Consider the following 72,089-nt stretch of genomic DNA (forward strand, 5'->3'; position numbering starts at 1 on the left):
CTCTTCTGGGGGTTATCAAAACACAAAGATATTTGAGAAATTCGCAAAAAAAATTTTACTCAAAAATTTCGAAATTTGACTGATATAAGTCTTTCCTTTTTCACTTCAAAAATTCGACACATCATGATAAAAGTTATAACTATTCTGTGGGCTATCAGAACACAGGGATATTGGAGAAATTCGGAAAAAAACCAATTTTACTCAAAAATTTCGAACTTTGACTGATATAACACTTTCGTCTTTCACTTTACCGAGTCGATCCATTATGATAAAAGTTAGAACTCTTCTGGGGGTTATCAAAACACAGAGATATTTGAGAAATTCGCAAAAAAAATTTTACTCAAAAATTTTGAAATTTGACTGATATAAGTCTTTCCTTTTTCACTTCAAAAATTCGACACATCATGATAAAAGTTATAACTATTCTGTGGGCTATCAGAACACAGGGATATTGGAGAAATTCGGAAAAAAACCAATTTTACTCAAAAATTTCGAACTTTGACTGATATAACTCTTTCGTCTTTCACTTTAGCGATTCGATACATTATGATAAAAGTTAGAACTCTTCTGGGGGCTATCAAAACGCAGAGATATTTGAGGAATCCGCAAAAAAAATTTTACTCCAAAATTTCGTACTTTGACTGATATAATTCTTTCGTTTTTCACCTTAACGATTTGATTCATTATGATAAAAGTTAGAACTATTCTCGGTGCTATCAGAACAGAGAGATATTGGAGCAAATCGCAAAAAAAATTTTACTCTAAAATTTCGAAATTTGACTGATATAAGTCTTACCTTTTTCACTTCAAAAATTCGACACATCATGATAAAAGTTATAACTCTTCTGTGGGCTATCAGAACACAGGGATATTGGAGAAATTCGGAAAAAAACCAATTTTACTCAAAAATTTCGAACTTTGACTGATATAACACTTTCGTCTTTCACTTCAGCGATTCGATCCATTATGATAAAAGTTAGAACTCTTCTGGGGGCTATCAAAACGCAGAGATATTTGAGGAATTCGCAAAAAAAATTTTACTCCAAAATTTCGTACTTTGACTGATATAATTCTTTCGTTTTTCACCTTAACGATTTGATTCATTATGATAAAAGTTAGAACTATTCTCGGGGCTATCAGAACAGAGAGATATTGGAGCAAATCGCAAAAAAAATTTTACTCTAAAATTTCGAAATTTGACTGATATAAGTCTTACCTTTTTCACTTCAAAAATTCGACACATCATGATAAAAGTTATAACTCTTCTGTGGGCTATCAGAACACAGGGATATTGGAGAAATTCGGAAAAAAACCAATTTTACACAAAAATTTCGTACTTAGACTGATATAACACTTTCGTCTTTCACTTCAGCGATTCGATCCATTATGATAAAAGTTAGAACTCTTCTGGGGGTTATCAAAACACAAAGATATTTGAGAAATTCGCAAAAAAAATTTTACTCAAAAATTTCGAAATTTGACTGATATAAGTCTTTCCTTTTTCACTTCAAAAATTCGACACATCATGATAAAAGTTATAACTATTCTGTGGGCTATCAGAACACAGGGATATTGGAGAAATTCGGAAAAAAACCAATTTTACTCAAAAATTTCGAACTTTGACTGATATAACACTTTCGTCTTTCACTTTACCGAGTCGATCCATTATGATAAAAGTTAGAACTCTTCTGGGGGTTATCAAAACACAAAGATATTTGAGAAATTGGCAAAAAAAATTTTACTCAAAAATTTTGAAATTTGACTGATATAAGTCTTTCCTTTTTCACTTCAAAAATTCGACACATCATGATAAAAGTTATAACTATTCTGTGGGCTATCAGAACACAGGGATATTGGAGAAATTCGGAAAAAAACCAATTTTACTCAAAAATTTCGAACTTTGACTGATATAACTCTTTCGTCTTTCACTTTAGCGATTCGATACATTATGATAAAAGTTAGAACTCTTCTGGGGGCTATCAAAACGCAGAGATATTTGTGGAATTCGCAAAAAAAATTTTACCATAAAATTTCGTACTTTGACTGATATAATTCTTTCGTTTTTCACCTTAACGATTTGATTCATTATGATAAAAGTTAGAACTATTCTGGGGGCTATCAGAACAGAGAGATATTGGAGAAATTCGCAAAAAATATTTTACTCAATAATTTCGAATTTTGACTGATATAAGTCTTTCCTTTTTCACTTCAAAAATTCGATACATCATGATAAAAGTTATAACTATTCTGTGGGCTATCAGAACACAGGGATATTGGAGAAATTCGGAAAAAAACCAATTTTACTCAAAAATTTCGAACTTTGACTGATATAACACTTTCGTCTTTCACTTCAGCGATTCGATCCATTATGATAAAAGTTAGAACTCTTCTGGGGGTTATCAAAACACAAAGATATTTGAGAAATTCGCAAAAAAAATTTTACTCAAAAATTTTGAAATTTGACTGATATAAGTCTTTCCTTTTTCACTTCAAAAATTCGACACATCATGATAAAAGTTATAACTATTCTGTGGGCTATCAGAACACAGGGATATTGCAGAAATTCGGAAAAAAACCAATTTTACTCAAAAATTTCGAACTTTGACTGATATAACACTTTCGTCTTCCACTTTAGCGATTCGATCCATTATGATAAAAGTTAGAACTCTTCTGGGGGCTATCAAAACGCAGAGATATTTGAGGAATTCGCAAAAAAAATTTTACTCCAAAATTTCGTACTTTGACTGATATAATTCTTTCGTTTTTCACCTTAACGATTTGATTCATTATGATAAAAGTTAGAACTATTTTGAGGGCTATCAGAACAGAGAGATATTGGAGAAATTCGCAAAAAAAATTTTACTCAATAATTTCGAACTTTGACTGATATAAGTCTTTCCTTTTTCACTTCAAAAATTCGACACATCATGATAAAAGTTATAACTCTTCTGTGGGCTATCAGAACACAGGGATATTGGAGAAATTCGGAAAAAAACCAATTTTACACAAAAATTTCGAACTTTGACTGATATAACACTTTCGTCTTTCACTTCAGCGATTCGATCCATTATGATAAAAGTTAGAACTCTTCTGGGGGTTATCAAAACACAAAAATATTTGAGAAATTCGCAAAAAAAATTTTACTCAAAAATTTCGAAATTTGACTGATATAAGTCTTTCCTTTTTCACTTCAAAAATTCGACACATCATGATAAAAGTTATAACTATTCTGTGGGCTATCAGAACACAGGGATATTGGAGAAATTCGGAAAAAACCAATTTTACTCAAAAATTTCGAACTTTGACTGATATAACACTTTCGTCTTTCACTTTACCGAGTCGATCCATTATGATAAAAGTTAGAACTCTTCTGGGGGTTATCAAAACACAAAGATATTTGAGAAAATGGCAAAAAAAATTTTACTCAAAAATTTTGAAATTTGACTGATATAAGTCTTTCCTTTTTCACTTCAAAAATTCGACACATCATGATAAAAGTTATAACTATTCTGTGGGCTATCAGAACACAGGGATATTGGAGAAATTCGGAAAAAAACCAATTTTACTCAAAAATTTCGAACTTTGACTGATATAACTCTTTCGTCTTTCACTTTAGCGATTCGATACATTATGATAAAAGTTAGAACTCTTCTGGGGGCTATCAAAAAGCAGAGATATTTGAGGAATACGCAAAAAAAATTTTACTCCAAAATTTCGTACTTTGACTGATATAATTCTTTCGTTTTTCACCTTAACGATTTGATTCATTATGATAAAAGTTTGAACTATTCTCGGGGCTATCAGAACAGAGAGATATTGGAGCAAATCGCAAAAAAAATTTTACTCTAAAATTTCGAAATTTGACTGATATAAGTCTTACCTTTTTCACTTCAAAAATTCGACACATCATGATAAAAGTTATAACTCTTCTGTGGGCTATCAGAACACAGGGATATTGAAGAAATTCGGAAAAAAACCAATTTTACACAAAAATTTCGTACTTTGACTGATATAACACTTTCGTCTTTCACTTCAGCGATTCGATCCTTTATGATAAAAGTTAGAACTCTTCTGGGGGTTATCAAAACACAAAACTATTTGAGAAATTCCCAAAAAAAATTTTACTCAAAAATTTCGAAATTTGACTGATATAAGTCTTTCCATTTTCACTTCAAAAATTCGACACATCATGATAAAAGTTATAACTATTCTGTGGGCTATCAGAACACAGGGATATTGGAGAAATTCGGAAAAAAACCAATTTTACTCAAAAATTTCGAACTTTGACTGATATAACACTTTCGTCTTTCACTTTACCGAGTCGATCCATTATGATAAAAGTTAGAACTCTTCTGGGGGTTATCAAAACACAAAGATATTTGAGAAATTCGCAAAAAAAATTTTACTCAAAAATTTTGAAATTTGACTGATATAAGTCTTTCCTTTTTCACTTCAAAAATTCGACACATCATGATAAAAGTTATAACTATTCTGTGGGCTATCAGAACACAGGGATATTGGAGAAATTCGGAAAAAAACCAATTTTACTCAAAAATTTCGAACTTTGACTGATATAACTCTTTCGTCTTTCACTTTAGCGATTCGATACATTATGATAAAAGTTATAACTCTTCTGTGGGCTATCAGAACACAGGGATATTGGAGAAATTAGGAAAAAAACCAATTTTACACAAAAATTTCGTACTTTGACTGATATAACACTTTCGTCTTTCACTTCAGCGATTTGATCCATTATGATAAAAGTCAGAACTCTTCTGGGGGTTATCAAAACACAAAGATATTTGAGAAATTCGCAAAAAAAATTATACTCAAAAATTTCGAAATTTGACTGATATAAGTCTTTCCTTTTTCACTTCAAAAATTCGACACATCATGATAAAAGTTATAACTATTCTGTGGGCTATCAGAACACAGGGATATTGGAGAAATTCGGAAAAAAACCAATTTTACTCAAAAATTTCGAACTTTGACTGATATAACACTTTCGTCTTTCACTTTACCGAGTCGATCCATTATGATAAAAGTTAGAACTCTTCTGGGGGTTATCAAAACACAAAGATATTTGAGAAATTCGCAAAAAAAATTTTACTCAAAAATTTTGAAATTTGACTGATATAAGTCTTTCCTTTTTCACTTCAAAAATTCGACACATCATGATAAAAGTTATAACTATTCTGTGGGCTATCAGAACACAGGGATATTGGAGAAATTCGGAAAAAAACCAATTTTACTCAAAAATTTCGAACTTTGACTGATATAACTCTTTCGTCTTTCACTTTAGCGATTCGATACATTATGATAAAAGTTAGAACTCTTCTGGGGGCTATCAAAACGCAGAGATATTTGAGGAATCCGCAAAAAAAATTTTACTCCAAAATTTCGTACTTTGACTGATATAATTCTTTCGTTTTTCACCTTAACGATTTGATTCATTATGATAAAAGTTAGAACTATTCTCGGTGCTATCAGAACAGAGAGATATTGGAGCAAATCGCAAAAAAAATTTTACTCTAAAATTTCGAAATTTGACTGATATAAGTCTTACCTTTTTCACTTCAAAAATTCGACACATCATGATAAAAGTTATAAGTCTTCTGTGGGCTATCAGAACACAGGGATATTGGAGAAATTCGGAAAAAAACCAATTTTACACAAAAATTTCGAACTTTGACTGATATAACACTTTCGTCTTTCACTTCAGCGATTCGATCCATTATGATAAAAGTTAGAACTCTTCTGGGGGCTATCAAAACGCAGAGATATTTGAGGAATTCGCAAAAAAAATTTTACTCCAAAATTTCGTACTTTGACTGATATAATTCTTTCGTTCTTCACCTTAACCATTTGATTCATTATGATAAAAGTTAGAACTATTCTCGGGGCTATCAGAACAGAGAGATATTGGAGCAAATCGCAAAAAAAATTTTACTCTAAAATTTCGAAATTTGACTGATATAAGTCTTACCTTTTTCACTTCAAAAATTCGACACATCATGATAAAAGTTATAACTCTTCTGTGGGCTATCAGAACACAGGGATATTGAAGAAATTCGGAAAAAAACCAATTTTACACAAAAATTTCGTACTTTGACTGATATAACACTTTCGTCTTTCACTTCAGCGATTCGATCCTTTATGATAAAAGTTAGAACTCTTCTGGGGGTTATCAAAACACAAAGTTATTTGAGAAATTCGCAAAAAAAGTTTTACTCAAAAATTTCGAAATTTGACTGATATAAGTCTTTCCATTTTCACTTCAAAAATTCGACACATCATGATAAAAGTTATAACTATTCTGTGGGCTATCAGAACACAGGGATATTGGAGAAATTCGGAAAAAAACCAATTTTACTCAAAAATTTCGAACTTTGACTGATATAACACTTTCGTCTTTCACTTTACCGAGTCGATCCATTATGATAAAAGTTAGAACTCTTCTGGGGGTTATCAAAACACAAAGATATTTGAGAAATTCGCAAAAAAAATTTTACTCAAAAATTTTGAAATTTGACTGATATAAGTCTTTCCTTTTTCACTTCAAAAATTCGACACATCATGATAAAAGTTATAACTATTCTGTGGGCTATCAGAACACAGGGATATTGGAGAAATTCGGAAAAAAACCAATTTTACTCAAAAATTTCGAACTTTGACTGATATAACTCTTTCGTCTTTCACTTTAGCGATTCGATACATTATGATAAAAGTTATAACTCTTCTGTGGGCTATCAGAACACAGGGATATTGGAGAAATTAGGAAAAAAACCAATTTTACACAAAAATTTCGTACTTTGACTGATATAACACTTTCGTCTTTCACTTCAGCGATTTGATCCATTATGATAAAAGTCAGAACTCTTCTGGGGGTTATCAAAACACAAAGATATTTGAGAAATTCGCAAAAAAAATTATACTCAAAAATTTCGAAATTTGACTGATATAAGTCTTTCCTTTTTCACTTCAAAAATTCGACACATCATGATAAAAGTTATAACTATTCTGTGGGCTATCAGAACACAGGGATATTGGAGAAATTCGGAAAAAAACCAATTTTACTCAAAAATTTCGAACTTTGACTGATATAACACTTTCGTCTTTCACTTTACCGAGTCGATCCATTATGATAAAAGTTAGAACTCTTCTGGGGGTTATCAAAACACAAAGATATTTGAGAAATTCGCAAAAAAAATTTTACTCAAAAATTTTGAAATTTGACTGATATAAGTCTTTCCTTTTTCACTTCAAAAATTCGACACATCATGATAAAAGTTATAACTATTCTGTGGGCTATCAGAACACAGGGATATTGGAGAAATTCGGAAAAAAACCAATTTTACTCAAAAATTTCGAACTTTGACTGATATAACTCTTTCGTCTTTCACTTTAGCGATTCGATACATTATGATAAAAGTTAGAACTCTTCTGGGGGCTATCAAAACGCAGAGATATTTGAGGAATCCGCAAAAAAAATTTTACTCCAAAATTTCGTACTTTGACTGATATAATTCTTTCGTTTTTCACCTTAACGATTTGATTCATTATGATAAAAGTTAGAACTATTCTCGGGGCTATCAGAACAGAGAGATATTGGAGCAAATCGCAAAAAAAATTTTACTCTAAAATTTCGAAATTTGACTGATATAAGTCTTACCTTTTTCACTTCAAAAATTCGACACATCATGATAAAAGTTATAACTCTTCTGTGGGCTATCAGAACACAGGGATATTGGAGAAATTCGGAAAAAAACCAATTTTACTCAAAAATTTCGAACTTTGACTGATATAACACTTTCGTATTTCACTTTAGCGATTCGATCCATTATGATAAAAGTTAGAACTCTTCTGGGGGCTATCAAAACACAAAGATATTTGAGGAATTCGCAAAAAAAATTTTACTCAAAAATTTCGAACTTTGACTGATATAACTCTTTCGTCTTTCACTTTAGCGATTCGATCCATTATGATAAAAGTTAGAACTCTTCTGGGGGCTATCAAAACGCAGAGATATTTGAGGAATTCGCAAAAAAAATTTTACTCCAAAATTTCGTACTTTGACTGATATAATTCTTTCGTTTTTCACCTTAACGATTTGATTCATTATGATAAAAGTTAGAACTATTCTCGGGGCTATCAGAACAGAGAGATATTGGAGCAAATCGCAAAAAAAATTTTACTCTAAAATTTCGAAATTTGACTGATATAAGTCTTACCTTTTTCACTTCAAAAATTCGACACATCATGATAAAAGTTATAACTCTTCTGTGGGCTATCAGAACACAGGGATATTGGAGAAATTCGGAAAAAAACCAATTTTACACAAAAATTTCGTACTTTGACTGATATAACACTTTCGTCTTTCACTTCAGCGATTCGATCCTTTATGATAAAAGTTAGAACTCTTCTGGGGGTTATCAAAACACAAAGTTATTTGAGAAATTCGCAAAAAAAGTTTTACTCAAAAATTTCGAAATTTGACTGATATAAGTCTTTCCATTTTCACTTCAAAAATTCGACACATCATGATAAAAGTTATAACTATTCTGTGGGCTATCAGAACACAGGGATATTGGAGAAATTCGGAAAAAAACCAATTTTACTCAAAAATTTCGAACTTTGACTGATATAACACTTTCGTCTTTCACTTTACCGAGTCGATCCATTATGATAAAAGTTAGAACTCTTCTGGGGGTTATCAAAACACAAAGATATTTGAGAAATTCGCAAAAAAAATTTTACTCAAAAATTTTGAAATTTGACTGATATAAGTCTTTCCTTTTTCACTTCAAAAATTCGACACATCATGATAAAAGTTATAACTATTCTGTGGGCTATCAGAACACAGGGATATTGGAGAAATTCGGAAAAAAACCAATTTTACTCAAAAATTTCGAACTTTGACTGATATAACTCTTTCGTCTCCTTTTTCACTTCAACGATTCGATCCATTATGATAAAAGTTAGAACTCTTCTGGGGGCTATCAAAACGCAGAGATATTTGAGGAATTCGCAAAAAAAATTTTACTCAAAAATTTCGTACTTTGACTGATATAATTCTTTCGTTTTTCACCTTAACGATTTGATTCATTATGATAAAAGTTAGAACTATTCTCGGGGCTATCAGAACAGAGAGATATTGGAGCAAATCGCAAAAAAAATTTTACTCTAAAATTTCGAAATTTGACTGATATAAGTCTTACCTTTTTCACTTCAAAAATTCGACACATCATGATAAAAGTTATAACTCTTCTGTGGGCTATCAGAACACAGGGATATTGGAGAAATTCGGAAAAAAACCAATTTTACTCAAAAATTTCGAACTTTGACTGATATAACTCTTTCGTCTTTCACTTTAGCGATTCGATCCATTATGATAAAAGTTAGAACTCTTCTGGGGGCTATCAAAACGCAGAGATATTTGAGGAATTCGCAAAAAAAATTTTAATCAAAAATTTCGTACTTTGTCTGATAAAATTCTTTCGTCTTTCACCTTAACGATTTGATTCATTATGATAAAAGTTAGAACTATTCTCGGGGCTATCAGAACATAGTGATATTGGAGCAAATCGCAAAAAAAATTTTACTCTAAAATTTCGAAATTTGACTGATATAAGTCTTACCTTTTTCACTTCAAATATTCGACACATCATGATAAAAGTTATAACTCTTCTGTGGGCTATCAGAACACAGGGATATTGGAGAAATTCGGAAAAAAACCAATTTTACTCAAAAATTTCGAACTTTGACTGATATAACACTTTCGTCTTTCACTTTAGCGATTCGATCCATTATGATAAAAGTTAGAACTCTTCTGGGGGCTATCAAAACGCAGAGATATTTGAGGAATTCGCAAAAAAAATTTTACTCAAAAATTTCGTACTTTGACTGATATAAATCTTTCGTTTTTCACTTTAACGATTTGATTCATTATGATAAAAGTTAGAACTATTCTCGGGGCTATCAGAACATAGAGATATTGGAGAAATTCGCAAAAAAAATTTTACTCAAAAATTTCGAAATTTGACTGATATAAGTCTTTCCTTTTTCACTTCAAAAATTCGACACATCATGATAAAAGTTATAACTATTCTGTGGGCTATCAGAACACAGGGATATTGGAGAAATTCGGAAAAAAACCAATTTTACTCAAAAATTTCGAACTTTGACTGATATAACACTTTCGTCTTTCACTTTAGCGATTCGATCCATTATGATAAAAGTTAGAACTCTTCTGGGGGCTATCAAAACACAAAGATATTTGATGAATTCGCAAAAAAAATTTTACTCAAAATTTTCGAACTTTGACTGATATAACTCTTTCGTCTTTCAGTTTAACGATTCGATCCATTATGATAAAAGTTAGAAGTCTTCTGGGGGCTATCAAAACGCAGAGATGATTGAGGAATTCGCAAAAAAAATTTTACCCAAAAATTTCGTACTTTGACTGATATAATTCTTTCGTTTTTCACCTTAACGATTTGATTCATTATGATAAAAGTTAGAACTGTTTTGGGGGCTATCAGAACAGAGAGATATTGGAGAAATTCGCAAAAAAAATTTTACTCAATAATTTCGAACTTTGACTGATATAAGTCTTTCCTTTTTCACTTCAAAAATTCGATACATCATGATAAAAGTTAGAACTCTTCTGGGGGCTATCAAAACGCAGAGATATTTGAGGAATTCGCAAAAAAAATTTTACTCCAAAATTTCGTACTTTGACTGATATAATTCTTTCGTTTTTCACCTTAATGATTTGATTCATTATGATAAAAGTTAGAACTATTCTCGGGGCTATCAGAACAGAGAGATGTTGGAGTAAATCGCAAAAAAAATTTTACTCTAAAATTTCGAAATTTGACTGATATAAGTCTTACCTTTTTCACTTCAAAAATTCGACACATCATGATAAAAGTTATAACTCTTCTGTGGGCTATCAGAACACAGGGATATTGGAGAAATTCGGAAAAAAACCAATTTTACACAAAAATTTCGAACTTTGACTGATATAACACTTTCGTCTTTCACTTCAGCGATTCGATCCATTATGATAAAAGTTAGAACTCTTCTGGGGGTTATCAAAACACAAAAATATTTGAGAAATTCGCAAAAAAAATTTTACTCAAAAATTTCGAAATTTGACTGATATAAGTCTTTCCTTTTTCACTTCAAAAATTCGACACATCATGATAAAAGTTATAACTATTCTGTGGGCTATCAGAACACAGGGATATTGGAGAAATTCGGAAAAAAACCAATTTTACTCAAAAATTTCGTACTTTGACTGATATAATTCTTTCGTTTTTCACCTTAACGATTTGATTCATTATGATAAAAGTTACAACTATTCTCGGGGCTATCAGAACAGAGAGATATTGGAGAAATTCGCAAAAAAAATTTTACTCAAAAATTTCGTACTTTGACTGATATAATTCTTTCGTTTTTCACCTTAACGATTTGATTCATTATGATAAAAGTTAGAACTATTCCCGGGGCTATCAGAACAGAGAGATATTGGAGAAATTCGCAAAAAAAATTTTACTCAAAAATTTTGAAATTTGACTGATATAAGTCTTTCCTTTTTCACTTCAAAAATTCGACACATCATGATAAAAGTTATAACTCTTCTGTGGGCTATCAGAACACAGGGATATTGGAGAAATTCGGAAAAAAACCAATTTTACTCAAAAATTTCGAACTTTGACTGATATAACTCTTTCGTCTTTCACTTTAGCGATTCGATCCATTATGATAAAAGTTAGAACTCTTCTGGGGGCTATCAAAACGCAGAGATATTTGAGGAATTCGCAAAAAAAATTTTACTCAAAAATTTCGTACTTTGACTGATATAATTCTTTCGTTTTTCACCTTAACGATTTGATTCATTATGATAAAAGTTACAACTATTCTCGGGGCTATCAGAACAGAGAGATATTGGAGCAAATCGCAAAAAAAATTTTACTCTAATATTTCGAAATTTGACTGATATAAGTCTTACCTTTTTCTCTTCAAATATTCGACACATCATGATAAAAGTTATAACTCTTCTGTGGGCTATCAGAACACAGGGATATTGGAGAAATTCGGAAAAAAACCAATTTTACTCAAAATTTCGAACTTTGACTGATATAACGCTTTCGTCTTTCACTTTAGCGATTCGATCCATTATGATAAAAGTTAGAACTCTTCTGGAGGCTATCAAAACGCAGAGATATTTGAGGAATTCGCAAAAAAAATTTTACTCAAAAATTTCGTACTTTGACTGATATAAATCTTTCGTTTTTCACTTTAACGATTTGATTCATTATGATAAAAGTTAGAACTATTCTCGGGGCTATCAGAACATAGAGATATTGGAGAAATTCGCAAAAAAAATTTTACTCAAAAATTTCGAAATTTGACTGATATAAGTCTTTCCTTTTTCACTTCAAAAATTCGACACATCATGATAAAAGTTATAACTATTCTGTGGGCTATCAGAACACAGGGATATTGGAGAAATTCGGAAAAAAACCAATTTTACTCAAAAATTTCGAACTTTGACTGATATAACACTTTCGTCTTTCACTTTAGCGATTCGGTCCATTATGATAAAAGTTAGAACTCTTCTGGGGACTATCAAAACACAAAGATATTTGATGAATTCGCAAAAAAAATTTTACTCAAAAATTTCGAACTTTGACTGATATAACTCTTTCGTCTTTCACTTTAACGATTCGATCCATTATGATAAAAGTTAGAAGTCTTCTGGGGGCTATCAAAACGCAGAGATGATTGAGGAATTCGCAAAAAAAATTTTACCCAAAAATTTCGTACTTTGACTGATATAATTCTTTCGTTTTTCACCTTAACGATTTGATTCATTATGATAAAAGTTAGAACTGTTTTGGGGGCTATCAGAACAGAGAGATATTGGAGAAATTCGCAAAAAAAATTTTACTCAATAATTTCGAACTTTGACTGATATAAGTCTTTCCTTTTTCACTTCAAAAATTCGACACATCATGATAAAAGTTATAACTCTTCTGTGGGCTATCAGAACACAGGGATATTGGAGAAATTCGGAAAAAAACCAATTTTACTCAAAAATTTCGAACTTTGACTGATATAACTCTTTCGTCTTTCACTTTACCGATTCGATCCATTATGATAAAAGTTAGAACTCTTCTGGTGGCTATCAAAACGCAGAGATATTTGAGGAATTCGCAAAAAAAATTTTAATCAAAAATTTCGTACTTTGACTGATATAACTCTTTCGTTTTTCACTTTAACGATTTGATTCATTATGATAAAAGTTAGAACTATTCTCGGGGCTATCAGAACAGAGAGATATTGGAGAAATTCGCAAAAAAAATTTTACTCAAAAATTTCGAAATTTGACTGATATAAGTCTTTCCTTTTTCACTTCAAAAATTCGACACATCATGATAAAAGTTATAACTATTCTGTGGGCTATCAGAACACAGGGATATTGGAGAAATTCGGAAAAAAACCAATTTTACTCAAAAATTTCGAACTTTGACTGATATAACACTTTCGTCTTTCACTTTAGCGATTCGGTCCATCATGATAAAAGTTAGAACTCTTCTGGGGACTATCAAAACACAAAGATATTTGATGAATTCGCAAAAAAAATTTTACTCAAAAATTTCGAACTTTGACTGATATAACTCTTTCGTCTTTCACTTTAACGATTCGATCCATTATGATAAAAGTTAGAAGTCTTCTGGGGGCTATCAAAACGCAGAGATGATTGAGGAATTCGCAAAAAAAATTTTACCCAAAAATTTCGTACTTTGACTGATATAATTCTTTCGTTTTTCACCTTAACGATTTGATTCATTATGATAAAAGTTAGAACTATTTTGGGGGCTATCAGAACAGAGAGATATTGGAGAAATTCGCAAAAAAAATTTTACTCAATAATTTCGAACTTTGACTGATATAAGTCTTTCCTTTTTCACTTCAAAAATTCGACACATCATGATAAAAGTTATAACTCTTCTGTGGGCTATCAGAACACAGGGATATTGGAGAAATTCGGAAAAAAACCAATTTTACTCAAAAAATTCGAACTTTGACTGATATAACTCTTTCGTCTTTCACTTTAGCGATTCGATCCATTATGATAAAAGTTAGAACTCTTCTGGGGGCTATCAAAACGCAGAGATATTTGAGGAATTCGCAAAAAAAATTTTAATCAAAAATTTCGTACTTTGACTGATATAATTCTTTCGTTTTTCACCTTAACGATTTGATTCATTATGATAAAAGTTAGAACTATTCTCGGGGCTATCAGAACAGAGAGATATTGGAGCAAATCGCAAAAAAAATTTTACTCAAAAATTTCGAAATTTGACTGATATAAGTCTTTCCTTTTTCACTTCAAAAATTCGACACATCATGATAAAAGTTATAACTATTCTGTGGGCTATCAGAACACAGGGATATTGCAGAAATTCGGAAAAAAACCAATTTTACTCAAAAATTTCGAACTTTGACTGATATAACACTTTCGTCTTCCACTTTAGCGATTCGATCCATTATGATAAAAGTTAGAACTCTTCTGGGGGCTATCAAAACACAAAGATATTTGAGGAATTCGCAAAAAAAATTTTACTCAAAAATTTCGAACTTTGACTGATATAACTCTTTCGTCTTTCACTTTAGCGATTCGATCCATTATGATAAAAGTTAGAACTCTTCTGGGGGCTATCAAAACGCAGAGATGATTGAGGAATTCGCAAAAAAAATTTTACCCAAAAATTTCGTACTTTGACTGATATAATTCTTTCGTTTTTCACCTTAACGATTTGATTCATTATGATAAAAGTTAGAACTATTTTGGGGGCTATCAGAACAGAGAGATATTGGAGAAATTCGCAAAAAAAATTTTACTCAATAATTTCGAACTTTGACTGATATAAGTCTTTCCTTTTTCACTTCAAAAATTCGATACATCATGATAAAAGTTAGAACTCTTCTGGGGGCTATCAAAACGCAGAGATATTTGAGGAATTCGCAAAAAAAATTTTACTCCAAAATTTCGTACTTTGACTGATATAATTCTTTCGTTTTTCACCTTAACGATTTGATTCATTATGATAAAAGTTAGAACTATTCTCGGGGCTATCAGAACAGAGAGATGTTGGAGTAAATCGCAAAAAAAATTTTACTCTAAAATTTCGAAATTTGACTGATATAAGTCTTACCTTTTTCACTTCAAAAATTCGACACATCATGATAAAAGTTATAACTCTTCTGTGGGCTATCAGAACACAGGGATATTGGAGAAATTCGGAAAAAAACCAATTTTACACAAAAATTTCGAACTTTGACTGATATAACACTTTCGTCTTTCACTTCAGCGATTCGATCCATTATGATAAAAGTTAGAACTCTTCTGGGGGTTATCAAAACACAAAAATATTTGAGAAATTCGCAAAAAAAATTTTACTCAAAAATTTCGAAATTTGACTGATATAAGTCTTTCCTTTTTCACTTCAAAAATTCGACACATCATGATAAAAGTTATAACTATTCTGTGGGCTATCAGAACACAGGGATATTGGAGAAATTCGGAAAAAAACCAATTTTACTCAAAAATTTCGTACTTTGACTGATATAATTCTTTCGTTTTTCACCTTAACGATTTGATTCATTATGATAAAAGTTAGAACTATTCTCGGGGCTATCAGAACAGAGAGATATTGGAGAAATTCGCAAAAAAAATTTTACTCAAAAATTTCGTACTTTGACTGATATAATTCTTTCGTTTTTCACCTTAACGATTTGATTCATTATGATAAAAGTTACAACTATTCTCGGGGCTATCAGAACAGAGAGATATTGGAGAAATTTGCAAAAAAAATTTTACTCAAAAATTTTGAAATTTGACTGATATAAGTCTCTCCTTTTTCACTTCAAAAATTCGACACATCATGATAAAAGTTATAACTCTTCTGTGGGCTATCAGAACACAGGGATATTGGAGAAATTCGGAAAAAAACCAATTTTACTCAAAAATTTCGAACTTTGACTGATATAACTCTTTCGTCTTTCACTTTAGCGATTCGATCCATTATGATAAAAGTTAGAACTCTTCTGGGGGCTTTCAAAACGCAGAGATATTTGAGGAATTCGCAAAAAAAATTTTACTCAAAAATTTCGTACTTTGACTGATATAATTCTTTCGTTTTTCACCTTAACGATTTGATTCATTATGATAAAAGTTAGAACTATTCTCGGGGCTATCAGAACAGAGAGATATTGGAGCAAATCGCAAAAAAAATTTTACTCTAAAATTTCGAAATTTGACTGATATAAGTCTTACCTTTTTCACTTCAAATATTCGACACATCATGATAAAAGTTATAACTCTTCTGTGGGCTATCAGAACACAGGGATATTGGAGAAATTCGGAAAAAAACCAATTTTACTCAAAATTTCGAACTTTGACTGATATAACGCTTTCGTCTTTCACTTTAGCGATTCGATCCATTATGATAAAAGTTAGAACTCTTCTGGAGGCTATCAAAACGCAGAGATATTTGAGGAATTCGCAAAAAAAATTTTACTCAAAAATTTCGTACTTTGACTGATATAAATCTTTCGTTTTTCACTTTAACGATTTGATTCATTATGATAAAAGTTAGAACTATTCTCGGGGCTATCAGAACATAGAGATATTGGAGAAATTCGCAAAAAAAATTTTACTCAAAAATTTCGAAATTTGACTGATATAAGTCTTTCCTTTTTCACTTCAAAAATTCGACACATCATGATAAAAGTTATAACTATTCTGTGGGCTATCAGAACACAGGGATATTGGAGAAATTCGGAAAAAAACCAATTTTACTCAAAAATTTCGAACTTTGACTGATATAACACTTTCGTCTTTCACTTTAGCGATTCGGTCCATTATGATAAAAGTTAGAACTCTTCTGGGGACTATCAAAACACAAAGATATTTGATGAATTCGCAAAAAAAATTTTACTCAAAAATTTCGAACTTTGACTGATATAACTCTTTCGTCTTTCACTTTAACGATTCGATCCATTATGATAAAAGTTAGAAGTCTTCTGGGGGCTATCAAAACGCAGAGATGATTGAGGAATTCGCAAAAAAAATTTTACCCAAAAATTTCGTACTTTGACTGATATAATTCTTTCGTTTTTCACCTTAACGATTTGATTCATTATGATAAAAGTTAGAACTGTTTTGGGGGCTATCAGAACAGAGAGATATTGGAGAAATTCGCAAAAAAAATTTTACTCAATAATTTCGAACTTTGACTGATATAAGTCTTTCCTTTTTCACTTCAAAAATTCGACACATCATGATAAAAGTTATAACTCTTCTGTGGGCTATCAGAACACAGGGATATTGGAGAAATTCGGAAAAAAACCAATTTTACTCAAAAATTTCGAACTTTGACTGATATAACTCTTTCGTCTTTCACTTTAGCGATTCGATCCATTATGATAAAAGTTAGAACTCTTCTGGGGGCTTTCAAAACGCAGAGATATTTGAGGAATTCGCAAAAAAAATTTTACTCAAAAATTTCGTACTTTGACTGATATAATTCTTTCGTTTTTCACCTTAACGATTTGATTCATTATGATAAAAGTTAGAACTATTCTCGGGGCTATCAGAACAGAGAGATATTGGAGCAAATCGCAAAAAAAATTTTACTCTAAAATTTCGAAATTTGACTGATATAAGTCTTACCTTTTTCACTTCAAATATTCGACACATCATGATAAAAGTTATAACTCTTCTGTGGGCTATCAGAACACAGGGATAATGGAGAAATTCGGAAAAAAACCAATTTTACTCAAAATTTCGAACTTTGACTGATATAACGCTTTCGTCTTTCACTTTAGCGATTCGATCCATTATGATAAAAGTTAGAACTCTTCTGGAGGCTATCAAAACGCAGAGATATTTGAGGAATTCGCAAAAAAAATTTTACTCAAAAATTTCGTACTTTGACTGATATAAATCTTTCGTTTTTCACTTTAACGATTTGATTCATTATGATAAAAGTTAGAACTATTCTCGGGGCTATCAGAACATAGAGATATTGGAGAAATTCGCATAAAAAATTTTACTCAAAAATTTCGAAATTTGACTGATATAAGTCTTTCCTTTTTCACTTCAAAAATTCGACACATCATGATAAAAGTTATAACTATTCTGTGGGCTATCAGAACACAGGGATATTGGAGAAATTCGGAAAAAAACCAATTTTACTCAAAAATTTCGAACTTTGACTGATATAACACTTTCGTCTTTCACTTTAGCGATTCGATCCATTATGATAAAAGTTAGAACTCTTCTGGGGGCTATCAAAACACAAAGATATTTGAGGAATTCGCAAAAAAAATTTTACTCAAAAATTTCGAACTTTGACTGATATAACTCTTTCGTCTTTCACTTTAGCGATTCGATCCATTATGATAAAAGTTAGAAGTCTTCTGGGGGCTATCAAAACGCAGAGATGATTGAGGAATTCGCAAAAAAAATTTTACCCAAAAATTTCGTACTTTGACTGATATAATTCTTTCGTTTTTCACCTTAACGATTTGATTCATTATGATAAAAGTTAGAACTATTTTGGGGGCTATCAGAACAGAGAGATATTGGAGAAATTCGCAAAAAAAATTTTACTCAATAATTTCGAACTTTGACTGATATAAGTCTTTCCATTTTTACTTCAAAAATTCGATACATCATGATAAAAGTTAGAACTCTTCTGGGGGCTATCAAAACGCAGAGATATTTGAGGAATTCGCAAAAAAAATTTTACTCCAAAATTTCGTACTTTTACTGATATAATTCTTTCGTTTTTCACCTTAATGATTTGATTCATTATGATAAAAGTTAGAACTATTCTCGGGGCTATCAGAACAGAGAGATATTGGAGCAAATCGCAAAAAAAATTTTACTCTAAAATTTCGAAATTTGACTGATATAAGTCTTACCTTTTTCACTTCAAATATTCGACACATCATGATAAAAGTTATAACTCTTCTGTGGGCTATCAGAACACAGGGATATTGGAGAAATTCGGAAAAAAACCAATTTTACTCAAAATTTCGAACTTTGACTGATATAACGCTTTCGTCTTTCACTTTACCGATTCGATCCATTATGATAAAAGTTAGAACTCTTCTGGGGGCTATCAAAACGCAGAGATATTTGAGGAATTCGCAAAAAAAATTTTACTCCAAAATTTCGTACTTTGACTGATATAATTCTTTCGTTTTTCACCTTAATGATTTGATTCATTATGATAAAAGTTAGAATTATTCTCGGGGCTATCAGAACAGAGAGATGTTGGAGTAAATCGCAAAAAAAATTTTACTCTAAAATTTCGAAATTTGACTGATATAAGTCTTACCTTTTTCACTTCAAAAATTCGACACATCATGATAAAAGTTATAACTCTTCTGTGGGCTATCAGAACAGGGATATTGGAGAAATTCGGAAAAAAGCCAATTTTACACAAAAATTTCGAACTTTGACTGATATAACACTTTCGTCTTTCACTTCAGCGATTCGATCCATTATGATAAAAGTTAGAACTCTTCTGGGGGTTATCAAAACACAGAGATATTTGAGGAATTCGCAAAAAAAATTTTACTCAAAAATTTCGAACTTTGACTGATATAACACTTTCGTCTTTCACTTTAGCGATTCGATCCATTATGATAAAAGTTAGAACTCTTCTGGGGGCTATCAAAACACAAATATATTTGAGGAATTCGCAAAAAAAATTTTTTCCTCAAAAATTTCGAACTTTGACTGATATAACTCTTTCGTCTTTCTCTTTAGCGATTCGATCCATTATGATAAAAGTTAGAACTCTTCTGGGGGCTATCAAAACGCAGAGATATTTGAGGAATTCGCAAAAAAAATTTTACTCAAAAATTTCGAACTTTGACTGATATAACACTTTCGTCTTTCACTTTAGCGATTCGATCCATTATGATAAAAGTTAGAACTCTTCTGGGGGCTATCAAAACACAAATATATTTGAGGAATTCGCAAAAAAAATTTTTTCCTCAAAAATTTCGAACTTTGACTGATATAACTCTTTCGTCTTTCTCTTTAGCGATTCGATCCATTATGATAAAAGTTAGAACTCTTCTGGGGGCTATCAAAACGCAGAGATGATTGAGGAATTCGCAAAAAAAATTTTACCCAAAAATTTCGTACTTTGACTGATATAATTCTTTCGTTTTTCACCTTAACGATTTGATTCATTATGATAAAAGTTAGAACTATTTTGGGGGCTATCAGAACAGAGAGATATTGGAGAAATTCGCAAAAAAAATTTTACTCAATAATTTCGAACTTTGACTGATATAAGTCTTTCCATTTTTACTTCAAAAATTCGATACATCATGATAAAAGTCATAACTCTTCTGTGGGCTATCAGAACACAGGGATATTGGAGAAATTCGGAAAAAAACCAATTTTACTCAAAAATTTAGAACTTTGACTGATATAACTCTTTCGTCTTTCACTTTAGCGATTCGATACATTATGATAAAAGTTAGAACTCTTCTGGGGGCTATCAAAACGCAGAGATATTTGAGGAATTCGCAAAAAAAATTTTACTCCAAAATTTCGTACTTTGACTGATATAATTCTTTCGTTTTTCACCTTAACGATTTGATTCATTATGATAAAAGTTAGAACTATTCTCGGGGCTATCAGAACAGAGAGATATTGGAGCAAATCGCAAAAAAAATTTTACTCTAAAATTTCGAAATTTGACTGATATAAGTCTTACCTTTTTAACTTCAAAAATTCGACACATCATGATAAAAGTTATAACTCTTCTGTGGGCTATCAGAACACAGGGATATTGGAGAAATTCGGAAAAAAACCAATTTTACTCAAAAATTTCGAACTTTGACTGATATAACACTTTCGTCTTTCACTTCAGCGATTCGATCCATTATGATAAAAGTTAGAACTCTTCTGGGTGTTATCAAAACACAAAAATATTTGAGAAATTCGCAAAAAAAATTTTACTCAAAAATTTCGAAATTTGACTCATATAAGTCTTTCCTTTTTCACTTCAAAAATTCGACACATCATGATAAAAGTTATAACTATTCTGTGGGCTATCAGAACACAGGGATATTGGAGAAATTCGGAAAAAAACCAATTTTACTCAAAAATTTCGAACTTTGACTGATATAACTCTTTCGTCTTTCACTTTAGCGATTCGATCCATTATGATAAAAGTTAGAACTCTTCTGGGGGCTATCAAAACGCAGAGATATTTGAGGAATTCGCAAAAAAAATTTTACTCAAAAATTTCTTACTTTGACTGATATAATTCTTTCGTTTTTCACCTTAACGATTTGATTCATTATGATAAAAGTTACAACTATTCTCGGGGCTATCAGAACAGAGAGATATTGGAGAAATTTGCAAAAAAAATTTTACTCAAAAATTTTGAAATTTGACTGATATAAGTCTTTCCTTTTTCACTTCAAAAATTCGACACATCATGATAAAAGTTATAACTCTTCTGTGGGCTATCAGAACACAGGGATATTGGAGAAATTCGGAAAAAAACCAATTTTACTCAAAAATTTCGAACTTTGACTGATATAACTCTTTCGTCTTTCACTTTAGCGATTCGATCCATTATGATAAAAGTTAGAACTCTTCTGGGGGCTATCAAAACGCAGAGATATTTGAGGAATTCGCAAAAAAAATTTTACTCAAAAATTTCGTACTTTGACTGATATAATTCTTTCGTTTTTCACCTTAACGATTTGATTCATTATGATAAAAGTTAGAACTATTCTCGGGGCTATCAGAACAGAGAGATATTGGAGCAAATCGCAAAAAAAATTTTACTCTAAAATTTCGAAATTTGACTGATATAAGTCTTACCTTTTTCACTTCAAATATTCGACACATCATGATAAAAGTTATAACTCTTCTGTGGGCTAGCAGAACACAGGGATATTGGAGAAATTCGGAAAAAAACCAATTTTACTCAAAATTTCGAACTTTGACTGATATATCTCTTTCGTCTTTCACTTTAGCGATTCGATCCATTATGATAAAAGTTAGAACTCTTCTGGGGGCTATCAAAACGCAGAGATATTTGAGGAATTCGCAAAAAAAATTTTACTCAAAAATTTTGTACTTTGACTGATATAAATCTTTCGTTTTTCACTTTAACGATTTGATTCATTATGATAAAAGTTAGAACTATTCTCGGTGCTATCAGAACATAGAGATATTGGAGAAATTCGCAAAAAAAATTTTACTCAAAAATTTCGAACATTGACTGATATAAGTCTTTCCTTTTTCACTTCAAAGATTCGATATGTCATGACAAAAGTTAGAACTCTTCTGGGGGCTATCAAAACACAAAGATATTTGAGGAATTCGCAAAAAAAATTTTTCTCAAAAATTTGGTACTTTGACTGATATAACTCTTTCGTTTTTCACTTTAACGATTTGATTCATTATGATAAAAGTTAGAACTATTCTCGGGGCTATCAGAACATAGAGATATTGGAGAGATTCCCAAAAAAAATTTTACTCAAAAATTTCGAACATTGACTGATATAAGTCTTTCCTTTTTCACTTCAAAGATTTGATATGTCATGATAAAAGTTATAACTCTTCTGTGGGCTATCAGAACACAGGGATATTGGAGAAATTCGGAAAGAAACCAATTTTACTAAAAATTTCGAACTTTGACTGATATAACTCTTTCGTCTTTCACTTTAGCGATTCGATCCATTATGATAAAAGTTAGAACTCTTCTGGGGGCTATCAAAACGCAGAGATATTTGAGGAATTCGCAAAAAAAATTTTACTCAAAAATTTCGTACTTTGACTGATATAATTCTTTCGTTTTTCACCTTAACGATTTGATTCATTTTGATAAAAGTTAGAACTATTCTCGGGGCTATCAGAACAGAGAGATATTGGAGAAATTCGCAAAAAAAATTTTACTCAATAATTTCGAACTTTGACTGATATAAGTCTTTCCTTTTTCACTTCAAAAATTCGATACATCATGATAAAAGTTATAACTCTTCTGTGGGCTATCAGAACACAGGGATATTGGAGAAATTCGGAAAAAAACCAATTTTACTCAAAAATTCAAACTTTGACTGATATAACTCTTTCGTCTTTCACTTTAGCGATTCGATCCAATATGATAATAGTTAGAACACTTCTGGGGGCTATCAAAACGCAGAGATATTTGAGGAATTCGCAAAAAAAGTTTTCAGCACACTTGTAACGATGTAAACATTTCCGTATTATGTAATAAGCGATTTAGGTTTTCTCAAGTTTTCTTCAGTTAATAGTTAATAATGTCTTCGTCTTGTGTGAATAAATCTGCGATAATTAATATAATGTGTAAAAAAAGACAAAATTGGGAAGAAGAGGATACGCGTGTTTTTTTAGAATTATGCACGGAAAAACAAATATTATCAATAATGGATGGAAAAAGACATAAACATGTTGAAATTTTCCGGCTACTTGTTTCAGAAATGGAACAAAGAGGTTACAATAAAACTGCAGAGCAGTTAAAGCTAAAATTAAAAAATTTAAAACTTGCATACTTTAAATGTAGAAGAGATAATAATGTTAGTGGAGCTGCAACTAAACGTTGTTCATTCTATGACGAAATGGAAATATTATATGGCTGCAGACCAAATACAGCAGCAAGCTCTTGTCATTCAGGAATCGATAATTGCATTCCATAATTGCATTCTTTCCATCATTGCCATCCAATGTGATGGCTTATTTTTTATCTTTTCCATCATTGTCATTATTGCCATCGTTGCCATCATTGTCATCCCATTTTCATCATTGCCATTATTATTACGCCATTGCCGCCACTGCCGACATTGCCACCATTTTTATTATTGCCATCATTGCCATCTTTTTGATAACATTTCCATCATTGCATTCATTCCATTATGCTTTTCCATTTCCATATTGCCATTCCATTGCCATCATTAACATCGAGATCATTGTCATAATTGCCATCATTTCCACCATCGCCGTCATTGCCGTCATGCTATATATATTTTCATTGTCTTCATTTCCATTATTGCCATTCCATTAACATCATTGCATTCATTCCAATATTTCCATCCCATTGTCATCCCATTTCCACCATTTCCACAATTGCCATCATTTCCCTCATTCCCATTATTGCCATCATTGCTATCATTGTCATCATTACAAATAGTGCCATAAGTGCCACCACTACATAAGTGCCACCACTACATAAGTGCCACCATTGCCGACATTTTCAACATTTCTACCATTTCCATCGTTTCTACTATTGTCATCATTGCCATCATTGTCAACTATGCCATGGCGAAAATGGCGTTATTGCCAATAATGGCAATGATTGTAATGGGATGCCAATGATGGCAAAAATGTCAACGATGACAATGATAGCAATAGTGGAAATGATGGAAATGGTGACAATGATGGCGATGTTGGCAAAGATGGCAGTTTATCATTTCTGTTCAAGTTTTTCGCAAAAAATTGACCAAAATTGGACTATCTCTTACCGTTTGGCCGCTAGAGATTAATATAGATGTCAGAAGAAATTTGTCCAAGTTTTTTGTTAATTTTGAAGAAATTTAACATTTTTGGTCAAGTTTTTGTCAAAAAATCGACCAAAGTTGGACTATTTCTCACCGTTTGTCCGCTGAGATTAATCCCAAGCATAACAGTAAGTCAAAGTGACATCAAATCGTAATTGATCAAAAAGTGACTTAATGATCATTTTGATATCATTTTGATGTAGTGATGACTCACTGTTCTGCTTGGGATATAGATGTCAGAAGTCAGTTTTTTTCCTATTTTTTTGTTAACTTTGCGGAAATTCATCATTTTTGTTCAAGTTTTTTGCAAAAAATTGACCAAAATTGGACTATGTCAGAAGTGAATTTTTTCCAAGTTTTTTTTAATTTTGCAGAAATTTAGTGGACTATCTCCTCACCATTAACAGCAATCCCATTATTGTCATCATTGCCATCATTATCACTAATGCCACTATTGCCATCATTCCCACTATTGCCATCATTTCCATCATTGCCATTTCCATTGCCGTCATTGTCACCATAGCATTCATTACATCATATCCATCCCATTGCCATCCCATTTCCATCATTTCCACAATTACCATCGATTAATATCGAAGAATTTGATTAAAATCCGTTACTTTACTGATTAACACTTTAATACTTTAATAATAACCTAATAATAACACTTTAATAATAACCTTATATCGTATATTATTATATAATTCTTAATTAATTTTTTTTTGTAAAGTTTTGATTAATCTTTACGTGATATTTCGTAAAAACTGTTGAAAGGTTGTATTAAAATCAGATCAATAATCTTCACGTTTGTAAGTTAGAGAATAAAAATAATACTCAAGTATCCATATATTTCATTGATTTTTATTACATTATTATTATTATTATTATTATTATTATTATTATTTATTGTGCCATATTAATCGCGCGTATTGTCGTTTGTAAATCATGCGTATGCATGTATATGCCATTGTAACATAATAAAAAAAGAGTGGGCGCTTTCTAGTCTCTCTACGTCCCTGCGCAGAAATCGTCCGAAATCCTCTTTCTGAATTTTACGGCCGGTAGCACGGAAAACGTGATGGGATGAGAGGGGAGTGAAGAGGAGGGTATCCATAGAGATAACATCGGCGCTTGCTCCATGTCTATCACCGTGATGCTTTCTCTCTCTAACTGAAGGCCTAAACAATTAAAGGACAATCACGTTAAAAGAGAAAGAGAGAAAGAGTGAGAGAGAGAGAGAGAGTTGCGTCAAGATTTAAAAAAATTAAAAAAGCTAATTTTTTCAAAAGCATAATTTGAAGACATTTAAATAATAAAGAATTATGTAAAAATAAAAAGACGGTATATTTATTCGTGGAAAGACATTTATTTCTTCTTCATCATATGATGCGATGTTAATTACAATTATTTTTTAAGTACTGCGTAAAATGAATGTTTCTTTATTAAAGAACCAAATTCTCTCTGTTACTATTAAACATCTTTTTTAAGTAAAAATATGATTGTGCAAAATATGGGCATAAACGTATTGATATGTGTCCCACATAGCACGTAATATTGCAGTGATATCATAGCAATATCACTTTCACATTGCAATATTACAAATGAAATATTGCAGAAATATCACGAAATATTACTGTGATATCACAGTAATATCAAAATGTCCGCGAAAACGCATCACAGTAATATTACTGTGATATTTCATAGTAATATTACTGTGATATTTCACAATATTTCTGTGATGTTTATGTGATATTTAAATAATATTGCAAAAAATTAAATAAATAAATTATTTCAATTTATTTTATTTTTATTGTTATTCTTAATATTATTTTCATATCGTTACATGTAATATATATTAAACATAAAAAAAATAATTATATTTATTAAAACAGAATACAATAATGTAAACGTAATAAATGTTTAATTTACAAAAAAAAATCTCTTGTATCCTTTTTCATTTTTGTTAAAAAAGATTCAATTTGAATTATAATTTTAATTTATGTTCAAGATTAAATAACAATACAAAATATTATTTACATGTAAAAATATAAAATTTTATATGGAACAGCGTTCCACACGTACCCCTTAAAAAAAAATTGATAAACTTGTTTCAATAAACTGATTACTGATCAGTAACTGACAAAATATAATCAGTTACTGATCAGTAATCAGTTTATTGAAACAAGTTTATCAACTTTTTTTTCAAGGGACGTTACATTGGAAAAAAATTAGAACAAGTATTCGTTTCCAAATTACAACAAGCAACAATTTTCTTTAAAATCTCACTGAAGTGTGAGCTAGTGAGTCGTGGTGAGTCGGCCCGGTCGGCCGCAGTGGCGTCTAGATATAACACCTGAGGCTGCACTTGACTCACGAGAAGGTCTCCAGCGGCGTGGCCACCTAGCGGTGGTGCCAGCACTCACTTGTTTGCGTGGAGTCTTATACACACGGCGGGACCGCATAGCGGCTGTGTACGTGCTCGCTTGTTTCGTCGTATGTTGTGACGGTCGGTGACCGAGCCGCAACATTATATACATACATATAATTAATGAACATTGTAAAATACCTAATTAATGATAGAATATATATAATCATATTTTTTAATAGAGTTGAAAAAAAGTGAAATCTAAAGAAAAATTTGTTGGAAATTTAATATTTTAATTAACATGAAAAACCTTTTACTGTGGTGTATAATAGTCTAATCAATATTAATGAATAAACTATTTCACAAAATAATGTACCGAGCAGTAAATATTAAATAACGTAAAAATGTATATTTTTTTAAAAACTTCTTAATATACTTTGAAATATTTATTGCCAAGTGAATAATAAATGTGTATTAACAAAACTTTTTGTAAACATTTTTTTTTTAAATTCCTCATGATAAAAATTTTTAAAAATTAAAATCAATTTTGTGCTCCTGTAAAAATTATAAATGACAATAAGATAAATACAAAGGTTTTTCTGTAATTTTTTAATAAAATCATTATTGATCGAGTTGTAAAGCAACAATTAAATTGATAGATTACATAGAAGAGCGTACATTATAGTTTATACATATATACAGTTTAAGGAATAAACTAAGTAAATATCTAAACTAATAATAAATTTATAATAAATTTTTTTTCTTAACATTTACTTTTATTCCACGAAAGGGCAAAGACATTATTATTTTATTTGTAAGTTGATTTCTTCTATAGGATACCGAAATTACCAAGAATATTAAGGATACTAAAAATATCGAAATTAATCAAAGAGATAGTGATGTTGCATTAATAAGACATAATAAAAACGTGGTTTGACATTACCTTGTTCTTTGAAATTAAATATTGCAACAATATATTGCAATGATATCATTGGAATATTTTAATGTTATTATCACTGTGTAATATCACAATAATATTTCTGTGATATTTCTGTGATATCAGTGGAATATTTCAATGTCATTATCACTGTGTAATATCACAGTAATATTTCTGTGATATTTCACAGTAATATGTAATATTTCTGTGATATTGCAATGATTCTGTGATATCACAGAAATATTACGTGCTATGTGGGGTATTAATATCAATGTTAATGTAAATAATTCAGACTATAATAAATAAAAAATTACGCGAAAGTAGACGTAATTAATCATTTGTGCACATTCTCGACCCCTGTTCTGGATGCAACATACGCGATACGCGTCAGATTTTATTTGCAGCAAAATGGATGTTAGCACGGACAACAACCTACATCCATTTCTCGAGAGATGGATGTGGGTTGTTGTCCGTGCTAACATCCACACTGTTTTTAACGGCGGGTTGCAAAATGGATGTGACACGTAGTTCCTATTCTGACCAGAATAGATGTGCGTCACTAGTGTACGGGAGTTTCGAAGCGTTATAGGAAAAGGCCGCCATGGCCGCTCTCAGGTTCCTCTCTGGTTCAGGCGTGTTGTGGCGCATTTCAACTCGCATCCTTGTCGTTCCGTACGAATGTTTGATGCGAGTGAATGTTTTGAGAGTATCGAAAGTAAAGTGAAGTAGCGAACACTCGTTTCACACCCGTCGTGTCGGACACGATGGTGCGAAGTCGCGTCGCGTTCAATTGTGTTTCGCATCTTCTCCGCTGCCTCGTATCTTGAGTTTTCGACGTGCGTGACTACCGAGAGTGCCAAAAACGAAAGGTCGTGCGTTCATGCTAAGTGTGAATCAAGACGAATCGTCGTGAGGAGGATCTTGGATCTCGAATGTTCGAGAGCTGTGGAGCCGAGACGGAGCGACCAGCGGCGAACGGTGAGTCATTTTCTACTTGTATTGTAGTTTATTCGTCCCCACGATTCAGTATTCGCGTCTCGTCTCGATTGCATTCGTATAAATCGCGACAAAACGAATTTATGAATCGAGCGAAAGCGGGTTAGGATTTATTGTTAAGATTTCGTGTACGCGCGCTCGGTTTTTCCTTCGTCAGGTGTGCCAATAGTCGAGCGACGCGCTGTCCGAGATCGAACCTGTATATTGGCATCGTAGTGTATGTGCACGTTGTAGAGATGGCGTCTCGAAAAAATCGTATCAGCTAAATCGTAGGCATTGCCACTCTCAAGCTTTTCTCTATACATATCGCGTGAAGTTATCCCTCCCTCGCGTTTTCCCGCGGATTTTGTTAGGATCGTGTGTGGAGTTGGCGATGTGCTGTGCCTGTTATTTAACGCGATGTTCGTTTAAATGCCACAGAGTACACACTCATCGGCTCGTAATTCCCTCAGTGCGCCTCCATTGTTCATGTGACGACGCGTTCGCGTTCTCCGCACAACCAGCTGAATTGTCTCTGCGAATTATTCCGATTCTCGTTTAGGTTATAGCGGCAAGACACTGACAGATCCGTCCGTAGTAACGTTTAGGGAACGTGACATCGCGATATTTTGAAAATAGCGTAAAAAAGGTAAATTCTCGACAATTCAATTCATGCTCGGCGAGAATGCGCGATCTTATATCTAATATTCATGATAGAAATAAAAAAAAAGAAGATCGCAGTTTTTATGCTTTGTTCTAGGTTTAACAAATAAAAAGTATGGACGTTTCGACGGAAGACAACGATTGTACAGTAGAAGTAGTCACACCTGGGAAGAAAAAGAAAATGAAGCAAGGTACTTTGGTTTTTTTGTGACACATTCCATATGTATAATTGATGTCTTTGTATAACTGAACTAATGCACTTGTACTTAAAATGAAAAAGATATATTTAAAATTTGGCGAAAGCACACAAAATTTTAATTTGTAATTTAGCGCAGCAGAAAAGCACAGGCCTGTAGCCATTGTTCTTACATCAATGTTCATTGATCACTCATTATTTCAGCACAACTGCCATTTCAAATGTTGAATACTTCCAAATCGCCAAGCAGTAAAAACAATGTGTCTGATAAGAAGAAAAAGAGGAAATTAATGTCACCTTTAGTGGGGTCTAAGAGTCCAAAGGTCGTAAAACTTGAAACAAAAGAGAATTTGGTCAGGAGTATACCTGAGAAGGAAAGAGAAAATATGATCGAGAAGAAACTTGATGGTAGCAGTGATAGCATTGAAATAATACCGATTGACGAGGAGAAGGACCTAGAACAAAGTGATCAGCAAAAGATCAAGAAAAGTTTGGAAAATACACCCAAAAGGAATCTAGGAAAAAATAAGAAATTGGATAGATCTGAACAAAAGCATGGTGCCTTAACTAAGTTTCTCAAGAGGACAGAGAGGGAAGAAGAAACTGATATTAATCATGATAATAATTTAAAAGATAAAAAGAATTGTCCAGATACACCTGTACATAAGGAAAAAAATTGTTCGGAAGTTGATAAAAGTTCAGATGCACAGTTTATTCAATCTGAATTGCAAGATAAATCTCATCTAAATGAAATGGATGATCAAGTTGCTAATAAGGATGCAAATTGTTCTGCTGTGGAATCAGACTGTGATATTACTATTTTAACTTCGGATAATGAAACTTCAAGTGAGTTAGATAAATCAATATCAAATAGAAATGAGGAAGTCACAGAAAATAAAGAGACAACACCTGCAACTTCTGTTACTCCAAAAACTGACAAAAATATAAAAAGAATTAAAAGATTAACACCGAAACAATTGGAAAAGAGAGAAGAAATTGCCAGAAGAAAAGAAGAAAGGCTAAAATTAAAAATGGTATGTATGTATTGTATATAAAAGATTTAATTTTTCTATTTTTATTTATAAAATGGATTTAATTATATTGCACATATATCAATTCACTTTTATTGATTCTGTGTTAGGAAAAAGAAAAAAAACGAGAAGAGGAGAAAGCAAATCGACGAAGGGAGAAAGAGGAGAAACAAAAGGAAAAAGAAGAAAAAGAAAAAATAGAAAAGGAACTAAAGAAAAAGGAAAAAGAATTAAAAGAACTTAAGAAACAGATGGAGCTCGAGTAAGAACAATTTGCATTTTATTATGCATTTTGTGTTGCATACTTTCATATTAAAAAATCATTTATTTCTAGACAAAAACAAAAAGAGAAGGAAGCGAGAGAAGAAGAACGGAAAAAACGAGAAGAAGCGAAGGAAGAAGAGAAAAGGAAGAAAGAAGATGAACGGCTGGAAGCTGAACGCAAGAAGCAGAAAGCTGTCTCGAATTTTGTTAGTTTTTTCGTTCCTAAAAAGCAGGAAGTTAAATCGATGGAGGAAGAGAGTGTCGTCAAAGTGAAAAATTTCATGCCTTTCGAAATAAAGGCTGACATGAGAGTTGCGCCGATTTGTCGAAGAAAATTGAGTGAACACGATAAATTATTATTAGATAACGAATGCAACGTAGATTTAGATAAAACCAAATTATATCTCGAGAATATTAAAACAGGAAAAGTCATCCCACATACTTCCTCCAAAACATGGCCGCTCGAAGCAAAAGACGATGATATCATCCTGCTAGGTAAAAGTCATATTTGTAATAAAACTATATAATATAAATCTTCTAATATAATTTGTTAAATGTTTTAATGAATATAAATGATTGTGCAGACGACGACAACGACGGCAGTTCCAACATAATTACGAGCACTCATAACTTGGAGAAACATCGACCGAAATTACTACAGTTCAATGAGAATCGTCGTCCTCCATACTGGGGCACGTGGCGGAAACGAAGCAGCTGTTTAAATTCTCGGCGACCGTTCGCAAAAGACAAGGTAAGAATTAATAAAGTAATTCCTATTAAAGGTCTTTAAAGGTTCGCAATGTTATTTCGAGATATTAACTATTGAATAATGCTTATGAAAATTATTATTCATCTATAAATATCTTCCATTGCTAATTATGATTGCATAAAATTGTTAATTTTTACAAAAATATGTTGAATGATATTAGATACATGGAAAAAAAGATGAATAGAATATATCGCATTTATCGTAATTTTATCATTCTATAAAACACATTAATAACAATTTTTTATCAAAATAACAAATTAACTGTCACCAATAGGGACTAGTCGTACGAAGTTGATTGAATCTTTCATTGCATTAATGTATCTTTTCGATTTGTTTCTCGCTAATTTTGCTTGAAAAAATTTCTGGTATCTGAAAAATTTATATAATAAATTTTTCGAACATCTTAATACAACGCATTTATGCTAGTTTCATTAGAATTAATACTAGTGGTTCTTGAACAGGAACGTAGATAAGTATATTAAGACAATTTTAAGAATTCAAGAAGAGTTAGCCGCCAAAAATATTAAGAAATGCTAATCTATACTATTAACATGGCGCAAGCATCTTTCTTAGTTTCATATAAAGGATCAGTTTAAGTACTTTATTTGTCAATTTATATAGAAGTTATGCCATAGTGTCGTAAATTTATGTCCTTAATAATGAACTTAATTTATTAATTAAGACGAAATTCTAAAAGACGCGAGGGGATGGAGGGAGTTTTACAATTAAACTTATGACGATGAAACGTTCGTCTTGCCGCCGCGTAGTCCTCTAGCTCCGTGGAACAACGGGTAGGCATTTTTCCGGTGCACCTTACGATGTTTGGCCAGATGATCGCTGCGTGCGAATCTTTTCGAACACATCTCGCACGAATACGGTTTAATACCCGAGTGCGATCGTCGGTGCCTCGCTAGCTCGTCCGATCGACTGAAACGCCATACGCATCCGGCCCAAGTGCACGCGAACGGTTTCTCGCCGGTGTGTCGTCGTAAATGAGCTTTCAAGTGAGACGCTTTGGCGTATACCTAAAATCAAAAGAAAAAGATTTTATTTTAATTAAGTATCTTTAAATTCTTAAAAGCTAATCTATAAAATTCATATCATTAATTTTTCATGAAAAAAATATGATTATGATATAAAGATAATTTTAGTCCAATTGTACAATATTTAGTTCTATTTTCTAAGGGACTATGTTAGAATACTCGGCGTGTATAGCTGATAAATAAATCTCGTTTAAGATTACTTTTAGGCACCCTTGGTAGGTACATGGAAAGCATCGATCTTCAGACGCATTTGCTAAGCTGCGATTGGTATAATCGTGGGTTGCTAATGCGGCAGTAGCTGCTGATGAGATTAGGAGACTGTCATCTAACTGGTTGTTGTTATAATCTGCAATTGAGATGCATGTTTATTTTTATATGCACAGTATAATATTTTGTTAAATCTCAGATCATGCAATCGAAGAGTGAATAGATACTTTTTTGTGTTGCAATTGAAAAAATTCCCGTTATTTTAATACTCTAATTAATCTTTGATATATGTAGATTCCAATCTTCTTAAAATGTGTCTTATATACCTATCGTATTTGTTCCTAACGTGTTATCCAACGCTCGTAAATCGATGCCGAGCACTAGTAACGGTTCTTCATATTGTGTCGTTTGCTGCGGATTCGGTAGAGGCGGCAGATGCAAAAATCCTTCGCATCCTGCGGTGCACAGTGGCGTTCGTTCCGGTAGGCCAGAGTCCCAGCTCTTCTCTAGACACCAGTCCAGCTCCGAATCCAATTCGCTCAGTTCGCTTAAGTAACCTGATATTATTTAGCACATATTTTAAGAAAAGTCCCCTCTAGACTAAGAGATGCGATTCTCGTCGCATAAAATCCAAAGTTCTTTTTAATAAAAGTCGGAGCGGATTTCCTCGCCATAAACGGAACTTAATTGCATTATCGTTTTCTATTTACCTAAATTATTTCTGTATATTTGCGCTTGAAAAAAAGGAGTACCTGACGACGTGGGCGTATTGGTGGTCGACCAGTCGCTCAAAAACGATTGCAGGGAATTACTCAAGTCCGTGTAAAAATCTGTTGGATTTGTCGTGTTTAACTGGTTGTCGAACATTCCAAAATCGTCGCTAAGCGGAGTCGCACACGATGCTTCATAGTCGCTAAGTAGATTTGTCTTGGTCGGGGAAAATAGCTGTCTCTCGATGCTGGAGTCCATAGTCAAGCCAAGGGCGGAGAACAGTAGCTCATCCGTCATCTAGAGATGAAGAGAAATACTTCTTTTTTTTTTATTTCTCTAAAGGCTGATATTCATAATAATTTTCAATCTTTGATTAAAAGTGTAATTAATTACAGATTCCTTCATACATTCTTTCATTTTTTTCTTTCAAAAATTGAAAATTATTTACGACTATGAATATCAGCTCAAGTCTATATGAACTTAATATCAACATGTAAGTGAACCCTTCACTCTCACATGGGTGACAGTTCTGACAGAAATTTCGTTCTTAAACAAGTGATACGAAATTTAATTTTTTATGTAACGCAAAAGATGGATGTGTATGCAGGCAAGCGTTATATTGTTACACATGAAGTACATGTCGGCCGTAGATACGTAATACAACATTGCGCTGCGTCGTGTACTCACATCGTAGGTCGCAGCTTCCTCGATCATGATGCCGGAAAATTAAATCGAAGCTAAGATCGTCAGAAACCGCGCTTTTCGTATGAATTGGCGACCACGCGTAACAATAACTTTCAGAATAACGATTCCATCTGACGTTTACATGATTGCTTTCAAGATTGACTCAGCCGTATGTTCCGATATTGACGTGAGGATCTGTTTATCGATCATCGCATCACAATGTATTCGCGTGAAGCAGACAAAGGCAAACTTCTCCTCGCAGTATATTTAGCTTGTACTAGATCATAATCGCAATCCTGTCTCTTTGACAATGTCGATGTCGTATATAGAGCGTCATGAGCGTTACAAGAAATCTGCAATGCCACCGTAACTCTTCTCTTTACAGTCGACTGCGAGATCTCTAAAATGTGTATGGATAGCTATGGTAAAAATCGATAACAGAACGTCGTGGCGAGGGTACACCTTCGAAATCTCGCGCACGTCCGAATTTCGTGGGAGATGAGATACACGAAATCGAAAACGTCGATCCGTTCGTCACGACCGATCGGTAGTCGTGTCGAGACTGCAACTGGTGGTCGAATCCTCCAGGCGGGAAGACGTCGACGAGAGCGTGTGACGAGAGAGCGTGTGGTACACGGTTCCCCGGAGATAAGGATGCTGGCCTGTGCCACCCGGCGCCGTCACCGTGCCAATCCCCAGGGACCTCGCGATCGCGTACGTCGCCGGCTCGCCAGAACGCCGAGAGAGAACGCCGGCACCACCATTCTCAACGGCGATCCGTCCGTTGATTTATCCGTCATCTGGCCCGCGTTAGACTAATATTTCATTTATCGTACGAATTTTTTTATATTAATTGGCTACAAGATACAAGAATTTCTAGAGATTTAAGAGCTTTGCTATAGTCAATCAACATTGACAAATTTGTCGTACAACAATATTAGTTTTCGGGACGAGACTAGTGTTTTTAATTTTCCGGAAAAGTAAAATTAAGGAAAAAATCCGGTTTTTTTTTCTAAAAATATCCGAAAAAAATGACTGATAAATGAACTATGAAATAGTAGCACTAGTATTTTTTTTTTATTTTTGTTACAAATAAAATATATTTTTCTGTTCTTTCTGTAGCACAGACACACAACTTGATAATGCATCTTTGAGATATGTATATGCACGAAACAATCATTCTCCATTCAGTAAAGTTACATATTAGCAGTACCATATTATCAATTGGTCTCTTTTTTCTAAATTAAAATTTAATGCTTTTTAAAAATGAAATTTTTTCATAAATTCTAACAGAGATCTCATAAATGACAATGGACTTTATTGATGAATTACTTATTAGAGCTTTTAAATATAAAAGAAAGATTTTAAAAGAAATCTTAATATCATTGACAATAAAGGTGACGTCATCTTAAAAGAAAAAGATCCGAAGAAACATTAGAGGAAAAGAAATCGAAAAAAAAAAGATTTTTTCTCCAAAGTTTTCGAAGACTTTCCAGGCTAAAAACAGTAGATAAGATTAAATATCTCGTAATAGCTACGAATTTCCTTCGCGGACATTGAGAAAAAATTTTTCTCAGAAAGAGACATAAATCATGTTTTGAAAGTTTTTCGTTTTAGATACAATATCAAAATATGAGATAGAAAACGCAAATCAATATAGGCCAAAAAAGATCAAATTCTTTAGAGATTTCACAAAGAGTAGATATAACAAATGTTTAGTAGATAATCTAGTTTGAAATTAGTTTCAAGTGACAACTCCACGTCATACCTAAAGTAGCCTGTAATTAGCAAAGCTGTTAGTACCGTTGACTTTAGTAAAAGAAAAATAATATTTTCCAAATTCTCGAGCACCACTTGATTCGATTTCTCTCGAAAATAAACTGTCAAACTTTGTGGCATCTAGTGGGAGTTAGAAAAACAATTTTTTTTTTTTTTACGATAAATTAAGGGACCATCTTTTGCGATCATCATCCAAGTTTCATGAAACGAAACACGGCTGTCGAAATTGGCTCGAAACTCGCAATCGATTCACATCGAACTTGATTCCATGCCTACCAATCGAGCAATTAGCCCGTTTATTTACGGCCCCTCGAGATGCAAATTAATCGGGCAGCGCGTTGGATAATCGCGATGCTCGGATGCTGGCTATCAGCGCCGATTTCGCTGAACGAATCGCGTCGCGTTGCCGCGCGGATTCGGGAAAGAGAGAAAGAGAAAGAGCATTCTCTCTCTTCGTCTTCGAGGTTGTCTCGAGGATGCCGTTGCTGTTTCGTGCACGTGGCTGCCAGATATATTGACGATTTCGATTCATGATGTAATTCGAGGAGAGCAGGCTGCTGAGCCGGTATCGATCGGTCGCACATATATACACGAAAGATATCTCGAGATAACACGTTGCTGGGCACGTGTTAGGGACACATTAAGGAAAATTTTCAACAACTGGACGACTTCGTTAGATCACAAATTATTGCTCGAAAATTCATAAAAATATTTAGGAATATATTATGTATGGATTTTTAATTGTACATTGTTGTAAAATATACGTACATTTGCGAAAATTTAAAATAAGCAAATGTACACACATTAAAAAAAATCACGTATTAGCATAATCTAACAGCAATCTAATTGAAAATATTCTCTTAACTCAATAACAGTCTTAGTAAAACAAGTAACATTTTTAAAACAAGAGTCTGACGTATTTGTTTTATTAATACTTTTATTGAATTAACAAGATTATTTTCAATCGGACCATTGATATCTAATGCTTTAATACATCATTTATTTTTTTTTTGCGTACAAACGAGACATTTTTTTCCTCGAACATTTTCCACGTTACACACTTGCCAAGATTGGTCTTTTTCTCACGTAGAAACTAATATTAACTTTTTGTGGCCCTGTATCGAGTTAAACGCGTTAAGATAGTGAATTATAAATTCTTCAAGCATACGAATTTGACTTCAAATATATGGAAAAATGATTAGACGTGAGATATTCATGATTGAGCCAATAAGACACCCTTTTTCACATTGTATCGCAAGGGTTAAGAAATAGAAATTTTTTTGAAGATTGTTTTTAGATTTTTTTTCAAGTATCATGCACAAAATTAGAACATATCTTCTTATGTGGACTATTTACACTGTTGCATACATTTATAGAGCCATACACTTGCGCAAGCTTGGAATGTGTAGGTACATGAGCGAGACATTCTTTTCCGAAGATATATATCTTCCAAAGAAATCCATAGTTGTCATTTCCAAGATGTCACATGTTCAAAGCTATTCGAAACTCGCACTGAAACCAATATTAATAAAAAATAGAAGATTTTTGTAGATTTGTAGAATTTTTTCCACTGACTAATATAGAATAAAAACAGTTTCGTTCTCTTAAGAACGTTTGAATCGGTTTTTACATGTAAAAAAACTTCATACAATTCTGAACAATTCATACATTGATTATTGATGAGAAATGTCACGACGATAAAAAGTTTCGAATTTATCGGCTGTTTTTCAATTGCGAAAATTTATCGATAGTATCGGCCGTGAGCTGTTGACCCGTATGGAATATTTCCGAATTGCATTACCATCAAGGAGGAAAAGAAACGAAGAGCGAAGCGCGAGTAAACGAAGAGCGAAGCGTTGTGTTTCGCAGATGGCTTTGACCTAGAACGCGACACGGGACCCGATAAAGGTGTCTCACCCGAGAGCCATCGTTATTAGGAGCTCGTTCGCTCGTTTATCGGTGAGGTTGACCTTAGATATACAACTCATTTATCGTTTATTTGATGATTCGGGTTTAAAACTGCGGTTGATCTAAAAATAACACCATATAGATGAGATTAATTCGATTATAAGATTATCTGGAGATTCGTTTATTATCTCTTGGTGCTCTTTCGATTCGCCTCCAGATTAATCTTAACGCGATTGTTTGTGAAAGAAAAAAGAAAGTGAAAATATGAATCTCTGTATTCGCAAATAATCTGTCTTCAACATGTTCTATACCTTAGTATGACGTTGCATAAAAATTGATGGAAGTAGAAATTGAAATGAAAGTTACGGAATCATTGATATCTCCATCTATATCCGTTAATTCTCTCGTACTTGGTGAGATGTATATGTCCTGTTCCTTTAAAAATTCTATAAAAATAAAGATAGCAACTGTCTGAGTTTTAAAGATAAAGCATAAGACTTAACAAAAAAAATCAACACCTTCATGAGTTTCCCTTGATCTGATACTTCGTCGAAAATACTCCTAAAATGGGATAAAAATAAAAATAAATCTTCCAGAAAAATTAAGATGAGTTAAGTGAAAAATAAGTCAAGACTATATGGACAAAATCGCTATCTAATTTCAAAATGCTGGATTTAATATGACGGATCAAAATGCTAAATTTTGTTGTAGTCACATGTAAGTTGATATAAGTAGGTTGCTAATGGCGAAAATCTAAAATTAAAAACGGCGGATTAAATATGATGAACCAAAATGTTCTAAATTTTGTTGAATTTGAGTGCAAAGTTTGATTTCCATCATTTTAAATTTGAAAATTTTTTACCACATCTTTAAAATCAAGCCCTAGAAATCTTTTAGTAAGACGTGAATTAAATGCTAATTACTCCTAGAAAAGTCAGGCACGAAAGGGTTAACGGAAGGGTCTCTTGCTATAACGGTCGGATCAAATTCGAGTCATTTGTGCCATAGATATATTATCTCGCAGTCTCTGTATCCTTGGATGTAGTCAGCGCTCTTTAAGAACCAATGGATTGTAAGACATCCCGCTTAAAATATTAAATACATGTAAACGGTCTTGGGGATTATACGTTCTCGCATGTTACGGCAGCTTCTTGCTGCATCCTGAAGAGATGATAAACGCTTTGACGCTACCCTTACGTCAATCTTCAGATTATACGATTCAATTATACGATGTTAGTGGTAATTTTTCCATAGCTGTGATTTTAAAGCGTAAATCCATACAATAGTCCAATTGGTTGCATTAATCACTATACGAGCGCGTAGAAAGGGATGTAAAAACGTTTGTTCTTTATGCACTAACGTTATCGTGATTGAGACAAGCAATACTGTACTTCTGTAAAGAGATCAATATAACATTTGTAATCTGTCGTTTTTTTTATTTCTACGAAAATTCGGCGTCTGCTGGCGTTGATATTCGGTTTTAGATTGGGGAAGCGGCGCTAAAAGGTATAGTTATCGCGGTTTACGTGGTGCGTTATGAAAAACAGACCACGACTCAGTGACGACATAGTGATCCATCAGCGGCACGTTTATCTGGCGGATTCATTTTATTATCTGGCGACCGCGAGCGATTCGATATATCTTCGCGAGTGCTCGGATCCGTTGCACTCGCGTGCATTTCGAAAATGAAGTCGGCGGAAAAGAGCAATAGAGCGAGAAAATAAAATTACTTTTCTCTAAAAGAAATGCTGCTCACTTAAAAATTCCGTTATTATGTTATACGTCATTTTAAAATATTTCTACAAAAGTCTGAACTACGTAAGAGCTAAAGAAACATCTAACAGAAGCAAAGCGTGTCTAAAAGATCAAGATATTTTTTTAGAAGCTTTTTTAAATGTCTTACTTTGATTTTTAGAAGCAAATGCAATAATCAAATTTTGAAGAATGGCATTAAAAAGATACATTGCATATTTGTGTAAGTAATGACGTAAGAATACGCGGAATATTAATGTAAATAATTATAATAAATAACGAAAATATATAGGAAACTTGATTAATTAAAGATTTTAACAAAAAAAAAAGAAATAGAGAAATACTCTAGAGAGGATAGAGATACCCGCAGTCGTATCGACATCTAATCCGCTGGCACACGTGGATATCGGATTGATTTCGTGTTTTATTGTGTCCAGAGGAACGATATCTCACACTGACGTTCGTATACGCTACGTAATATTCCGCGAACATCGCGCTTTCGCAGCTCACGTGCGCAGCTTTAACCCTTTCAGTAACCGTGCGCCATATATCAGGTATCAATTTTCATCGGCTGCCGCATATCGCATCACAGGTTCTTGTCAGACAGCTCGATTTGATTCTCTCCGAAGGTTGAATCGCAACCAACTTAAAATATATCCTTTTAGCTGCTTATTTTAAAAACTTTTTTTTTTTCGTTAACATCTGTGTCCAAATTGAGAATTCAAAAATTGCGTCAAACGTATTGCCATTTTTTCTTAAAATCGTTAAATCTTTTCATTAAGATTTATCGAGTTTAAGCGGACTTTATTTTCCACAATATGAAACTTCTTTCAGAGAAAGAGAATTCGCGTTCTGTCTTATATTGCAAATGTACGCATGCACGCACTTTCAAAAGTGGCATACACTTCGTAACGTAGCATTTTGTAATTAATGTATCACTCGACGATTGGCAATAGTTCGCTTCGCGCGAAATTTATGCGTTCGGCGATAACACGCGCGTTTATCGTGCGAGAGACGCATTTTAGATCCTGCGTCACCATGAGCAGCACGAAACGTTGTGCGCGTGCCATCTCATTTGGGAAATTAAAAACTCGATAGTGCTTATTAATGCACTTATTAAGTGGCTCGTCACAGGAAACGTGATTGATAATTTTATCTGTTTGACGTGATAATAAATTCACAATGTTTACGGATTTTTCAAGAGCTGTATAAATTAATTTTTTTTTTTTTAAGTGACATCGATGCATTCTTTTAAATATTTCTCTCTGACGTTTGGCTCATTGAACTGTAATTTTACAAGCTCCCGAGTGGGCAACATATCTGAATCTCACGGTAGAATTATAGAGCCAATCACCGTTTTACGGCGATGACAGTTCACGTGGAGCAGCGGCGCGGTCTCCAATTTCCATGCGGAGCGGAGGCCGTCGTCACGCTAACTCGATAACGAAGTGCAAGAGGTCTAGCAATATTCCCCGAATATTCGGGGAATAAATCAGTTCGATTGCCGGGCCGCCTAATCTACTGTATCCACGACGAGGAGCACCGGTCGTAATCTTAATGGGGCATAAAACAGCCATTACAGATGGCCCGCCGGGCGACAACACGCTGTAAATAATGTACGACGCTTCGCGGCATGCATCGGCGCAACGTTGAGCGCATCCATCGCACCCTCGGGCCGATAACTGTGCTTTTCTTCTTGGGCGTGTTGTGCATCCTTTTCGGTTTCGCGCGTGTGTGCGTTGTGCGTGCGTGCGTGCGTGCATATGCGCGGAGGGTGCCTACGGTGGTGATGCAGGAGATCTGTTCTCAATTCTTCACGCCTCTAATCAGAGTGACTGCGACACCGAATCGATTTCACCGGTAAAAACGAATGCCGATTGTAAAGTCAATGAGAAATGTGAACGGTCCGGTCGTTAACCGTACTAATAATTAACAAATAATAATTTGGAACAATTAAATTTGAAAAGTATTATAGCGCTCGTGATATATAAATTCTGATAAAACACATTTTGCAATTTGTACACAAATTGATCCTGTCAGCTTTCTTTCAACTGTGAATTTTTTCTCCAGTTTTGAATTAATTTTTCTTGATCAGAAAATTAATGTGACGTTTTATTTATTATATTATGTAATATTATATAATTTTAGAAATATAGATAGAAATAAATAATATTATTTATTTCTATTTTCATTTTTTAATGTTAAGCGTTTTTATTTAATGATCTCGTCACAAATCAAGATTTTGTTACGGTAAAATACAGCGTTGCTTTGTTTTAAATCGCGACATTTGTAACTAAAAATATTCTCGATCCCCTCTTCGACTTGCTTCGTGAAGTCGGCTTGAAATTGATTAAGGAATCCGCAGTTGGAAAGAAATGCGGTTTGGGATCTGGGACACCTTGTATTCTTGATAATAAATTACACGCTACGCGAGACGTCATACGTACCTCAGTATTGCTGCCAAAAGCTGCTTGAACGTACACTCTTTTTCCTCCTCGGTCTTTTTTTCCCTTTTTTGTTTATTAGCGATGAACCGGCGATTGTTTTTGTGTTACTCGCCTCAGCGACGAGTGTATCAATCGCCCGTGAGATTACGTTTCTCCCCGATAATAAATTAATGTCTCGAGAAGAGTCTTGTAATTGATGCTCACGTAGGGATGAAATCGACGTTGATTTATCGAACAAAGAATATCTCGCGCCGCGGCGCAAAGAGAAAAGTAGGCGAGAAAGAGAAAGAGAGGAAAAGAGAGGGTTTATCGACTTTTCGGCGAGGGATAGCGCACTACCGCGATGCGTTTTATTACCGATTCGAACTAATTGATTTCAATTATATCTCGAAAATTATCGCGCTTTGTTGGACGCGTCACTCAAAAGATGCAGCACGATAAATGCTGCACGATAACGCGCATTCGAATTGTTTCGTCTTAAATTCGAAGCGTAACGCACGCAAATAAAAATAAAAAGTGTCAAAAATAGCTACTCGACAAGCTACTCGAGGATGCCGTCGCGAACGCGGAGATGAAAATAGCTACTTAACAAGCTACCAAGTTGCACGCAAATAACGAGCGGTACATCGTACATTTCCAATATATTCACCGAGCGCAAAAATACGCCGATGCAAGTCCGTGGAACATCTTCATACTTCTCGCGAGAATAATCACATCACAGTCGTCAAGGACCGATACTTGGATTGGGAAGAGTAATTTTGTACATTACGATATCTTCGCAACAAGGATATCGTCCTTGCACCGGTTTCCACGCGAAAACAAACGGGCAGCATTTATTAACACTTCATCAAGGCCACCGCGAGAAAAATGAATGTTGAGGGACATTTGATAGGACGTTTAGCGGCCGACTACAGCATCGTAACTAAGAGAATTGGGAGTGCATGCAGGCCAGCACGTCGGAGATGATTGCAAAGCCAAGATATCTCTCGTCGAGGAAGTCGCTTTGATACCGACGTCCTGCTTGTTCACAATGAACTGAGATTCCGTCGCGGTCGTGACCGAAATTAAGATAAACCAGTCGATGACAATGCGTAAAAAAACTACAATAGCAAACGAAAACGCGATCGTTGAATTATCTAAATTAATCGAGTAGCTCATGCAAATGGCGTTCATTGAGAAACGTGTAAATTGTGAGATTGCTATGTCTTTCTCTATACATATATGGAATTATTCTTTATATAATCCAAAAAGCTTTTGCAAAAGATAATTAATTCCAAAATGTAAAGTAAAATAGTTATAGGAAATTTTGTAATCATGAAAATTAACGATATAAACAAATTGAATCTGTATTTAAATGTCTACAGAAAAGATATGTTTTATCTTTTAGAAATGGTTCGATTATGAAGTTGATTCCGACGACGAATGGGAGGAGGAAGAACCTGGCGAGTCTCTCAAAGGATCGGACGACGAAAAAGATGAGGAAAATCCGGAAGAAAATGAATACGATGTCGACAATAAGTTTATGGTTCCTCACGGGTAAGTATAATAATATCGATTAAATATACATAGAAATGATGAACTTTCATAAAATTATGAATTATAACCGAGGTATATTCAAGTTATCGAAACACATTCTTTCTTTTATGTATTACAATAATTTAATTTTTAAATAATCCAAATAACAAAATGTAATAATCCGTAAGTATCATTACGTATTCAAATTAATTTTTTTACATAAGAATTTTTTCATAAAAATGGAAATTATGATTTTAGAAATAGTCTATAAAAATTTATCCCGAAAATTATCTGATCAGAAATCTGAATCAAAGCGATTAATCGATTAATTCCATTACTTTAAACCTGATCATCTTGAATACAATTTTAAAATTAAATACTTAAATTTTTAATGTTTGTTTATTTTAGTCTTCGCACATTTATATGAATTCTGTCAAAAATTCAATAACACATTTTATTAAAATGTAAAATTTTAAATTAAATTAAAAAATTGTAAAACATTTAGATATTTGTCCGATGAAGAAGCGCGGGCTGACGAAGAGGAAATGGAGGATATGGTAAGTATATTAGAAAAATGGAAATTAAGAAAACTGTTTCACGTATAAAATCTTTATTTTCAAATACAGATCAATGCAAAACATCCGTTTGTGTTACAGTCGCCGCAAACACAGAAAATGAAACTGAAAATATTGGGAGAACAATTCGAAGCTGAAAGAAATGCGAAGACACACAAACTTAAGCCAAAAATAATCGGCTGCATCTGGCAAGGATCTGGCAATTCTTTTCCGGAATCTAGTGAGTATATTTTATTATCAGATATGCATATAATATGTTATATATCTATATATATCATATATTACAAACTATTAAATATTCTATCATTGTTATTTACACTCTCACAATTATTCATAATCACAAATTTAAACTTATTTCAGTTCTTCCAAAAGTCAAGGAGTTTTTATCGGCACGGCAAGTTTGGGTCAACAATATACCGATAATATTTCCATCGTCGACATCACCGGAAGAGGATAGTTCGATTAACGCTGATTGTAAGACGCCTCAATCCATGAGAAAAGCAAGGACAAAGTTTCCCGATGAGGCTTTACCCGATCTGATTCGATTAGTACACGGGAACAGATATGGTAGACACAGTCTGATGAGAGAGTTTATGACATTCTGGAGTAAAAAAGGCGGGAACCATTTATCGAAGGTTAGCGTATTGTCGAAAATCAATGAAATCGCCGATAGAATAGCATGTCCCGAAGAGGGACCAATGCATCTCAAATCCTGCTGGTACGTCCCGGAGGACGTACGAAAGCAATATCTTCCCGACGTTGAGTTGTCGTTGCCGAATCGTTGGAAATATATTTTACCACCGAAAAGCCGGAAAAGCGATATTCTAAACGTTGGAGCCGATAAGACTACGGAGAAAGAAAAAGAGGAAAAAGATAAAGACAAGGAGAAGAAACACATACCACTTATTACTCAATTTACTAAAAAAATTACGCAGGAAGAGATGAAAAAACAACTGGCGAAATCTGACCAGGATGAGACGAAGAAAAAATCAGTAGCAACACCTGATCTGAAGGAGATTAAGAAACAATTGAATTCGCATCAGGAGGAGACGAAAAAACAATCGGCATCGACATCTAAACAGGTTTCCGTCTTACCGAAACTACCCCCGCTACAAAGACCTCCTAAACGGGCGACTTTAATCTCCGTAGGTAGGGGAGAACAGTTTCCGGAAAAATCTCGACAAAATATGTTAGCCAAATTTGTCAATCTTGATAAGAAAAAAGAGGAAGAACAACTACTAGGATTGAGTAGCAAAAAGATGGTTGAATCAGATGATGAAGTTATACTCGTAGAAAGTAACGATATGAATAAAACGAATCAAAAGTTAGAATCAAGTAGTAAGTCGTAAAATTTTTGCGAGAAAGAGATTTTTGCAAAGGCGTCACGTAGAAAACACAAACGATCAATTAAAAAATGAAAGTGGGTATGATAAAAATTAGGTTAATACGAACTAGATAAATGATATAAATGATCAAACAAAGACTATTATATGTGTATAAAATCTCATTAAAAATAGCACAGAATACGAAAGTATGTGTATCGGTAAATAATGGGAAGCACTACGTTTATATTTGCGTTAATGTATCCCATTTTTTAGAAAAACATCTAATCGGTCATTGATGTATAATTATAATATGTATATTTTGGAATTAATTAACACTCTTTTATACAAAACTTTAACGAATAATTTTTATTATTATTGTTTCGTAATTTTCGAACATGCAATTTTGTAAAATAAAATATGTTTATGTTATAAAAATAGACATAATATTTTGAAATAACGATTGTATATTATATTTTATGAATGCTTTAAAGCATTACATATAGATAAGACTCTACTCATATGACTATCCAAGTAATTAAACGAAATGCTTCCCATTTATAAAATTTAATTTCTTTAGTAATAATAATAGATTGTTGAAAAATCATAATTTCGAAAATTGTTGAAAATGTATTCATAAATTATTAGTATTAAGAAGATAAGGGCGAATACTTGTTTAAGTTCCACAAACTGTATTTTACCGTTTTGTTTCGTAAAAATAGTCTTAATCGAACCGCGTGATAACTGCCAGATAGTTATTTCTTTCATATAAAACGTAAGCCTTTATTCGATTTAAAATCTATTCTTGTTAAATAGCTATAAAACTTACATAAAAGGGAGAAATTCTAGGTAGGAATATACACGAACTGCAGCTAAAAACGATCAACCCGTTTCTTTTCTAATTTAGATTACAATTAATAACGTATAACTATTCTAAACTAAAGTTTATTTGTTTAAATTTTCAAGGATATTGTACATTTCTTTAAAATGTGATATAATCAACCCACATAAACAAAAAGATATCTTTTAGATTTTTAAAAGATATCTTGTCATATCTTGAGGTGTCTTGTATATTTTTTAAAAAGTTGCGAAAAGACAGCTTTTAGCAATTTAAAAGATATATTATGCAACATTTTGAGATAATATTTCAAATATCTATGAAGGTATTTTGAATATATCTTTTTTAGAAATCTTATGAAAAGACATCTTATGTTATGAATATTGTAATGAATTTCTAGAAGATGACTAAAAGATATTTTAAAATGCTTTTTATTTGTCTTCTAGAAATTCTTAAAGATATCTTTAATGAAATATCTCTTAGATATCCACAAGACCTTGATGTTTTCTAGACAGATATCCATTTTAATTATAGAATTAAATTAGTGCTGAAATATTCGTAATATTTTGTTTTTATTTAATAAATTGATAAACTTGAATATCATGTAGATGCCTGTAGATTGAAGATGATGTCGAAGTGGCACGAGTTTCGTCCATACGAATTCTATTTTTTACGAGAGCTTCGCAAGTTAACGTTTGCTAAATAAAATATATTTTATATCAACCGAAGAAAACTCATTTTCTTTTTTTTTTTAATCACCGCGTAGTGAAGCGGGTTTACTCGCGGTCCTTGTACCCAAGAATTGGTTCCAAAACAAGAAAGAATACTGTCGTAAATACCAGACCCATTTCTGGATAATCTACAGTCGCGCTTGCCGGTGTTTGCCAGAGTGTATCTTTTTCTCGTGAAACGGTTCGAAGGCTCCAATTGACAAGCGCGGAATCGGACAGGCGCCGCCGCGAAGAGATCCGTTTTTGGATGCACCTCGAGGGAAGATTCCCTCACGATTCTGCTCGCGAGGAGAATCGTGGAGGAGAAAAAAAAAGAAGTAACGCCATTCGGGGAGGAAGTTTTACAGTCGGTAGTTCGGAAGGCCCTTCATACCTTCGGGGTGTACCGGTCGACCGCGGCATATGGCCGGAATAACGAAAGGGGGAATAACGAAAGGGCGCTCCCCGTGATTGCGGTAATTATCGAGTCACGTTACGAGATCCGTGCCGTTAAGATCTGTAGAAAACTACGAGAGGCTGCGGGCGGGCACAAGGGGACCGTGCGTAACGCTCGGGAAAGGGGAAGAGAAAAAGTTTTATATGTGAATTACGTTAATTTGCGTGATTGCTTCGCGGCGGTATACGGAGGGGCGCTCCGGGTCTCGCGATGCAGTTGTTGCGATTTGCCTGAAAATTGTTATCACGGGATAACGACGCGTTATAAATACCAATGAGTCAGTGTGTCTCGGTTGTGACTGGACCGTAAATGTGGACGAGAACGTTTGATGATTCAAAAACGACGAAGAAAGATATGCTTTACAATCGTCATTATGCAGTTGCTCAAACAGTTATATTTTTGAGAAATAAATTCTTGTCTATTTTAATTTTAAAAAGACGATCCATTCGATTTCTGAAATTTTTACGCGTTTCGAATTGATTAATTCCTCATATACGGTTACACGAAGATGAAAGATAGCGTGTGTGTATATAGAGAGACGCAAATGTAAGCGAGTCAGTACGGTGAACGGAAGGCAACTTATAAAGAAGACATAACATTTTGCCTCTCAGAACTGAGATATATGACGGTACATATTAACGGTTCATTCGAGAGGACTATCACAGAAGAGCATTGTTTAGCGCGGCACAGCGCGATCGCATATTTATCTACTGTATGTAGAACAAAATTACCGTCCGCCGTGTACACGATCTCCGACGAGAGTGTACGGCGTAATCATCGGGTTAATTAAAATTACAACTATTTCCATTCCCGCGGGATATCAACGTAACCACGGCACTGTATTACCTCGCACAGCGCGGTACGCGCGTTGCTCACTCACGCGTGTGTAACGTCCGTTAATAATTTGACAAGATGAAAAAAAATATCCAATGGCCGGGCAAAAGTGCACTTCATGGGCATGACGGACGATTACGGGGTAGCATTTGGGCCTTTTGGATAGATCTTCTTTTACGAATATACAATTTTTATCTTTTACGATGGAAAACAGGGTCTCTTTTTTTCTATCCTCGTTTCCAATGTTTCGTTTTGTCCACAAAAACTTGAAAAGTTATCAGTATTTCATCGGCAAGTATAAACTTTTCGAATGTTAAGTTACATCCGCGATAATAAGAAATGAGCGAACACTTTCTTTCCTTTGCAAACACGAATGTAAACAATTTTTATTAGATAACGATAAAACTGTGGGAAAAATATAAAAGAGATTATAAAAATGTACAGAATATTTAAATGTGAGAATAGAAATTAAAAATGTGAGAATTAGGATGCATGTGTCGCGTTATTGTTATAGCGGTAAACAAGAGGGCAAGACATGAAATTACGGAGGCGTAAAGTGGAAGTGAATATATATATTATTACGTGCTTATACACACATTGAGAGGAATTTAATTGGGTGGAACTCTAAGTGATCTTGAAATAGCGCAAGCGCTATTCTCAAACCGTTTAATGTTGTAGTACATCTTGGTTATAAATATGAATACATAACTGTAACAGATAAATAATAATTATACATATGTATATAAAATATATAAATAGTAACAATATGTGACCACAGATAATGAGTAGAAAATTAGAACATGAAAAGATTGGTCGAGTAGAGATCATGGATGGTACCATTACTTTGCAATTTGAAGTCGAGAAATAATAGCTATATTGAGCAAATAAAAAATCATTTAGATACAACAGTGAAATTTATGAATAGAAAGATTTTTTGCATCTCAAATTATATATCTAGAGTTTGTGTGATCTATAATATCTATAATATCTATGATACTTATTTTAAGTTATTGCATTTTTACTGTATAGTTTTTAATTAAATGTATAATTAACATATATACGTGAAACGAAATAAAAAAATTTATTTTTCAATTTTGTTATGCAACATACAGGATATGTAATAATCTCATCAGCTCTTGCAAATAGAGCAGATTAAATGGAATAAAAAAAAGATCTTTATCATTTTGCGAGTTTTTCAATAATTAATAAGAAATTAATTATTTCGTAGTTCGTAAAATAGCAAAGGACTTTTTTGTTCAGTTTAATCCGCTTTACCTGCCCACGAGAGATGATGCAATTATTACTGGACACCCTGTATGCATGCACGAGACAAAGTAAAAGAATAAACTTTTTCATTAATTCAACACGATTTGTTTCACGAAAAATGCGTCTCGCTGTTTCTAGAAAAAAGGAAACGTTCCGGTCCGCATTCGATTCTCACAAATTCGGCGGAAAGGCGAAAAAGGCTTTTTTCTTTCTCGTCCCGGTCCTAGTATGCCGTCCTCGCGAACGGCGCGAGAGCACAGCGAGGAAGAGGGACGAGCAGGGGAAGGAAGTGGGAAACAGAGAGAGGGCATGGAAGCGAAGCGGGAATAAAGTGGAGTAGACCGGAATAGAGTACAAGGTGTATGCCTAGAAGGTATAGAGAGAAAATGGTAGCCAATGGCGCTGCCTCGGCGTCGTTGCTACAGTATTGAACGTCTCCTACGCGGGGTCCAGATCTCGTCCTCCCTCCCTCCCCCCTCATCCTCCCTCTCTCACTCTCTCTCTCTCTCTCTCTCGTTCTCTTTCAGTATGTCTCTCCATCCCTCTCTCTTCATTTCTCTCTCGCTCGCACCTTTTTCGTTCCCTTGCCTCTCAAGCCACCCGACCTCCGTTTCCTCCTGGTCGTCCTCGTCCTCGTCCTCCGCCACCTCCTCCTCCTCGTCCTCTTTACCTTCCCTCTGTCTCTCGTTCCGCGTCCCTCTCTTCCTCCCTACCTCTTACCTCCCTCGCTTATCCCTCTCTCTCTCTCTCTCTCTCTCTTCCTCCTTCATCTTTCTCTCATCTTCTCGTAACCTGACGACGTCCTCCCTCCACGGGTCTCATCGTAGGGTGGAGACCCTCCCTGGTACTCCCTACCTCGTACTCCTCCTCTGTGCCGGTGTTTCTCTTCGGCTCTCATCTCACGAGGTGGAGATGGGAGGAGGAGGAGGAGGAGGAGGAAGAGGAAGAGGAGGAGGAGGAGGAGGTGGAGGCCTCTCTGTAACCTCTCTCCATCAGAGACGATCCGTGAGTCTGCTGCCGAGATCCGGAGTGGTGTGAGGTGGTCGTCTCTATATCCTCTCATTAATATCCGACCTTAGGAGGTCCAAAGCGGCCCGTATGGCCATGGCGTAGCCTGTGTCGGTCCAGACTTTCAGTGACAGTCGCCTTGGAAAGGTGCTGTCACGGGACCGTTAAATTCACCGAGACAATAATTGAAGTGCTTCCCTTTTCAAAGAACGCGTTCCGCATTGCTCCTAATAATTTGTTTTCCAGAGGGGAAGATAAACTCAACATCGTCGCAATTCAAATTAATACACGTTGTACTTACAAAGTAGAATGAAAATGCATTATTATATGCATATTTGAATATAATACAATACAATAATATACAATAAGCGCGTAATAATATCTCGCAACGGAAGATCTACAATAATAATATAATTATAACATAAATGTACTTGCTGAGCAGATGTTGCAATTTTAACAGTAATCTGCGAGATTTTATCAAGATCCAAGGATAGATCTTGCGATCATTTCTCTGTTTTTCAATTTACTTAAGGCACTAATTAACGAAGACACTAATTTACCGTTCCCAGCTATTATTTGGTAATACAAATCTTGCTTCTTTACGAATCCAAGTCCCACGCAGTGGAACATCTTCTAATTATTGCCATAGCAGAATATCGATTTAATAGCGATCGACGTCGAAATGTGCGACCGATGATTGAAGCCGCGGATCGATGGTAGTTCGAGAGTGATTGCGGAAGAGAGAGAGATATATATATGAAGGCAGGCAGGGAGAGACAGAAAAAATGAAGGAACAGAGAGGCAAGGCGGTATACTTAATTGAATATTCAGGGATATACGATTGATTCGCGGTGTCAGTAGCCGTGGCGTAGAGCCGCGGCATGCGGCGGCGTAATCGACGTATTACTCCGGGCCTTTACGAACAATTATGCTAAAGTCGAAAGCTGGTTCGAGGTGCACACCGCGCTCTCTTGACCGGCCACGTATTATTAAATGTATATCTTTTACCATTAATGCTGGGAAATTTCAGTAAACTTATCAACGATAAAGGTTGAGAGATAGAGAGAGAGAGAGAATGTTCAATATTTCTCGTGTTCGTAGCAAAAATGGACTAAATTGCGGGGCCTCGATTAAGCGATTATGTATCTCGTGAAGCATCGCGGGGAAGAACGTCATCCCGGGTCAAGTCGGAGGCAACGGCGGAGGCGAAGGGAGGGGGGGGGAATCTTCCTTTTTGCGCGGAATAAAACTCAGGGGAGAGCGACGCATATAGGAGCGGACGGGGACCTCGACGCGCGCGGTCTGCAGCTGCTGGATCTTATGCTAATCCCACCCCCGGAGGCTAACCCCGGCGTGCGCATCCCATGAAAAAGTTGCTCGTTACACGCTCGCCCATAAATCTCCCTCCTAAGCTTAATCTGTCCGCCGCCGCCGACGCCGTTCCCCCCGCCGACCCGCGTCGCGGAAAACTCCTGCGAACCCGGGCGGCAGGTGTATACGTCTCGGCGCGCCCGCGGATTTTCATAATTTTTTATCCTTCGGCGAGAATTTAAATCCCGGCCGGCCGGACGTCCGCTGGTAGAATGTAGCTTCTCGCTCTTCAAGGAACGGCCACGACTGCGAAATCGCACGAAGAAGCGACCATGTCGTAGCGACAAGAGGGTGGGAACTTTAACAGCTTGCAGAAATAACAACACTTTGCTTTAAAATTCTCTCGACATTTTTCTTGAGTAAAAATCAGTTCAAAAATTCGATGATTACAGAGACACTTTGTACAATATATTCTTTCTGATATTTTGTACATATAATTATTTTATATAAGTTTTAGAGAAATTTTTTTTATGAAATGATTATATTACTTTTATAGATATGTTATCAGACACCCCATGTACGCATATAATTATTTTCTAATATAAATTTTGAATGCCCATCTTCTAAGAACGTTCGTTGGCACATATGCCAGGAGTTTTGGAAGAATAAAGCTACACGTTACGCTCACGAGGGAGAGATGCGTACATACCGGCACATACTAGGATCCCCCCGACAGGGGGATACGCTCTCGCGATCTTCGAAACGATCTTCGTGCCGTTCGCGAGTGGATTGGACACGCATAATGAGAGCTTCGCCCCCGAAAGGTTCGTGCCGCTGTCGAGCCGGGTATACCCCGAGATACGAGTAGGAGGGCAAAGAAAGAATTATAAGAGGTGGGCAGAATGCAACGTATAGCGTGAGAACTCCCGGCGAGCCGGCTCTCGCTCGTTCTCTCGCTCTCTCTCTCTCTCTCTCTCCTCTCCCATCCTCCCTCTGCTCCCGGGTTTCCGAGATGTTCGCGTGAAATCCCAAATGTAGATATCTGCTTCGTGAGAGGTGTTCGGAAAAAGGGCTCGCTCCGCTCTAGGAAGGAACTGCGTCGAACGCGGAGAGCCACCCGCCCGCCTCTCTCTCGTCAACCCTCTGCTCGCCCTCGTATTCTGCACGCCACCGAGGGATACACGTCATTGGCCGACGAAGTCGGTCTGCGAGCACATTTCTCGAGCGTTGTGCCAAAAATCTCTGGTTCCTGTCAGTCGATCGGTCCCTCTGAGACGTCTCCGCTGAACCGCGCGCACACACGCATACACGTATATCAAACTTAGGCGTGTATATCAAACTTGTGAAATGCCTATAACATCTAAATTGCGGTAGCTTGATAATTAAGAACGAATCGCATTTCAGCTATGTTACGAAATTGAACGAGCACTCTATTACTCGTTGGATTTCATATGAACTTCACTTTGACGAATTTATTTTCAAAGATACGCTTCTAAATTTTATTTGAATTAATTATGTTAATCTGTGGGATTTTACAAAGGTATATGAATACTGATACTGTTAACAACTATATAATTATAAACTATTAAAATGTACTTATAATTTTACAACGGCGAAAATCTAAAATCATAATTTATATTACAAATCAGATGCATAAAAGTAGATATCATATTAAAAATGATTCAAATTATTTTTTTTGTATAATACGTAATATATTTACTCCAAGTATTGAAAGTTTCAAAAACGAGAATAAAGTATTAGTATTCGTTGCAACCACATGTCCGCGAAAATACCTAACTCCTCTACTTAATCTATGACATTTCGGCACTAAAAATCTACCGCGAACTCGCCGAGGGTCTCGCCGAATAGAGGGAACGTGCTCGATTTCTGAGACAGCCGGCACATACCTCTATATGTATGTACATATTATTTACGTACGTACGTGTGGTCGTCGAGCTCGTGAGTTTCCAGGACGGCGTATATACAATGCGGATAGAGCGTGTGAGAAGTCTATGGGCGTGGGGGCCATTATGGAGATGGATCTTCCTTCGAATAAAGCTCGCAGGACGGGCACGACGGGGACGAGAGAGGAGGAGGAGGAAGAGGAACAGGAGGAGGAGGAGTGACGGGGAGGAAGAAGAGTAGGAAGAGGGAAGGAAGGGTAGTTTGAAGAGCCGCCACCGGGCTGCGGAAGGAAAGGGGACGGTGGGTGGTAGGAAAGAAGACGAAGGAAGAGCGAGGACGGAGAGAAAGGAAGGGAGGAGGAAACGCGAGGAGGTGGTAGTGGCGCTGGTGGTGGCGTGGGGTCCCAGTGGGTAGTTCGTGGTAATATATCACCCTCTTGTCGTCCGTGAGACGCGAGTAAGCCTGTCGGCCAGTACCCACCCCCTCTGCGTCCCCCGACTACGAGCTCCTCCAAGGCGGAGGTGCGAGAGGGAATCGATACTCTAGGTACGACGGACATTGCGCGAGGAGCGTCCGGATGTGCTTCCTCGGTTTTCGTCCGGTGGAGATCAAGATCGATATCCCCAAGGGTTCTCGGCTTGGTCTTGTTGGGGATACGGTCGCCGCAACGATCGATCCGGACTGATTTTTACCTCTGTTTAGCCGATTAAGTCTGAAGCCCGAAGCTGACTTCCGTACATCTCGAAAAGTCGTAATTCCACCTTTAGCCGTAAAACCTTAGCGGCGATGTTAGTTTCTTTCTAGTTCTCGGGGAATACGAATCCAATACGTAATTATTAGACATTTTAAGATGAAACTTCTTTTCTCCAAAACGCGGTTGAAGCGCCTTCGTATTTTATCGAGCCTTTCACATCTTTGATTGATAAAAGCTTCTTAAACCTATCGATACTCTTCATTTATTATATAAACTCCATTAGACAAGAAAAAGATTGTAAAACATAGTAGTAACACAAATAAGACGTACGCGCGATACACAGTAATTGTCACAAAGTAGTTCAATTTTTTAACCATTGTTTTGGCTAGCTCATCGTAGCTCATCGATTACAACCACCAAGAAGATTCTCAAAAAATCACTTTATTAATCCTCAGCACTGCGCCAAGCTGTGCAACCTTCGTACCCTGTCCCATCCTCCCGGAACGTAACAGGAAATCCCCCGCGCCGCCCGAGAGAACGCCGGCCTGATACTTTCACGAGCAACAACGCGGCGGCGGCAGCGAGCGCGGTTTAATCAAGGAAAGGAGACGGAGGTGGATGTGGGGGTGGTAGATGGAGACGATGGCGGATGGAGGGACAAAGCACGAGGGGGTTCCCGAAGGAGAAGCGCGATGAGGATGAGGTGAGGGAGGTGGTGGTCTAGGAGGAAGAGGAAGAAGAGGAGAAGAAAGAGGGGGTGGTAGAGTGAGAAGGGTAGCGGGACGCGGGCGGGGTGGAGGTTGTGGAACCGTGGATCGATGTGTCGCCCGCGTGTCCAGCGGGTCGCGAGCGCTTGCGCCTTGACGTCCTCACGTTCCCTCTCTCTTTCTCTCTTACTCTCTCTCTTTCCTCCTCTTTGCGTCTATCCGGAGCCCCTGATTCGCTGAGTGCGCGGTGACAACTCCTCTCCGAGTTTGTCACTCGACGACGCCCGATTCCCCCGCACGTCGTCCCTCACCCGGTCCACCCCGTCCACCGTTCTCGTGCCCTCCCCCGAGCGTGGGACACGCCGTTGTCCCTTTCCCTACAGCGTTTGGTGTCACCAACGGGACCAGACCAGGCGTTGGTCGTCGTTGGAGACTTTTCCCTCCGCAGTCTGAGACACGGATACCGTCACCGCCCTTCGTGGGTGGGGCTCTCGCCTGTTCTTCTCTCGCTGTCGCTTTGTTCGATGTCTTTAAGTTGGATTTAGAGAATGGGAAAGTAAAACATATATATGACATACACGCATAGACCGAGCATAAGCCGAATGAGATCGGAAGTTAACAATTCATGACTTGAGGAAAGAGATATAAAGAGAAAAAGAAAACACTGTTTATTTAGCATCCTGGGCTCAATCCCTCCAAACACAAGGATAGTAATCGGTCAACGCAAAAGTAGCACTACAATGCATATACACTTTTGCGTATTTTATATATATTTCACATATGTGTGCTGTTCTGATTGTTCAAATGTTTCTCGTATTATACGGCATATAAAATTATAAATAGAATTCTATCCTGAACTCTCTGACACGAATTGTAGTTTGTTTGAAATGGACTTTATCGTAACGAGAGCATGTATAAATACGTTCATTTCTATGTTCCTTAAATGCAAAGTAGAAAAAAAGGATATTACGTGTTTAAATAACTTCCAGAAAGAAATTCTTTAAGAATTAAAATATAATTAAAATTCTTGTCCCACAGTATATATACTTTTTATTTAAATAAGTATATCCGAAATTTCAAGATGTTTCAACTTTTTTATCAAGCGTATCGTGATTCCAAATGGTTCAAATCACAACATTATTTAATGTAATGCGTCAAGCACGTATAATATAATAGCAATTAAATCACTGAGAACAGATTCCGTTATCGGAACGAAAATTAAATAATTATCTTGCTAAAATCAGGAAATAACAGCTCTTGTCGATCGTGATTACGATTTGCGATAATATTGTCTTCTCACTACGCAACGGTGCGGCGATAGGTCACGCAAGTGTCACCTGCTTCCCCTTCTCCTAGCGAATCAGCTCGCGACGCGCGTTAGGTACTCCCCCCGAATTAAGAGCGGAGACACGTGTATTGGATTTCCTCGCCATGCTGCGCTTCCGTCCTCCACGACTCAGAATGTCGCTGTCCTCTGTCCCCACCATAGAGCGACACAGGCGACAACGGGGATTGGCTGACCGTGGCGACAAGGGCGTGGTACACCTCCATCGCGTCTTTCGATTGTACTGCTCGGGACCATCCGGATTGCAGTTCGCACCACGTGTTTGTCACCATTTTTTTCGTGTTCAGCATTAACCCTTTGAGTGTCGCGTGGCATGATCACGCCGCTCACTTATCAAGTACCGACGAGCACCGCAATAAATCTGATGATGCGTTTAGTTTCGATCGCAATTCTCTTCTCAGAATTTGATTAGACTCTACAATCGAAGTGTTTTTTTTTTCATTTTGTTAAAAATAACGCATAGTAAATTTTATTTTTATTTGTCGTGACATTTATCATGGCATATTACAATATAGACAAAGAAAGCGAACGCGCTGCTTGATATTTTTCGTACAGAACGATCATCTTATAGCATTCAAAGTTAATTCCAAATGAACGGAGTATTTTATAGAGTGTTTTATTTTATTATATGTTTCTTGACTAGTTTATATATTTGACATATCTCCGCAAAGAGTTTTTTTGTGATAACACAGTGCAAATTAAAAAAAATTTTGACGAAAACTTTGGTATCGTCAGTATTCGTTTGAACACTTGCAGAGTTGAATCCGTGCCGTTCTCGATCGAAGACGTGAAAATCCTTTCGACGTTCTAGCGCTTCACTTGGAGCTATTCCACAGTAAATATATATACATATAACCATTTTTCGAGACTGAAGTAACCGGATTTATGCTTCTAACACGCCATTATGCAGGCGCATAAAGGAAGTCGAGTTTACGACAGGTTGAAACTCGAATTAGGTCGAACATCAGGCCACCGATGTCCTGAGGGCTTACGTTAAGCTTAGAGATTGAAATATTCATTACGCAAATTTCGTAAATGGAGACAAATGAATTGATCGATCATGCAGTGACTCCAAATGCAAAGTACGAAAGGGACTCGTGAGATCGAATTGAAATTTTTCACCCTGCATGTTTTCGTGGCGCGACGTTAAAGATGTTGCTTTCAATAGACTTGCAGCCGTTTTGTTGCTCCGGATTTCGAAAGGGACGAGCGTAACGTTCCAGACTTGCGTGCGTTAAATTGGCTATCCGTTGCTAATAGGCGTTATTCGCTGCAAACTTTTTTGCGCCTTTTTTATTTATCGTTCCTCTGCTTAAAAGAATACATTATTTAGACGGAACTACATTAGCGTAATATAAAGCACACGATTTAAGTCTTATATATTTTACGACAAACACCTATATTAAATCGTTTTCCCATTATCTGTCTTTATGTTAGGTAAACGCAAACAATTCGATTGTAATGCAGCAATTAAAGATTCATCCCCACCGTCTCCCCCATTTCAAAGTTTCATCTATAATATATACTTAGATCGACTTTACGAATAATTGAGAGCACTGCTTCGACAGAGGCTTCTTAAAGATAATAACCGGCCGTTTAAAACGAACGAAGGAATAAGTAACAAAAAGCGAACGGCTCTTCCAAGCTGCTGGAATGCCTGTCGATGGCGGAGAGTCGGGTCGGAGTGTTCGCGATTTACAACGTGGAACCGATACACTCGTCGTCGTCCACCGTGGGGCCTGGACCGGAGCGAGGGGGCAGGGGACAGCAACGGGGGCGTGTTGAAAATGCTCTCACGGCGAGTGAGCGAGTGAACGAGCGGCTCAACGCGGGGCCCTTGCCGTGTCGCGGGATAATTGGGACACCGTGTATTATCGCTTGCGTGCCATATACGCGGTGCGCGGTGTGTGATTGGATAGGCGGAGATGGGTCGCGCGAGATAGCTGACCCTAACTAAGGTGGAAGACCGACCGCGGGGGTATATCTCGGAGGACCATCTTCTCCATCTGCAGCGGCGTTACCTATCTACGTCACGGTTGATGCATGGCGTGGGCGTTCCTGCGTTCGTATACTCAGGGGTTCTCATTTAATTATCGGAGGCCAACCCCCCCGGTCGGTCTCCTCTCCCTCTCCCCCTCCGCCTACTCCCCTAGTAGACGGTGTGAAACCTGCCTGCAAATCTAGGAGGACAAGGATATACCTCTCTACCTGAGTCGATAGAAATATTCCGCGTTTATTTTCTCCCGTTTCGTCGTTCGTGGAAGGGAGAAAAAAATATTAGATCTGTAATTGCGTAACTCTGGCGCGCGATGCAACTTAATTTGATACATTAATTTCGTAATTATACGTCGCAACTAAATTATCGATAAGAATCTAACTCCGTTATTGTCGCATGTGCCTCTCGAAGGTGTTAAATTGGATTTCTCTCGTCTATAAGCGATCCTCCCTCGTCGGTCGAGATTAATCTGATTAAATGATGTCGATCTCTGTTTCTATATGTTAAGTGTATACCGAGCAACTTGGGATTGGATTCGCTCGTTTTGCTTATCCGTCTAATACCTTGTCCAATCGATAAACATTATTGATTTGGAATGGCCAATAGCTAGTATATTAACTTGGATGTTGGACAGCTAAACACGAGAAAATTGTTCATGATGTAAGATTTTTAATAATTGGAGACAGTATTGATTATTTTGTTTAAAAAAAAGTGTGTGTGTAATAATAGATATATAATATAATATAAACATTTATATAAATTTATAATTAATATAAAAAAATAAGGAGAAATGAAATTAGATACAAATGCTCGATCAATAACAAAAACTTCTGTACTGAGCTACATTTTCTGGCTGTTTGGTATGTAAAAACATCTCATGCAGGTAACTACTTCCAGATTAAAAAATGCAATTAATTTGTTATTAATCATAAAGTCTCAAATATCTTATACAACAATTTGAAAACGATTAAAGATATGTTATATAATATTAAAAAATATTTTATTAAACAAGTTAGAACGATCTTATATTAAAAATACAATACTTAGTGGTTTTTATTGTAACTCGCCTGCAATTTTATTACGTGAATCGTAACAAAGTTTCTTCACAATTTTTAACAATTTTCAGTATCCTCACTCTTGATACTTTGATATTTCACAGCTCTATGTCGTAACGTATAGTTCGTCATGGTCAACCGCTAGGAAATAGGTATCCTTACGTTCAATATCGCCATGTTTTCCTTCAGACGTCTTCAACCTCAATCGCATCCCTTTCCCCGTCGCCTCCTCCCTATTCTATTCATCCGCTGCTGCATGCGGCCGATTATAAATCACAACGTTCGGCGGGGCTCTTTGACGACCACGCGGGCGCGAGTACAATGCGATTCGTGGGCGCGTGTGAAAACGCACGCGTATGTATACGTGTGTGTGTACGTGCGGGATCATCCCCCTTATCCACGGTGGCGTGCGTGATACGAGCGTACAGTCGGTCCTATATACGCACGCACGGACGACAGGGAAGCGGAGGCGGTAGAGAAGGGATGGCGAGGGACGAGAGTGCCTCATTAACCGATTATTAATAGCCTGGCCCGCTCATATTAATGACAGACGCATCTGCTCCTTATATATCTACCTGGCGTGTATATACGCCGCGGACCCCTCCTCCCGCTCGTCTCCTCACCGACCGACATTTTTAGCGCTCGTCGACGGTGCGATGTGCACTCTTACGCGCGCGCGAGTTCCGATCGTCTATCTTGTTAAGCTACCTCGCCGATGTAAGTTACAGGCTGCATCGCCGAACGTGGATAATAACTAAAGATACGCCGTAGAATTTTCCTGGACGGTGATCCTCGAACCAAAAAGATTTAGAAGACAAGAGCGATTCTTGGAGATGGATCTAAAAAAGACAAAGAGAAATGTTGTGCTTATCCTTCGCAAGACAGTAAACGCTTGATCGGCGCTAAATGTAGACTGCGAATGCAGGTCAATGACCTGTACGTCTCTTCTTCCAGCTCACCCTCCCATACGTAATCATTAGTTCGTATCTATCGAGCGATTTAACGGTGCTAAATCGTCCGTGTATAACGGACTACCAATTGCGCAAAATCGGTAACGAGATCTAGAAACCTAATGAAGGCGGCGAATGACGTTTGTCGATCTCCTCTCACTGGCGTCAGAGCGAGGCAGAATGCGGATGACCGATCTACTTCTATTGCCAATTCGGCACGCCGCGCCGAGCCGTTCCGCTGTGAGTCTTGCAAGATCGACGTTATTAACGAGTCGTTACTTTCCTTGTGTCCGCAACGAACTCCGGATCCGACCGATTGGCGCCATCGCGACGCGATCGCGATTGCACCAATTTTAGTCTAATCGGTTCTCCCTTTCAATTTTTTATTTTCGAAACTTTTATTTGGCTCGAGAGACGCGCTCACGCCAAAGCTGATTAGCCTCACGTTCCTGGTGGTACATGGAACGGTGATAAATCGCGATGTCCGCGGGGCGACGTTCAGTAGCCCCTTGATGGCTCGCGTTCCCCAATTTAAGCGGTATTCAAGGCGACACAAAGAGCCCGGTAGCTCATATGTCATCGCGCGGCCGGTGACGGCGCGGCCTCGCCGCTTCCTTTTGTCGGGGCCACGGCGTGGATAGATCCGTGGACATTTAAGCGCTCGCGGTGCTCACCGCCCGGCGAGGCGCAAAGAACGAACGCGCGAGAGAGGACGCTAATTGATGTTACTGACTCGGAGTGACCCGGCCGTGTCGACGCGTCGTGTGCGGTCGCGATGCGGAACGTCTAAGGGAGCGCCTCGAGGAATCCGCCACGGTAAGATTGACGTGTGCGCGCGAAGCTGTTCGCCTCCTTCTTTTTGCCGTAGACCACGCTTAGAAAGTAGCGCTGATGTGCGATCAGCGGCATTTTGGAATAAGTCTCGACGACGCGGGGCGAGTAGATGAAGATCGAGATTAAAGAATCGGCAGAATTTAATCGGAGCCAGTTTTTTTTCTCGCGCGTGCCAAATGTCCAGGATTAACGGGGCCTTTCCTATCTTAGGAAATATTCTGTTCCCTCAATCTGTACATTAATGCTGTGTATTCGTTTCAAGCCAAAGCGTTCGCCTCTTTAGATGACTGTGCACGTGGCGCGATGGTAATGTATGTATTATACAATACAACTGGCGATACAAGCCAACTCGGACGAGTCTACGAGCGCTGATCGCAGCTGTCGGCGAGAACGGTATACCAAAAGTCGGCAGCTAGCCGAATCTATGCTAGGGCTGTTATTATCTTTCACGACCGATGGGACTCGTGAGAGGGCGCGGGAAGGGGCAAGCGCGCCATGTGTAATTTGACGTTTAGCGATTTAAACGTTTGTCTGTGATCACCGCGACGCATCTATAATCTACGCACGTCTCTTTCTCTCTTCTCTCTCGCGTTCTCTATTTCTTCGGGGGCACCCTGTGCGTGCCCAGCGCACGCACGGCGGCCAAGAAACGCAGCTGCCGCCTCGTCGACCGGGAGGTGAATCCCCCGTGTAGCGTGGCGAACGGAGGATTCTCTTCCCTCTCCGCTCATCCCCTTTTCGTCGTTCACCTCCTTTTTCATCGGCCGGTGCGTTCTCTATACGCCTGGCGGTGTGCTGGCGCTATCGCCGGTGCAAATCAGGACCCAAGTCTATCCGTAATGGGAGTAGCGTTTTAGTCGTGTTCGAGCGGCCCGCCAGACTCCCTCTGGATAGAAATGGAAGTCAAATCACTGGGCTATGGCTGCACCACCCAGCGAACGACCGGTCTCGCCGAGTGAATGACCACCGAATCTATGCTTATCTTTCTGCGGTCGTGCATTAGAAGACGACACGGAATCGATCTGAATGAGTTCTGAGGTGTACGAAATGTTGGCGATCTAATATCGTCATTTCTCAATGATATATTCGATAAGCAGATTGTATGCTATTAATGATAATTTTAATGCCGTAAATAGTATAAGCATCAGTATAACAATTTTTATATTCTATATTTTGCGATGAGTAATGAAAAGATTTCTTCTTTAAATACTGATATTAACCTAATTTTAGCGTTTAAGTTTGATCTACGATAAACACATCTATACGTATGTTTGGCAGATCTCTCTTACACATTTTAATCACTGGTACTTGATTCATTTCTTAGAATCGTCCTCAAAGAAACGAACGCCTAATCGTTTTCGAGCGACGTATATGTTTAAAATTCCAGAAAGTCTCGAGTTCTATGGACGAGCGTTAATTTCTCTCCGTTTATGCGTTTCTCACCGTCAGCTACCATTTCGTGAAGAATAAGCGGCGACTCTACAAATTTACTGCAAAATGTTCTCCCTTCCCCCTTCCCCCCCTCATTTCTCGCAGTTTTTTCAAAAATTTCCTGGTGCCGTTCGCGTTTATCGAAGGTAGCGATAAAAACATCTGGATCCGCGCGTGAGATACTCCGGCCGCCGTTGGTCCCGTCAGCATCATTCCGTGCACTATGGTGCCGGCAATTCGGGGGTCCGAGAAGCGCGGGGACGACTTGGTTCTCTCGCGACCGTTAGCGTGATACCCTTTTTCGACAACGACCATCCTCGAACGGCCTCGACTCGGTATCACACGCTTCTCTCCGCGTCCCCCGTCCGCTTCCCCCTCGATGCTCCTCTTACTTACCTACCCCCCAATCGCTACGCGCAGACTTGGGTTCGGTGTAAGTGCGAATTCCTCCTTTTTCTCTCGTTTCCTTTCGTTGGGCGGACGTGATTACTGGGAGGCCGAGAAGTTCTAAGCTGCTGCCCGTTCCTCCAGAGCACGGACATCTTTGCGGAGGAGGAAGAGGAGGAGGTAGAGGCAAAGAAGAAGAAGAAGATGATGAAGAGGAAGAAGGAAGAGTTGTTGTGATGCTGCATGGAGAAAGAGCGAAAAGGATGGTTTGGGTAGGACGACTGCGGAACGGGAAGGACGGGGCAGAGGGGGGAGGAAAGGAGGGGCGGGAGAGGAGCAGCAGCGATCGGCGGAGGGACGGGGGTGTACAAGAGCAGAGGTTACTTTTAATGTCTCGCGTCACGCAGCCCAAGGCACCGTGAGCCTCGCCTCGTCCTCCTTACTAATTTGGCGCCAATTTCCAGGCAACCTCCCGAGCAAAAACTAACCGAACCATATACCGCTCTCTTCTACTTCCCCCCTCCTCTCTCCCCTTCGCCCCCCCGCAGTATACGTACACGTGTACCGTGCACTTCGACGCGAGGCTCTGATTAAATGCTACTCTGCCGCGTTCAGAGTCGTTCCCTCTTCCTCTTTTCTTCCTCTCGCGGTCTTTCCTCTTCCTCCTTCGACGATCACTCTTTCTCTCTCTCTCTCTCTCTCTTCCCCTGTCTCTCGGCGGCGCGGTTTCCCACACTGTGCGGACGATGTGATACGAGACGGCGGTTGCTCGTCGCGCAGCACGTGTGCGTGCCGGCCACGGAACGACCGGCGCGTATACACGCGGATGATGCTCCTTTGGCCGTGCCGCTTTCCGCCTCGGATCACCATTTTTCTCCGCCGCCCTCACGAGGCGCGCGCCTCCCCCGGGAGTCGTTGCGCGCGATTGCGAGACTAAATGTTAAGCACGAACGCCCGGCGTTGAACGTTCACGCTTATGTAGCCTACGCGTACTTCTACGTAAATATCTCAACTCAATCGGACGATGCGGAATTTAATTTTTGACCGTCTGAAAAGGCCATATTATACGCTAGGATAAACTGCTCTTGATTGACGGTCATTAATTATGACTCAATAATAATGTCCTCACATTAAATTTTTATATTTTAATTGGTCGCATAATCTCCTTTTTATATCAAATTATATATGCATGAAGAAGTTTTTTATTTGAAACATTTTTATGGGATAATTTTACAAAAAAATTAGGACTGAGTAAAGTATCATGCAATAAGTAAAAAGGGCGAGGAGTGATCGGAGTCACTTGGGCAACCAAGTACATGATGTACCTCGCTCTCAGATTCCCACACGGGGTCAGCCTAAGCGACGCCGAAAAGATGACGCCGCTCGTTGTTCACGAGCACTCGTCGATAATGCCGATCGGTACGTGGCCGGTGGGTTATGCAAATACAAATCTCAGCGGGCGTCACTTTAATGGCGAGGCGACGGCGTACGGACAGAGCATACGACGCCGCGGACGAAGCAAGGTAGATCCTTTTGACTGTGGATACGCGAGGATACGAAATCAGACAGTCTCAAGGTAGGCAGTCAGTCAGTCAGTCAGACTGCCGGTCAGGAAGGGCAGTCAGGACCAGGTCGGAAGAAAGAGAGAAAGAGTAGAGAGAATGCTTGGCAGGCATCCATGGGCAGTATATCACGTAGCAAGGATAAGTTTTTGATCGGGCCTTGCTATACGGATGACTCCCTGCTGGTTGACCTCATCACGCCACGCTATGGGGGTCTTTATAAACCACCATCGGCTGTGCGTATCCTAATCACCTTTTGTCTTAAGCCTGCCAAATTCTTTCTTCGAGAGAAGGAGACCGGCGCACTGACCCCTCTGTCGAAGGCACCCGATATCCGTCGCCACCAACGAACGGTGTAAATCTGAAGAAACTGCACGAAAGCACGAACACTCGATATGGGCGAGTGAATTTTTTATTATCATTTTTTTTGTACTATCTGAAAAGAAGAGAAGATAGGAGAGAAGCGTTGAAAAGATTGCCAGTGCGTTTATATTAAATATATGCAAAAATAACATAATAAGCCCAAATCATCATCTATATAAATAAATTATATTTTTAAGATAAACATTACTTAAATAGATATCGAGCATCGAACGCTGCTTATCAATTTTAATTTGTTTAGATTCTTAATTAATTTTCTTTAAAAATTACGTTCTTGTATAATTCTCTAGATGTTTATAGAATTTTTCTTAAAAAAAAAAAAAAGATTTTAATTGCTTACATCTTTTCGCTCCTCAGCAGCACGTTTATTGAGCTGAATCAACAAAATGTGTCTTGTTTCAATGAGGCTGAATCCATCTTCAGTCAGAGTACTTTAAAGTACAGTTATACAATAAACATGAAGGATGTTGCTGGAGAATAGTTGTCACTGGTTGAATTAAGCAGAGACAATAGAGGCGCAACAGTTAAACAGGTAATTCTCGGTTGAATGTTCTTCGCTTCGTTGTTAGTTGACGGAATGAATGGACATCATATTTTCCGTCACTTTTAAAAGACATTGTTTACTACCGGCATGCCAGGTGGATGCACATTTTTCGTTAATTTTTTATGAAATATTAATGTATGTTAATAATTTTTATGAAATATTATGACATAATATTTTCATTATTATGACTTAATATCATACAAGTTTATTCCTATGCTTCAATAAACGTTAATTGTGTTACACATTTTATATAATTTGTAAACGGGCGTTTTAATGAGAGGATTATTGTTGAATGCAACATTCAGCATTTACAAATCTGACACGCGACGTCAAACGTGGTTCCTTTGATCTCGATTTACTTTTTCGATATGAAAAATAAAAGGATTCAACCTTTAGCGTAACGTTGAGTGGAATTTTCGGGTTTTTACATTGTTGCCTTCATAATAGAGAACAATGGAAACTTTTAACTCCATAGGAAATTATTCTCGAACATTGCCGAAGGCATAAGAAAGTTTGCCTCGTTCAGATGTAGCGGTGTTGAATAGTGCGCTTTAAAAAATCGGATAAAAATACCGTTTATTGATAATTACTGATTCTGACTTATAATTTATACAATTTACTTAAACATGAAATGTAATTATTATGAATTTATAGTTATTTTTAAATTAAACACGAGCAGGAAATTTTAATTCAATTTAAATCTAAATTTATAACTTTATTCGTAAATTGTATAATTTAACCCATCCTTTATCTATTAATTTTGTTAATACAAATAATCGCAAAATTATCAAGCTAACAAATTAATTAATCTCATTGCTATTTCATTGAATAATCATTAATTATTGTTGCACGAGTGATCGATCGATAAATTAAAAAACTCGCCTTATGTTACAAAATTCGTTCGTTTGTAACTTGTTTCTCTTTTCAACTCTTGTCAAAGTAATTACATGTCCTTCTAGGTTATTTTTTATAATCAATTGGCAATTTTACTGGCTTAGTACCATAATCGTGAAAATTACATAAATGGATCATGTTATGAGTTATTCCCCCTGCTGGGTACGTGGTAGCAGGATCGAGGAAATAGTTTGGATCGGCAAGGACGTGCTCGCTTGGTGCACTGGGCTGTACATTGTGTTCTTTCACGTCGTTAAGAAGCAGCAGACGCTGTACTGGTGTTGGAATAATACAACTGGTGATGGTGCTCACTGTATATCCGGTCACGTATCCTCGCCGATTTTCGCCTTCTCCGAGAGATCGCTGAAACCGCGAATCCTCATCCTCGCGTATCCCTCGATGACGACAATTTGTGAGTGCGTTGGAGGATGCGACAGCGGCTATCTGGCGATTGCGTTCACGCCAGACGATTATCTCGTGTCTTTGGGCTCTTATCCGAACTTCCCGATGATCGTGTGGTCCTGGAGAACGGGAGAGAAGATTGCGATCGTCGACACGCCCATACGCGATGAAGTCGGTCAGATGATTAGAATAACTCGAACGGGTCGCACCGTCATCGGCCAAATGGGAAAGACTTGCGGAAAATTATTTACCTGGGAGCTCGACGTTGCTGATAAGATCGTTATCTTGAAAGGCACGTATATTTCATAATTTTTATACAAGACAATTTTAATCCTCATGGATCTCTAATAAAACAATAATGTACAAATTCCACAGTTGAACATTCTAAAATACGTAAAATATTTTCATTACAAAGATCATGAGATAAAACTGCCGAGAGAAGCTATGATTTGGGGGATCGACTGGTGCCCAAGCACACCGAACGATCCGCTGTTGGCTATCACCGACGCGGACGGTCACGTATATCTGAGCAACTATGATGGAACCGACGTCCTCCGCATCGTTTTCTCGCAACACTGTGGGATCTGCATAGACATTGAGACACCAGTCGTGTGCTGGTTTCGCGATGGTATCGTCCTTAAGACGACCTTTTGTCAGATTCGCTATTTCAAGAAACAACCGACAACCGACGTCTGGCGCAAGCAATGGCACGTCAAGTCGAACTACAAGCCCCATATCTTAGTCGCGCATCCCTCGAGAAATTGGCTCTTCTATTACACTTTCGAGGGTTATTTGATGCAGATAATGTTCCCTGAGGAAAAAGACGCCACGCCGACAAGCTATAAGTATTTGCAACACGGCGGTAGGTATCGCTTCGTCGATTTCTTGTATCCTTGGTGCCATCACCTCGCGGCGACAGACGATCTCAAGGAATTGACCATTCTTGAGAGCTACAGCGGCAGTGAGGTCTCCAAAGTGGAGCTCGATATAGAAGGCAGCATATCAGCTCAAACCTCCCATCCGGATGATCCACTGATTGTTGTTGTTAGCGACCAAGGTGAAATGACAATTCTAGGTGTCAGCGATCCGGAGCGACCAATGATACTGGCGTACTTTTGTCTGCAGAGAAAACCTTTAAATCTCGTAAAGTTTTCTCACTCTGGCAGGTAAGTCTAACAATAAGATATATTGTGTGTCGGTTTTTTTAAATTTATAGCCACATTAAAGTATTAACATAAATTGTTGAGAACAATAATAATTTGTATCTGAAAAATTGTCCATTTTTATAACAATTCTTTGTATCTTTATAAGATGGACTAATTATTGCATTAATTATTATTATAACAAATTATAAAAAAACATTCGTATGAACATGATAACATTAACACAAATGAAAAAGATTTGTTTATCATCTATAGCTGTTTATTTTCTAACTCAGGTATAGCAAACAGAAACAATCTGAAACACGTAGGAGTTCTATGTTTGTATCGTTTCATTACATTTCGCGAACGCGATTCTCTCTTACGTGAGCGTTTAATTTGCCACGTTCCGTTCCCATAGGGAGCAGCCAATAGTGTCCCTCTAAATACTCCTTCGTCGAACGTATTTAGTCACGAACGAGAGTAGGCGCGCGTCGTTTCGACTAGAATTATACACATCTCGTCGATTTATGTTGCCGACAGATTTCTAATCGCCGCGCAGAAGGAAACAGGTAATTGCTATTGCGTGAACCTGCAACGCGACGAGATGTGGAAGGTGGTGGCTCAGCTCCGGGCGAAAGGTCACCTCGTCGACGTGGCGTTTTATGAGGACGAAATGCGCGGGAGTCTGAAAATACTCGTGCTCCACACCAAGTGCAAACCATTTAGTCCGATGGGTCAGCAGCTGCTCGTATACGACGTGTCGTATACGAGCCTCACTGGCCAACGTCTGATCTACGAAACCACCAACGTCATACAGCTGCCCGAGCTCTTTTACGAACTGTGTCACGCACACGATGATTCTCAACTGCTAATAGGCTCGCCTTATCTCGAACGGCAATTGTATACATTGAGGCTGCGACGCAACTTCGAAGAGGCGATCTTGACGGACATGGCGTTGACGGGACATCACGTGCGGCTCGCACGTGTTTTCGTCGATCGACGTTGGATTGTTACGTGCGCTTACGACGGATTGGTTATTATTCGCGACAAAACAGTACGGCAGATCGTCTCTGTGGTGCCGATGCATCACAGACTTAATTCGGGCAGTCGGAAGGCGATCATTAGTCGTGATGGTGATGTGGTAGTCGCTCTGGGCCATGATGGCTCCTTGATTGCGACGCGCGTTCGTCATGAGAATGAAAAAGTATTAACAATATCGTGTGATTTCTTATTTTATCTCTTAAGTGTTTAACTTTTTTTTTGCGTTATTCTTCTCCACGAAATGATGACAATTCCTGTCTTTAGTACAGGAGAGTAAAACGTCACTGTCCGCGATTGAAAACAAAAGCGTCTACCTAGTGGACTATGAATGGTATGAGAAGCGAAAAGAGAAGATACTCTCGGATTATACCTCTCTAGATCCGGCAATCCGTGCCTCGTTGACACGAACCAGAGTTGACTTCCCGGCAGCTGACGAGAAAGAGTTTAAAACCTGGAAGGAATGGCGGCAGAACGCGCAGCTGCAAGAAGAAACAAGACTTTACGCCGCAGAGAAGGCCGCCATTGCAACGAATCTGGAGGCCTTGAAAGCTGCCGTCAAACAGCTCCTCGATGCCAATGAAACTTGTCCAGATCTAGAGAAATTACCAGTGTCCGCGTTTGACCTGAACAAAGGAGGCCGCGATTACAGATTGAAAATGGCTAAAGACGAGCGCGAGGACGCCCGCATGGAAATAGAACACGTCTGCGCCTCAATGGATCGTGTGGCTAACTGGCTAAAGACAACCTTCTGGGATCCACAGGTCGTATTAGGTCGCTCGATATTCTCCTTTTCCGGTGACATAGAGATCACGAATTACCCGCTGACCGAGGAGGATCCGTATTTCAAGGAGCACCTGCAATGGGCGCAATTCGCTAGGGATTCGGTGCGCAGCATGATCTATGATACCTTTCAGCCGTGGCACAGCTACACGAAAGATCAACTACAGACGAAACTGAGCAAACCCGTCCGAATGTATCACGAGGACGAGAGACACAGGATGGAATTGCTCCTGGATGAGGAGCGCGAGATCGATTCTGAGGAATTAGCGGAGCAGCGGGCAGTCGATGGTAGGATAATAACTTTCTGTTTCTCTTTCACGTAATGGATATACGTGTGCATGTGTGTGTGTGTGTGTGTGTGTGTGTGTGTGTGTGTGTGTGTGTGTGTGTGTGTGTGTGTGTGTGCGTGCGTGCGTGCGTGCGTGCGTGCGTGTGTGTGTGTGTGTGTGTGTGTGTGTGTGTGTGTGTGTGTGTGTGTGTGCGTGCGTGCGTGCGTGCGTGCGTGTGTGTGTGTGTGTGTGTGTGTGTGTGTGTGTGTGTGTGTGTGTGTGTGTGTGTGGCTTTCGGAATGGATTGCGCTTGAATTTCCTCGCTTCCGACAACAGCAATAATATTTTTTCGTCCATTCTTTGCGAAAGATCGACATTTTGCCTGTACCTGAAAGACTTTTAAATAATAGTTTTTATATTAACGCTTTCTTAAAATTTGAAAAGAAACTTTGAATGAAAGGAGAATCTGGAGAAACTTCTGTTTAAGTTGTTTAAAACAGAAGTTGTTTGACTTGACTGAGTAAAACCAAGAGATCTAAATTGAACGTCAAAGAAGGAGAGTTAAGGATTCTAATTTTACTTTATATGAATCTGCGAGACTCGTGATTTCTCCGACTTCGTTCAATTAAAACTTGTTCATCGTCTGACGTTTGTCCGCAGGCATAACGACGTATCGGTTCGTCGAGCAGTCGCCTTACTATTATACGCAAATGGAATCTTACGGATTCGCACACGTAATGTTGGACGATCGTTTTCTGATGCACGACTGTGGCAAGCTCTATGCCTACTTCAACAGACTGTTCGATGACATGTATGCGGCGAAGGAGCGAGAAGCGAACATGATACGGGAGAGGAACGAACGGATACGTCATATAGACTCCGAGCTGAAGATAATGTTCGGCCAGAGCGTGCCGCGGGTTCCTGTTGATCCGCAGTGGCATCCCAAGGTAAATACGAAGTGCGAGCTTCTACCGGGTAACTAAAAACTGCAGCCTTGTTTATTGCGAATATTACGAATAAAAAATGCGAGTTGATATTCTTGCAAATAGAGCAATCAAGTTAGAGCAATCAAAGTAATTTTCTTCTCGGAGAAAAATATATTGTGTCAACACTGAAGATAATGATAACAGATAACTATACTTGTAATTTTACGAAACAGAAAATTAAATTATAAATAAGTGCGTGATATTTTTCTATAAAAATCTTGGATTTTATAAAACAAGTTTTTTTTACAAGTAGTCATAGAGACGTCAAAATTTGCAGCACGCAGTGAGGATTAATTCTAAAAATTAATTCTCTCTCTTTATAAACTTTTCTACACAGTCAAAATTATAATTAATAGCAGTTATAGGTATGTAACTACGTAACGTAAATACAATATCGATTAGGAGAAAGCAGAGAGCATTATTCAGGTGCTCCCACACGAGGTCAAGGCGAGGCCATACGTGTCGCCGTCGAAGCAGGAAATTTTAGACACGCAAGCAGCGGAAGCCGAACGAATCAGACAGTTGTCACTGGCCGACGATTTTCGCGAGCGCGCTTTAATGAAAATGATGGACGG

At 36.9% G+C, this 72,089-nt stretch overlaps 3 protein-coding genes across 6 annotated transcripts in view; 2 read left to right on the forward strand and 1 right to left on the reverse strand.

Annotated features, from left to right (window-relative positions):
- The first annotated feature begins 28,539 nt into the window (after positions 1-28,539).
- Positions 28,540-47,351, forward strand: LOC105207565 (chromatin assembly factor 1 subunit A). 3 transcript variants are annotated; one of them, XM_039457223.1, is made up of 10 exons: positions 28,540-28,922; positions 29,680-29,773; positions 29,983-30,812; positions 30,920-31,071; positions 31,144-31,568; positions 31,658-31,824; positions 43,761-43,909; positions 44,394-44,445; positions 44,545-44,683; positions 44,824-47,351. In XM_039457223.1, exons 2-10 carry the CDS (start codon positions 29,698-29,700, stop codon positions 45,810-45,812), a joined length of 2,979 nt encoding a protein of 992 aa, XP_039313157.1. In that variant the 5' UTR covers positions 28,540-28,922; positions 29,680-29,697; the 3' UTR covers positions 45,813-47,351. The 3 variants fall into 3 exon arrangements, with proteins under 3 accessions (XP_039313157.1, XP_025988087.1, XP_039313156.1); XM_026132302.2 differs by lacking the exon at positions 28,540-28,922 and adding an exon at positions 29,007-29,568 and having other exon boundaries at positions 29,661-29,773; XM_039457222.1 differs by lacking the exon at positions 28,540-28,922 and adding an exon at positions 29,008-29,568.
- Positions 32,033-43,390, reverse strand: LOC105207564 (E3 SUMO-protein ligase EGR2). Of its 2 annotated transcripts, none has more exons than XM_011177099.3 (5): positions 42,374-43,390; positions 33,845-34,100; positions 33,419-33,649; positions 33,086-33,231; positions 32,033-32,867 (listed from the first exon to the last, which is right to left on the reverse strand). In XM_011177099.3, exons 2-5 carry the CDS (start codon positions 34,098-34,100, stop codon positions 32,574-32,576), a joined length of 927 nt encoding a protein of 308 aa, XP_011175401.1. In that variant the 5' UTR covers positions 42,374-43,390; the 3' UTR covers positions 32,033-32,573. The 2 variants fall into 2 exon arrangements, with proteins under 2 accessions (XP_011175401.1, XP_011175400.1); XM_011177098.3 differs by lacking the exon at positions 42,374-43,390 and adding an exon at positions 34,491-35,749.
- Positions 47,352-67,023: 19,672 nt separating the features above from the next.
- LOC105207783 (cilia- and flagella-associated protein 43) overlaps positions 67,024-72,089 on the forward strand; it is a 6,950-nt gene continuing 1,884 nt past the window's right edge. The window contains exons 1-6 of the mRNA XM_039457091.1: positions 67,024-67,588; positions 67,712-68,462; positions 68,979-69,658; positions 69,744-70,547; positions 71,189-71,475; positions 71,917-72,089. The exon at positions 71,917-72,089 is cut by the window's right edge and continues 253 nt beyond it. Of these exons, the coding sequence (XP_039313025.1) occupies positions 67,024-67,588; positions 67,712-68,462; positions 68,979-69,658; positions 69,744-70,547; positions 71,189-71,475; positions 71,917-72,089 (3,260 nt within the window). The remainder of the gene's footprint in view (positions 67,589-67,711; positions 68,463-68,978; positions 69,659-69,743; positions 70,548-71,188; positions 71,476-71,916) is intronic.

This window comes from Solenopsis invicta, chromosome 14 (assembly GCF_016802725.1).
Source record: "Solenopsis invicta isolate M01_SB chromosome 14, UNIL_Sinv_3.0, whole genome shotgun sequence".
Classification (NCBI taxonomy): Eukaryota; Metazoa; Arthropoda; class Insecta; order Hymenoptera; family Formicidae; genus Solenopsis; species Solenopsis invicta.

Coding starts and splice junctions, on each gene's coding strand:
- LOC105207565 (XM_039457223.1), top strand. CDS start 29,698: ATGGACGTTTCGACGGAAGACAACGATTGTACAGTAGAAGTAGTCACA. Junction 30,813..30,919: donor AAAGGCTAAAATTAAAAATG/GTATGTATGTAT, acceptor ATTCTGTGTTAG/GAAAAAGAAAAAAAACGAGA. Junction 31,825..43,760: donor GACCGTTCGCAAAAGACAAG/GTAAGAATTAAT, acceptor TTTATCTTTTAG/AAATGGTTCGATTATGAAGT.
- LOC105207564 (XM_011177098.3), bottom strand. CDS start 34,517: ATGATCGAGGAAGCTGCGACCTACGAT. Junction 34,101..34,490: donor AGGAAGCTGCGACCTACGAT/GTGAGTACACGA, acceptor CTTCATCTCTAG/ATGACGGATGAGCTACTGTT. Junction 33,650..33,844: donor CAATACGCCCACGTCGTCAG/GTACTCCTTTTT, acceptor AAATAATATCAG/GTTACTTAAGCGAACTGAGC.